This window comes from Artibeus jamaicensis, unplaced genomic scaffold (assembly GCF_021234435.1).
Source record: "Artibeus jamaicensis isolate MK-2021 breed Jamaican fruit bat unplaced genomic scaffold, CSHL_Jam_final contig_519, whole genome shotgun sequence".
Taxonomy (NCBI): Eukaryota; Metazoa; Chordata; class Mammalia; order Chiroptera; family Phyllostomidae; genus Artibeus; species Artibeus jamaicensis.
In genome coordinates this window covers 51,320,666-51,391,891 of record NW_026521871.1, presented here as the reverse complement: position 1 = coordinate 51,391,891, position 71,226 = coordinate 51,320,666, and the positions used below count along the sequence as shown (strand labels likewise).

The 71,226-nt window shown below is 50.7% G+C and overlaps 1 protein-coding gene across 4 annotated transcripts; it reads right to left on the bottom strand.

Annotated features, from left to right (window-relative positions):
- Positions 1 to 42,815: 42,815 nt before the first annotated feature.
- Positions 42,816 to 70,855, bottom strand: ABHD5 (abhydrolase domain containing 5, lysophosphatidic acid acyltransferase). 4 transcript variants are annotated; one of them, XM_053669313.1, is made up of 9 exons: positions 70,153 to 70,460; positions 58,694 to 58,922; positions 58,514 to 58,599; positions 55,025 to 55,397; positions 49,218 to 49,372; positions 46,941 to 47,052; positions 44,910 to 45,096; positions 44,453 to 44,502; positions 42,816 to 44,197 (listed from the first exon to the last, which is right to left on the bottom strand). In XM_053669313.1, exons 3-9 carry the CDS (start codon positions 58,521 to 58,523, stop codon positions 44,134 to 44,136), a joined length of 951 nt encoding a protein of 316 aa, XP_053525288.1. In that variant the 5' UTR covers positions 58,524 to 58,599; positions 58,694 to 58,922; positions 70,153 to 70,460; the 3' UTR covers positions 42,816 to 44,133. The 4 variants fall into 4 exon arrangements, with proteins under 4 accessions (XP_053525288.1, XP_053525289.1, XP_053525287.1 ...); XM_053669314.1 differs by having other exon boundaries at positions 58,694 to 58,796; XM_053669312.1 differs by lacking the exons at positions 58,694 to 58,922; positions 70,153 to 70,460 and adding an exon at positions 70,711 to 70,855.
- Positions 70,856 to 71,226: the final 371 nt, after the last annotated feature.

Below are 71,226 nucleotides of genomic sequence, written 5' to 3'. Positions count from 1 at the left end.
TTCCGAGGAGGGCAGGAGGGGTGGGGGCGCCAGTTGGAGGAGGCGAGGTACTTTGCAGGTGTAACAGGTGGAAAGCAAGAGAGCGGGGTCGGGGGACAAAGGACAGTGTTTATGCTTGGTATCGAGAGGGTGAGTCCCCTCTGATGTCCCCTGCAGTCTCAGCGATGTGAGAGGCAGGCCATCGGCTGACAAACAATGGGGAGCAGGCAGATCGGAGCTGTGAGGCGTCCAGAGGAAGCTGTAGTGACTGAGGCGCGTGAGCGAGCTGACCGGAGGAGACGGCAGGGCTTCCGGGAAGGCCGAGGGTCCATCTGAGGCCGGTGATCAAGAATTTATGATGGAATCAATCCTCCCTTTTATGTAGAGCTCTCCGCAGCACTCAGCGGCTCTCAGGCAGGGAAACAGTGAGTGGGCATTCGGATCACCCGGAGGGAGGCACAGAACGTTGGGGGGCGGGTAATGGGAGAGACCAGATCATGGGAAGTGTGAGCCCATGCTGGATGGGGGGGTGGGGAGGAGAGAGTGGTGGAGTCCAGCTGCAAGGTGGTTGAGGCCCCTTTGCTAAAGGGCCGGGGAGCAAACATGCCAGGCCTTGCAGGCTATACCGTCTCTGTCACAACTACCAACTCTGCTTTTGTAGCTTGGAAGCAGTCACAGACAACGTGTACACAACGGGCAGGGTTGTGTGCCAATAAAACTTTATTTACCAAAACAGTCCATGGGTCGGGTCAGCCCCTGGCACCATTTGTGGAGCCCTGGATTAAGCTGAAGAGGAAGGTTAGACCTGGTGACTTCGGAAGCAGTACAGCAAGGGCGAGGATGAGGGCCGGGGTGCAGCCGGCAGGTGGCCCCAGGGAAGGAGGGAGACCACTGCTGAAGCGGGGGTGGAGAGGCCTGGGAGGTGGACACTGCCATCTCCCAGGACGAGGGCAAGAGAAAGCGTGTGATCCAGACTGGGGGCGCGAGGGGAGGCTGTGAAAGTTCGCAGACGACAGCTGAGAGGGGTGGCTGAGCACCCTGAGTGCCTCAGAGACCGGGGCTGGTGACCAGGGACGGGGGTGGTTATCTGGAAGTGTCTGGGGGAGGAGAGGAGTAGACATAAGGGAGGCTGTGTTTGAAGCAGGTGAGGTGGCCGAGGGACTTGCCCACTGAACATCCCAGCTGCGTGTTCCGTGGGTTGAGTTACATTTCCCCCTCGGGGGCCATCCAAGTCACTGTGTCATCTAAGCATCTACTTCTCATGAAAACACCCATGTTCTCTCCCCATTCCCAACCAGATTCATGTTCAAGAAGCCTCTTTCACCTCTGCCTCCCCCGCTGCCCTGCAGCCAGCTTGTGGCTCACCGGCACCTAGATCCCAGAATCCTTAGCAAGACATTGGAATCCACTACCACGCGTCTTCGATCCACTGGTGGAGCTCACTCACTGTTCGCTGCAGTAAGTACTCAGTGTCTCCATGCCTCTCAGCCGCCCCTCCCCCCCGTCTTCCTCCGTGCCCTCAGCAGAAAGGTCCTTTCTCCTCACCTCCAACTGTCAACACTGGGCCCACTCTGCCCAGCCCAGGGGGGACAGTGCACCCAGGATGAGCCTTCCCCAGTGACTTTGGCAGAAGGCCCCCTTGCCCTCCTCTCTGTGCTGCCAGAATGGGCTTAGGGGGAGTTGAGAACCAGTGCAGGCTAACAACCTGGTGTCCCTTCACACCTCACATTTCCAACTGTCCTCTCAACACTGGGGGCATGGGTACGATGGAGGGGGCAGAGACATGGGCAGGGGGAGTGGTTGGCAAGTCAGCAGGGCTTCCAACTGGACGCACTGCTGGGCAAAGCGGACGCCCTTCGGCCGCGCTGCCCTGTGTACCTGTGCCAGCTCCCGGTGAGCTCCAGCGCCAGGCGCAGCAGCACAGACCCTTCCTCCCAGGTGAGCACAGCCCCCTGAGAAGAGCTTTTGGTGAACGCCGTCCTCCCCTTCCCACAGCTCCCTGTGAGCCATGGCGGCTCCAATGTGCCAGCAGTCTGGGCACCTGCCTGAGCTGCCTGGCTCACCCTGCCCGGCACCTCTCCCCACTCCACTCCGGGGGCTGTGGTTTGGGGCTGCGACCTCCCCCACTACACTGAGACTCCGGTGGCCCAGTACTGTGTGGCCAAAAGGGCTGTATGACGAGCTGGCAGAAGCCACCTGCAGAGCGCTCCCACGGGGGTGGCTTGCTCGCCGGTTTGGAAGGGCCCTCAGACTGAGCCTGCCACGGGAGGCTGAGGAGTACACAGTGGCCCCAGGGGCACGTTCAGGAAAGCACCTGCTTTAGGATACCACCTGGGGGAAAGCACTCTGTCGCAGCTGGACCCCATCCACGGCATGGCACTTGGGTCTCCCCAGACAGGAAGAGCCCCATGCTCACCAGGCTTGGTCCTGGAAGAGCCGACCCCACAGCAAGTACGTGGGAAGGTCCCTGGCCTGCAGCCCCAGCTCCACCCAGAAGCTTCAGAGGGGCTGAGCCTTCAAAAGCGCAGGACCAGAAAGCAGCCACAGCCCCTCTGGAAGGCAGCGCCTCCCACCACCCCTCCCGGGCTCTTGGGGGCAGACTTTGCCCTGGAGACCCAAGACTTCGGTGGGTGTGGATGCAGCTCCCGGCAGGGTGCAGCTCCCCGCCCTGGAACTGGAACAATCTAGAGGCACCCACAGGGGCCAGCTCCCTCATCAATTCTGCATCTTCCTGAAAATGTACTTTTAAACCCCTTAATTGCATTTCGGAGATAACCCTGCAAGCAAAGTGGCAGGAAGAGAAACCATAGAGAGAGGCTGGTGGTCAGGCTCTTTCTTTTAAATCAATCAAACATCTGCGACTAATGCAGCTCTGGGCTGCTCCTCAGGAAGCATTATCCCTATTAGTGGGGCTGGCAGAAACACGCAATGAGATATTTATGGGCTGGGCACGGGTGCGTCGCCGTGGGGACCGCAGGGCGAGGGAGGAGACCACGCAGGTCAGCACGCCTGCTTGCCTCACCTCACCTCACCTCACCTCACCTCACCTCGGGGTCCACGCCAGCTGGGGGACAGAGAGGCCCAGGTTCCTGGCCTTGGCACCTCACACACCCTGACACATGCACACGCAGGGAGAGGACTCCGACCACAGCTGGGAAACAGGGCATCCCATCGGTCTGGGCTCGGGTCTCCACTGCAAAGGGTCAGCAGGCCTGGGGAGATGGTCTCCGAAGCCCCTCGTCTGAGCTCTGAGCACACAGATGTAAGTGTAGTGGGGTCACAGTGGGCGGGAGGGGTGATTGGTAAAGGGAGATTTTGCTACTTAGACTCACAACTGTCTCCTCAGAAGGGAGTTCTCTGATTGGACCAGAGAGCCCTGGGTGGTCTGGGAGATGCCTTTGGGGGTCAGGGGTGGGGTGACAGTGACAGAGGGGTCTTCGGCACTTTCAGGAGGAGGGTAGGGAGCGGAGACAGGAGGCAGACAGAGCAGAGGGGCGGTGACACCGGCCTGGTGCCGAGTGGGGCGAGGCAGCTGGTGAGAAGTGGCTGGTACAGACAGGGGACCTGGGCCTGACCTCAGGTCGTCCGAGAGCAGTGCCGGGTGAGACTCCTCGCAGCCCACCCCTTGTTCACACAGTCGTCACCAGCAACAGCCTTGCACGTGTGGTTGTTCTGGGAGTAGAATCCAGCAGGAACCGTGCTCCGTGATGGGTAAGAGCAGAGGTGAGGTGACAGAAGTGTCACAAAGACGGAGATCAAGACAGCCCAGGAAAGTGACACCAGGCCTCAGGCGGCGGCCCACGGGTGCAGACGGAGCCGGGCACCCAGCTGACCGTGGGGTTCACACCAGCAGTGAGAGAGGAAGGCGGGCCCCAGGATCTGAGCGCCTGTGGCCGCCACGGCCGCCTCATCCTCAGGGCAGTGGGCAGAGCCAGGGTGGGAGCTGTGGAGACAGACTTGGCCGGTGGCCCTGCGTGTCTCCGTTTGTCACTGCCTCTGTATCAGGGTCCGGGGTGTCGTGCCCATCGAGTGAGGTCAGGTCACGGATGTCTGGTAGGCACGGGGACAGTTAACCGCTGTTGTGTGACAAACCACCCGAAAACGCGGTTGCCTATGACGACGGTGTTTTGCCCCAGTGCTGCAGGCTGAGCTGGGCTCAGCTGGGCGGTTCTGCTGGTCACTGCGGTGGTCACTCCTCTGAGGCTCGGCCGGGCCTGGGCTGTCCACGAAGCCCCCACGTGACGTCTGGGCTCCAGAAAGCTGTCGTCTGGGGAGCCCGGCTCTCCCCCTCGTGGCCTGCCCAGGGTGTGGGCCAGAACCCTCCACACGGTCGTGGGCTCCACGAGGGAAGCCTCGGTGCACAAGTGCTTGGCGAGCCTCTGCTTGCACCACGTCCGGTCTGCTGGTGTCCCACTCACCGAAGCAGGTCCTGTGGCCGAGCCAGGGTGTGTGAGGGAGGGGATCACACAGGCGTGGTGACACCAGCAGGGCCCCACAGGCACACCAGCAGGGCCCCACAGGCACAACACCTGGGACACAGAAAACACCCCAGAAATGCCGATGCCACAGTCACTCACTTCCATAGGCTGGCACCGCCTCCGCCCCTGGACAGGGCCCTGAGGGGTCTGAGAGCCCCTGGGGGGTCCGTGCGTGGCCTCCCCAGCCCCACACAGCCTGGCCCCGGGCCCCCAGCCTGGGAGACAGCCCAAGGGTCATTCACAGCCGCTGAAACACAGCAGGGAGACGCCCTGATGAAGGGCCGGGGAGCTGCCTCCCCTCTCACTCTGGGTGTGTGGTGCACAGGGCCTGCAGGGCTCGGCGCACACCGGCAAGCCCGGCCTCACCACCCTCCCCTTCCTCAGGCCTTCTCGGGGCACCTCTGCTGGGCCTCATACCTGGGATCGCCAGACAGTGTGTGCACGACAGTGGCCACCAGACCTCCTCCCTGCTCCCCCCACCCCCAGAAGGAAGGAAAGAGCTCAAGCCATCTCTCTGCTCCTCTGCAGTGGGGCAGGCGCAGAGAGCAGCCCCACGCACACGTTTCCCCACCAGGGGCGCACTGGGCTGTTTGGGTCGGCCTGGCCTGGCCTGAAGAAGACCACGGCCGTTGGGCCGGGCTCAGCCACTCTCATGCCTTCTCGCTCTCCACACGACTCCACCCACACCAGCCTATCAGGGACTTTCTCGCGCCACCCCAAGTTTCTTTCACCTTGGGGCTTTCACCCCAAATGCTCTCTCTTCCCCAACAGCCCCTGCTTTCCCTGGGCCAACTCCTCCTCTTCCTTTGGACGTCAGGGAGGTCTTCCTGCCTCCCATGTCTCTGAGCTGAAACTGACCACCGGTACCTTCTCCTGAAGCAGCCTGTACTTTTCCTGCGTGGTGTCTATCTCAACTTGTCATTACGTCTGTGTGGATGTGCCTATTTGCTGAGTGTGTTTCACATCTCACGCTCAGCTCCCTCGGTGAGAACAGGCGGCCTCTGCTGGCTTCGCCACTCCGTCCAAGCATTTAGAAGGCTCCCGGAATCCAGCTGGCACTTAATAAATGTTTGATGAGTTAATTAATTAACAGATATATACAAGGAGCTTGATTTTTGATTGTGCATTGACTGAACTGACATCAGTACCCTTGCTGACAGCCTGGGAAACTGGGGAGAGGGTGGGACAGGGGTCAGGCGGCTGTGAGGACACTGGGACTCGTCCAGGTGCTCCTGCGACCTGCCCAGCACGGGAGTGAAGCTGCAGCCCAAATGCAGGATGAGAGGGGCAGCACCAGGAGCCCAGGACAGAGCAGCTGGCTACTCGGGGACCCCAGCGGAGACAGCCATGCACAGCTTAGCTCACAGCCCAGAGGTGGAAGGAGGCACCCGATGGCCAGGAAGCTCAGCATGTGGTCCCCTCTGTGCCCCTCCACACTCCCCCTCCCCACTCCTCAGTGCAGCTCTTTTATCTAACTGGTGAGGAACCTGGACAAAGTGGTCGTCTTCCTGTGGCTACAGTGGGTCCAGGAGAAAGGAGAGAGCCATTCCCTCCCCTCTGCCTGCTGCCTCTGGTGGCCTTTCCTGCCCCCTTTCACCTGCCTCGTTTGTGCAGTCCAAGCTTGTCTGACCTCACCAGCCTGTGGGTGACCACAGCTCCTGGTCATTTCTGGGTCCCTACAACCTGTCTCAGGGCCTGGAATACAGTAGGTGCTCAATATATGTGTATAGTATGAATGGAAATTTTTGTACTTGTTTATGAATGGGTGTGGGTGGGTGTTGCCTGGACAGAACGCCTGGCCCCACTCTGCCCACGGGACTTGCGTCTGCATTTGAACAAGGGGCCGTGTGATTTGCACGCGCAGCGTTTGAGAAGAGCCGGTCCAAGCAGCAGGCCTAACCTGGGGCTGCAGCGCCGTGGTGGGAGGTCCTGGCAGACCGCCGCTGAGCCCCCTGGAACATCAAGAAGCCCCTTCCCTCCCCTTCTCTTTCTCCCAAAGAGCCCAGCACAGTGCCTTCCCCACCATGAGAGGACTTCCCACGCTTTTTACTGAAATATCTCCAAGGCAGAGGCCAATGCTGCAGTCCCGAGTCCTCCAGAAAAACAGCCCCGAGGCACCTCCACGTCCTGCCCCCACACACGCATGACACTTCTCCTTCTTTGACACTGGACTTCATGGATGTTTATGTTGCCCACAACCACGTGTGTCTGTGTTCACACAAACACCATGATCCCCAGCCTGGTCTCCCGCCCACTCGAGACTCTGGGAAGCAGGATTTCCTGTTGCCTGCGCACGCGGGGTCTGAGGCCAAAACACCACCTGTCGGGCCCACGACGTGCAGCTGGACAGACGGCTCTGAGAGGAGGCCACCTGCCCGCGCAGCGGCGGAGCCTCGGATGGATGTGACGGAGGGTGAGGGCTGTACGCTCGCTCCTCATCGTCTGGCCCAGCCCTTACGAGTTTGCAACACACTGTCACGACCTAGAGGCCATTCGTGGGGTCACGATGAAGTGGAAGATGGGGGAGGGGAGGGTTTCTATGCTCATTTACAGAGAGATTCTGGGCTGCCCACAGCCCCGTAACTAGAAAATGATGCAGGCAAAGCTAAAAGCCCTTTGTAATTTCCCGATACATGGAGCATCCTGCTCCTAGGACAGCCGGTCAGCCAGCGCTGCCCGGGGCAGGGAGTCTTCCTTTCCCAGAGGACGAGTGGAGGGACCCCGTGGACACAAGTGAACGCTCTGCCCAGCCAAGGGTGGGACTTATCCCCCATCCAATACGCACACACCACACACACGTGCTCAGTCTCTTTCTCTCACACTCACACACTTGTACTTTACAATCAAAGTCTTCAGGAGACCCTCTGACACCATGCCACGGTGGCATCCGTGCCAGCTGGGGGAACCCCGGCACACAGCAGAGCTGGAGGGGCTGCCTCTGGCCACAGGACACTGAGGGCAGCTTGTTGAGCACACTGGACAGGAAACTGGGGAGGAGAAGCAGGCTTTTCTAACCGTCCTTCGCCCTTCTCCACTCACAGATGCTCCTCAACTCACAGTGGGGGTTACACCTTGACAAACCCACCGTAAGTTGAAAATGTGTAAGTGAAAAGCACAGGTGACACACCCAACATACCGAGCACTGCAGCTTAGCCCCGCCCACCTCCCACCTGCTCAGACGCCCACGGTAGCCCCCAGCCAGGCAGAACCTCCAATACGTGAATGGCCACAGACTGTCCATGATTCTCCCCTGTGCTCACCCGCCAGGCTGGGAGCTGCGGCCTGTGGCGCCGTCTGGCCTCGCAGGAGGGCATCCTGCCGCCTGTGACCAGCCCCAAAAAGATCCAAGTTCAAAGTGCGCTTGCTACCGAATGTGTATCGCTTTGGCGCCACCGTAAAGTAGAAGAATCCTGTCAGACCATCATGAGACGGGCTGTCTGTACTCTCTTCCTGGCCCACTTCCCACTCCCCGTCCTGCAGAGGAAAGGGTCCCTGAATCCTGGCCCTGAGCGGGAAGCGAGGGTGGCTCGAAGGGCTCGGCTGTGCAGCATCCTGTGTCGGTGGAGAGCGACTCTGCTCACAGGCGCGGAGCAGCACATGGCCGAGGGGAGTCCTGGCCCGGAGGGTGCAAGCTGCACCATGGGAGCCCTCTCAGGGCTGGGCGGTGTGCCTGTGTGGCTGGGGGGGGCGTCCTGTCCCTGCAGCCTCACACTAGGGTCCCCTGCTGGGGCAGTAGACAGTGTCCCAGAGGGAGGCTGTGTTCGCACGTGTTAGCGTGTTAGCGGCCTCACGCTGGGAACGCCCTAAAACACAGCTGCTTCATCCCAAAGCAGGACACACCACTGAGTCCACTCAGCCTCCCTCGGTGATGCAGATGAGAATCACTTCTCAAAATGCGTTTCCAAAGGTGATTAAATCCCAGCCCCTGGGGGAAGAGGAAGGACATTTCAACCAATGCCCATAAACGGCCGCAGCCCTCATGGGGTCAACAGGTCTCTCGAAACAGGGTGGGAAGGGCCGGGATGCCATCAGGTGGGGGCTGCAGGCAGAGCGGGAATGCCACCCGCCCTGCTGTCCACCTCTGCAGGTGCCAGGCCAGCGCTCGCTGACTCAGTGGCCCTGGAGGGCCAAGCATAGGAAGAGGTGTCAAAAATGGGAAAGGTAGGGACGGTGGCCTCCAGAGACGATACACTCCCTCCATGACGGTGGGACACTCAGGCCCAGTGTCACCAGAGCTTTCAGCTTTCAGGAGAAATTTCCTAATTTTTAGAAGTTGGCAGCAAGTTCCATTAAAACAGCACCATTGCCTGACTCACCAAAATGCACTCTGCCTACGATCCTGCAGCTGCAGGCAAGTGGCTCCTGGGGCCAGGGGGCCAGGGAGGCAGCCCAGCCCCCGCTAGTGGGGTGGGGAACGGACGCCTGAGCAGGGCAGCCAGTGTGGCGGGAGAGTGAGTCAGGTGGGGGGTGTCGGAGGGCCCTGAAACCTCGCCGGAGAGGCTCCCCTCCTCCCAGCAGCCCTCCCACCACCAGAGCCGCGTCTGTCTCTGCAGGCCGGCAGCTGCGCAGGATGACTTGCAGGTTTTGCTGGCAAAGCACCTTCCCTCAGGCTGGGGCAGAGAGCAGCTCCTCCAGCTGCCACTTCCCTTGCCAAGGCTGCGGACCTGTGAACAGGACTGTGGGACAGGGTGGCATCCCTCTGCCCTCCCCCCCACCGCCACCCACTCCGGGACCCTGCCTGCAAAACTCAGGACGGCCTGGCCAGGCGGCTCCCCCACTCCTTCGGATTCATCCTCCCTCCCCTGCAGATGGGTCTCCTCTCAGCTCTGCCTTCCCCACCACTTCTGTCTCTGTGGATGGGTACTGGCTGATTGATTGGGTTGTTGTCGCTTCTGCTCCAAAGATATTCAGGGAAGTCCCCAGACATCTCCTTGAAGGGGGAAGATGACCAAGGTGGAATGGTTTCTACCTGTCCTACACTGTGCTCTCGTGGAACTGGAAAAGGCCTTCTAACACACCCCACCCCTGCTTTCACCCTGTGTCCCATGGAAACATCCAGACAAGTTGGGGTCCACTCAGGTGTCCCCAGCCTCTGGGGACAGGAGGATACTCCCTAGGGGCGGGGTCTCTGCCTTGGCACACCACACCAGTGACACACAACAACAATGGCACACCACACTCTTTTCTCCCTCCATTTAACTGAACAGAAACGTTTTCCCCTTTGAAATGTGAGACGTAAAAAGCCATTTCACAGCTGAAAAACAGACTTGCAAACAGAGGATCAGGCCGCTCTTGAGAAGGCTTTGTTGATTCTCCAAAATATTCCAAAGTGTTGATATAAATAATCACTGCTAAATTAAACGTTGCAAAAATAAGTGACTCAAGAACACTGATCCTTTCTAAAGCCTTCCTGAGTCTGCAGTCTTCAGACTCACCGGGCCGCCGATCCTGCAAGTTTTCAAGAAATTTCCGCTTCCGAGCCTCCAGCAGGACCCCAAACACAGAGTCCGAACGCAGAGAAAGGACCAGAGGACCAGAGAAAAGCACTGTTGTTTCCCATTGAACTGGGCTGCTCACGAAAGAAATCGAAACCTTAAACGTAAAGTCCATTTCGAAGCAGACGTGGAGAGACGCAGGCTGGGGCACAGCCACACCCGGAAACGTCACCGCCTCGCCCAACTCGCTTCCTTCAGGCAAAACGAGGTGGGTGAGGTGACGGGCTGGACGACAGCTCAGATGGCCACACAGTAACGCAATGCACACTTCTCTGTGCACTTTAACACAACACAGACTCTGCAGAGAGCAGCCCTTGTTCACATCTACCACCCAGGAGTCCTGGGAGAATAACAGGGGGTGACAGACATGGCGATGACCTGTGACCTCTGGACTGCCAACTGTTAGAGGAGGACAACCATCATCACGGAGCAGGTGGCCCCGTATGCCCACGCCTGCCAGGTCTTGGCTGGCAGGAGGCAGTGGGGCGGGGCGGAGAAAAGGCTGGAGGGAGCCGGGCCCGGCTGTACCAGCCTAGATGTTACTGAACTCCTCCGTCCCGAGCTTACCCGCCATGAAGTAGGCACCATAATCACCACCTCACATGGTGAGCCCCAGCGGGTCGTGCCGACTGTGCCCGCAGCACCGCCCACGCCGCTCTGCTCCCACGCCCCTCCCACCCAAATCACCAGAGGCCTCTGTTTTCGGGCCTCCCTGGTGCGTCCCCTTTCCAATCACCCTGAGGGCACTTTGGGCCCAACACCTCCAAACAAGATGAGGTAGATAAGGCTGGATGAGGGGTAGCAGAGCCTGCCCTCAGGGTGCACCCCGGAGCCCCTCCACTGTTCCCAGGGCACCTTCTCCCCCTCTTCACTAAGGGACTTAACCTCCCCAAGCCTCAGAGTCCTGTGTGAAAGCAAGAACAAAAGAAACAACACTGAAGATCACAGATTCAGATTCAAACGAGAGATTTGGGCAGCAGGGCAGGGGCGGATGCCCTCGGCCTTCAGCGCACCTTTCCCTGCTCAAGTGGGGACACAACACCCCCTGAGTCACAAAGACAGAGGGGCAGCCAGGATTTGAGTCTGGGTCCTGTCTCACTCTCAGTGTGGACACTGTGAGGGGTCAGGGGGCTGTATGTCCCCTCCATCTCCACCTTCCCCAACGTCCGACTGTAGTGTAAACAGAGATTTTGCGGTGACACCCAGCTAAGGACAAGCCCTGCAACCCCCCCACACTTGGTGGCCACCCAAGCCGGCTTCTTCCTTCCCACTACTTTGATGGGAGCTGTGTCAACTCGGAGTGTCCCCAGAGGTGGGTGTGGAGGGCGGAGCTGATGCCCAGATCTCAGGACCTGCTTTCCCAGTCCTGGTATATAGGTCACCCTTCCCATCCCCGGTGTGATGACTCACCACTCCCCTCTGTCACAGCCTGATAAAGAACTCGAGCCATTAGGAAATGGAACACATCACTAAATGGGAGGTACAAGAGGAACCCAAGATTAAATTAGCTCATTATTCATGAATCAGAAATGACGCTTCCGCTCCCCAACTCTTGTCTCTTGTCTGTCTGTGGACCTGAAACAGCAACAGCCTCCTACGGGCAGGAAGGCAGGGACCCTGGAGGCCCCTTTCCTCCCAAATGGGGCCCCCACGGGTGGCAGCCAGCTTCGAGCTGGGGCACAAGAGCTGGGCTGGACCAGGTCACTGTTAGCTGAGGGCTCTTCTCTGGGCTGGAAGGTCTTGAAACCACGGAGCGGGCCTATCAGCGGGCACTGCAGGGCCCCCCGTGCCGGGGGACAGTTCTGCTGCCTGAAGTGTGGGGTGGAGCTGCTCTGTGGGCCCTGTCACCCTGTGGGTCATGTCCCCTCTGTGGGCCCTGTCACTCCTGTGGGTCATGTCCCCTCTGTGGGCCCTGTCACTCCTGTGGGTCATGTCCCCTCTGTGGGCCCGATCACCCGCGAGGGTGTATCACTTGTATGGGTTTGTCACCTCTGTGGGGTGAAAGGCATGTTGCCACTGTGGAGCATGTCACCTCCGTGGGCCACATCACCTCTGTAGGCCATTCTGCCCCCTAAAGGGGTGTGTCACCTCTGGGGTGAGAGGCGTGTGACCTCTTCAGAGCATATTACATCCTCAGAGCATGGGTCATCCCTGGTATGTGACAAACCTGAGGCATGTCTCATCTTTGATGGGAGTGTCTCGTGACTGAAAGTCCCTCAATGCCTTTGTGTCACTGCTAGAAACAGGACTGGCCTGGGTCTCTCCTAGGGCCTGTCTGCTTGGAAGGGAGTCAGGAAGGAGAGAGACCAGCCGGCCCAGGGCCGAGGCTGCCAGGGTGTCTGCTCCCCAGTCTGGGAGGAGACCCCTGTCCTGCTCTCGGCCATGGCTGTTCCCTGCAGGTCTTTGAGCCTCTACCAACCAACCACCGAAGGAGCCAGGGCTGCATCTCCCAGGGTGGGGGAGGGGCCTGGGAGGAGACCACATCAGACCAGGAGGGAGTGAACCCAGGAGGACTGTGGAAATGGACAGGAGAGAAGTGCCTCCCCCTGGTGGCCACACTGGGGAACAGTTGGCAAGATGGGGGTGGGAAGTGATCAAAGACACTCAAGCTGCTGAGACGTTCGGTTTGACGATGCACGACTCCGGGGCCATGGGTCAGGGATTCCCAAACCCGCAGCGGTCTTCTGGACTCTCCGCGGGAGGGCACGTTCCCGACCAGAGCTCCCTAGGATTGCGCACAACGGTGGAGTGACTCCCCGGGTCCCCCGACAGCTTTTCTGCCCTCTAAAGGGCTGCTGGGCTTCAAGGGGACAGCCGGCTGGAGCTGAGGGGCAGGAGAGGAGAGGTGGCGGGCGAGTCCCTGCCAGCAAGAAGTGGGCACGGGCTCTCAGGTGACGGTGGCGACTGCTGTTTGCTGCGGGCCTGCCAAGTGCCGGCTGGGCCCGTGCTCTTCGAATCCAGCCCGGACCCTGGGCTCAGTTCACAGGTGAGGACACTGAAGCTCAGTAAGTGACTTGTCCAAGCAAGTGGCTGAGCCAGATTTTAACCCAGGTCTGAAGAAGTTCAAGCCCATGCTTGGTCCACGTCCCCACTCGACCTCTGAATGTGGCCCCGGGGGAGAGTCTGGGGGCAGACCGTCATCTCACTGCAGCCCGGGCAGGCGGCCGCAGCGCCATCCTGGTCTTGCCACACCGTCCTGGCTGCGCTGCTTCTAACTGGGAGGAAGGTCAGATTTTTCCACATTCTTAGTATCTCAATTCATCTTGTCCACTCTGATTCTCAGATTTGATCACTTCCCCGCCTCTTGCTTAACTGTTCCCTGGGCGAAATTCCAGTCTTGGCCAAAAGGGCGCTCTTCCCACTGAAGCCAGAAGTCAGAACCTCCTCCCCGCAGCCCTGCCCAGCTCCTCAGCAGCTGCTGCTCCCAGACTCCGCCTGCGGCTGACGTGCAGAGGCAGTGTCCCAGCCGGACACCGAGGCTCACTGGGACCTCACAAGCCTTGACACTGACTTTCACAGCTTCCCAAATAGCTGCCTTAGTTCCTCCCTCTGAATGCATTATGAAGTTAGAGGGAGAGAAAGAAGTCTTTTAAGAATCCCTCAGCTATCTTAATTAACATGCAGAACACTCTTCTGGCAGTGCACAGGCTGTGATAAAACGGGAAGCTTCTGAACACAACATGTATTTAATCTGTGGCATCCATTTCCACAGGAAATTTAATCAGATGTTTTAAGGGCGTTAACAGGGGCTCTCCGATCAAACTGTGAACAAAGTGCAGGTGTGACAAATACACTCAAGTTAGGAAGGGGCTTCATCAGACAATCGAGATGTGCATGGGGTGGGTCCAAGGACAAACCTTCATTCCCATTCAGTACTTTGTCAAAAAGGGTCAGAGAATTCATGAGATGACACCCGGGCAATCTAAGGACCCACTGCCTTTGAAAGATCTGTTAAACTTGCTCACTGGAAGCAGAAGTCAAGCCTGCTCTGTGTGGGGTCGGGGAGCAGAGGCGGCAACTGGTGAGCAGTGCAGGCCAGGGCTCTGACCCCCTGGAGCTCACACGCTGATAGAGAGAGATGGGCAGTAAATAAGTAAACAAACGAAAGCGGTCATTTCCAGTTGGGTGGAGTAGCAGGTACATGAGAGGGTGCTCCGGTAAAGCATCTGTGAGGAGCCATCTGGGGCGTGACCTGAGGCAGGAGGAAGGGCCTGCCTTGCACGGAGGGAGCAGCCTTTGCCTGTTCTACCTCCTCGCCTGCTCTGTGTGCCTGAGGCTGGCGGTCCTGGGTGTGGGGAGGGGCAGAGAGGAGCCAGTGCAGCTGGACGTGGTGCATGCTAAGAACCAGCATCTGGCTGAGAATAAGCCTTCCAGCTTGTCCTTTCTGTTTTCCAGTGAAAGGTTCCGACTGCTACAAATCGGTGGGGAAAGGGCAGTTGGTTTGGCGGGGGCATGAGGGAAGCGGCTCATTCTGGAGAGAAAAACAAAGCTTCGTCCCACCTTGCACACGAATGGGAACACGCGACTGACCCAAGGCCTCGGTCGCCGTGAAAGCCAGCAGAAATAGGGAGTTAGCAAGAAGAGCACAAGCACAGAATCTTTGTGCTACTGAGATGAGGAAGAGGCCTTAACACAGCCCCAGCCCTGGCTGGTGTGGCTCAGCGGGTTGGGCTTAGTCCCACAAAGTGAAAGGCTGTGACTTTGATTTCCATTCACAAAGGCATAAGCCTGAGTCCTGGGCCCAGTCACTAGTTGGGGCACGAGGAAATTGATCAACGTTTCTCTCCCTCTTTCTCTCCCTTCCTCTCTCCCATCTCTCTAAAAAAATTAAGTTTTTTAAAAAGGAAAAGAAAAAACATAATCCCTAAAATACAACCTTCGGATGATAATTGGATGAACTTGACTACATCAAAAGGATTTTGTTCAAAAATGCCCCAAAACTTTAGACAAAGCTAACAGCTGGGTGAAGACCTAGAGAAGATTTTGCAGTGTCTGATATGAAGGGATTAATGTGTAGAGTAAGAGCGGGCAAACCACAGCCCATAGGGCCAAATCCAGCTGGTCACCTGTTCTGTAAACTAAGTTTTACTGGACACAGCCACGCCCACTGGTTTAGGCATCCTCTCGGCTGCCTTTGTGCGGCATCATCCAGGAGGAGCAGTGGTGACACAGCATGCATTTAATATCTCACCCTCTGCAGAAGAGGTTAGTGACCCCCTGATCTTGAATACACAGGAAATGGGCAGGAAATACACCAGGAAAATGCAAAATCGATGAATAGACAATTCACTGGAGGGGAAATGGACTGGCTAACTACATGTGATAAAATGAGAATCTGCACGAGAATTCAAGAGCACAAATTAAAACAACACTGAGGTTAGGAAGCAAGGCGATACCGTGTGCAGGGGAAGGCGGGAGAAAGTGAGAATCCCCAAGCCAGCAGGTTAGAAGGTAAAGCTGCGTAGCCACTCACAGAGCGTCGTGGCTATATCTGATCGGGCAACTTGGAATTGCAGGCATTAAACCTGAGAAGGAGGAGCGCCCGGGAAAGCCACCTGGGCCCTACCTGCACCGCAGCCAAGCAGACAACAATGCCATGTGTCAGCAGGGATGGCTGTCCACCCTGCGTGAAGCGGCCCTCCCTCATTTCTAGGAGAGCCCTGATGCATTGCTCACACAGTCCCCCTTCCATAAACAGCCAGAGTGTCAGGGTGGGAAGCAGGCCCCATCCCAGCTCCAGGGCCGGACCAGACTGGCTGTGAAGTGGCCATGTGGCCAATGAGATTCAAAGCAAGGTTTCTCAACACACCTGGGGGGAGACTGTCCTTACTCCACTGAAGGAGCTTCAGGAATCAGCTTCTACTTCTCTCCTTCCTTGGACGTGAGTTGTGGATGGAATGGCGGCCGCATCCTGGACCTCACCGCTGCCTAGTCAGAAGAGCATGCTGGCACCAGGACAGGGTAAAACAAAAGGAACCCAGGAGTCAGAGCTGGGACTTGGGCTAGGTTCACATGAAAGTCGCCCCATCCTCTGGGTGCCTGGGGGAGTGATCCAGAAATTACTTAAGCTAGTCTGTTCTTTCTTCTCTTACTTGCAGCCCAAGGCCTCCTAACCGGTAGAAACAGTTTGAGAGCTGTAGGGATCGGAGAAGCGGAGTAACCTACAGCTAACTTCCAAGTGGAGCCTGGAAGGCAGCAAGTCTCAGAGACCTGCCCCTCCCCACAAACACACACACAAGTGACAAACGGATGAAGGAGATTCAGAGGAGAAATGGCTGAGGATGCTTCTGTGCCTGCGGCTTCCCTGCGTCCCCTGCCCTCGTGGCACAGAGCAGGGTCTCACGTTAGTTCCTTAGAATCAGAGGTTGACAGGGGATTCTTGTGGAAGTCACTTACCCAGGGTGTACCCTAAGGGACACCCACGAGAAAGTGAAGAAAGCAAGACAGGGCAGAGGACAGAGCCGGGCCAGGATGTGGTCCCAGCCAGAGTCTAGCTTCACCCCGATCCCACAGGGAGCTCTGAACATACCACGGAGTTGGTTCTGCATTCGACCTGTGTTCCCGATTCCTGGCGCAGAGGTCCGAGCGCCCTTGGGACCTCCAGCGTGGTCAGAGTGTCTCTGGTACACTAAGATGGTAACTGGTGACGGGGGCCCGCAGAGCTTCAGGAAGTGTGCTGCTGGCCAGGAGGACCACACCGGGATTAGAGGACTGGAACTTTGAGCTCTACCCCTGACCTCGGGAGGAGAGAGGAGCTGGAGACAGGCTGGAACGCCAATGGCTGATGATTGAAGCCATCGTGTCCATGTACTGAAACCTCCATAAAAACCCCTGAATGAGGAGGTGGGGAGCTTCCCAGCTGGTGAACACACCGAGGTTCTAGCAGGGGGTAGCCCGGAGAGGGTGTGAAAGCCCCTCCCTCCCCACTTCCTCACCCCATGTATTTCTTCTGTGTGGCTATTCCTGAATCGTATCCTTTATAACAAGCCAGTGTAGTAAGTACAGCCCTCTCCTGAGTTCTATGAGTCACTCCAGTGAACTACTGAACCCGAGTGGGGTGGAAGGAACCCTTACATTCGCAGCAGGCCAGGCAGGGTGGGCAGCCTGGACCCTCCATTTGTGGTTGCCATCTGACCTAAGGGCTGTCTCGTGGGACAGAACCCCTAAGCCTCACGGAGTCTGATGTTAACTCTGGGTACTTAGCGTCAGAGCTGAACTGCACCGTGGGTCACCCAGTTGGTGCTGGAGGATTGCAGACCTCGTGCGGGGAAAGACACGGGTGTTTGGTGCCTGGGGAAAGATCAGCGCACCATCTTAGAGCAAGGCCTTCTGCACACACTGAGCAATCAGTCCTGGCTCTGGGCTGCCCTCAGGGGAAGATCTAGCCCAGGTCACAAGCCCCCACTAGCGGAGGGCAATTCTGGAGGAGCACAGCTGTGAAAATGTAGCTTCCAGGGCTCACACACCCAGGAAATGGGCGCCCCACCAGGAGAAAGGGCCCCGGGTGGGTGGGCACCAATGGCACCCTGTGTGGTCAGCACTCAAACCTCAGTTTCCAAATGTCTTGGTTCTCAAACACTCAGTTCTCAACCAAGTTGTTCCCAGAAAATGTCTCGGCTGTCGAAACAAACCTTTGGTTCTGGTTCTCGACGACCCTTTTAGGCCAATACCTGCGTGATCAGTGGTGTGTCTCTCAGGCTACAAAGGAGATTTGGTTTTTCGAACAAATCACTTCTCAGACAGTTTTCTGGAATGAATTCAGTTTGAGAAGTGAGGTTCCACTGTCTAGTCGAACATCCCTGACTCCCTCCAAGAAGGCTCTGAGTGTTTGAGAAGGAAGTAACAAGAAAAACTGGTGGCAAAGCCTCTCGGCCAAAACAAGGAGAACACAGCAGCTCAAAGGAAGCCTGTAAGCCACAGAGGGACAAGGACATCACGGCAGATGCCACTGTGGCAGAAGGATGGTGTGCCCTGTCACATCAGGAGGGTGCTGTCCCAGGGATACCGGTCTGGGCGGATGACAGGAACCACAAAGTCCTGGACACGCCACGCAGGACCAACGCGGAAGAAGAAGAAGAGCTATGAATTGACGGAAATTAAGGTTTTCACCAGCAGGCCGGCTGAAGCTCCATCACAGAGATGGGGACAGCTGCAGGAAGGGTCACATCAGTCTGCCTGCAGTCACACACAGCTCCCACTAAAACACACAGGAGCATCACTGAGAGGAACACACTATGGGCAAGTCCATTCATCACGGTCATTCTCACACTTCCATGATCAACTGCAATCCTGGCGGTTGACGTGGAGGCCTCCCCACTTAATTAGCGTGTTTTACCGATGAGCAGTTCACCGCTCGTCCCCGGCCTGCCCTGGCTGTTCAGTAAAAGACAAAGTGCCTGAATTTCACATGTGCTCTTTGTAAGGGTTCCCCTTACTTGGGCAAAGGGCCATGCGTGGCGTTACAGGGACAATCATTTGTGGCTCAGCGAACAGGTCCACTTTCAATGATGTTGCTAATGGCCTCGCCTTGCCTATGAACCTTAAGGTGACTACGAGGATTGGTGATTTCCAGGTCCCCCACAGGTCAGCTGGGTGACCCTACAAATGACTTCCCTTGACCTCAATTATCTCATCTGTACGGGGGGATAATAACAGAACCAACCCCCAAAACCGAACTGACATGGTGACGCAAAGTGGCCGGGAACATCCAATTAACACCGGTCAATTCTGTGTTAACTGTTCTTAAAACTTGTCCTGATGCACCCAGACAGACAAGTGCATGAACTATAACCGCACAGCTCCATGAATTTCCCCAAACGGACCCACCCAGGTGACCAGCACCCAGACCACAGAGAACATTTCCTGAGCCCCAGAGGGCCCTTCTCCTGTCCCCTCTACCAGAGGTCACCCCACACTGGCACCTGCCGTCCCAACTCCTGGCGGCACAGACGTCTGCCCAGTTCTGTGTTTATATGCATGGCTCACGCTGCGTGTGCTCTTTTGTGCCTGGCTTCACACACGCTGCGCACACTAACAGCTGCACTTGTTCAAACCCACTGTCCCCTACTGCTCCATGGTGTCAATGTAACTTAATGTTCTTACCTGTTCTTAGGTTTCATGAGCTTTGAGGAGGTTTTAAGTTCAAGGCCATTATGAAAGTTGCTATGAAATTCCTGCCCGAGTCTTTTTTAAATGTCACCTTTTTACTTTGAGATAGTTGTAAACCCACACCCGGCTGTAAGAAATCACAGAGAGCCCTGGTGCCCCTTCTACAATGGCTCCCCAAGTCGTAACATCTCGCAAAACTGCAGCACCTGTCACCGCCGAGACAGTGGCACTGACACGGTCCACCGCGGACCTTCTTCAGGTCTCCCGTTTTACCTGTGCGTATGCGTGTGAGTGTGTGTGTTGTGGTCTGTAAGCTTGTATTGCATGTGTGAGCTCGTGCATCGGCCACCACCACAGTGTAGGTGCTGCCAGTTCTACCACCGACGGCCAGTGAGGGCGGATGCCACGTGGAGTGTAAGGGTGAGAAACCTGAGTGAGAACCGGTCAGCTAAGCCGCCCTGGGAAATTGTGCGTGATGTATTTTAAACTGCTAAGTATTGAGGTAATTTGCGGTGCAGAAGTAGATAATATACAGACACCTTGTATCAGTCATTTGTTTAAAAAGTAGGTCTCCGGGCCTCCCTGCAGACCTAGAACCTGCCTTTGACCATCTGCCCCAGGTGAGTCTGACTCGCATTCTGTAGGTATCTGAGTCACTGCTCTGCCGCTGACTTCAGGCAATTTACTCTTTTACCCTTGGTTCCACGCCTTAAAAATGGGCGTGATCATGCCCACTTCTGAGAGTTTTTGTTTTTATTTTGTTTTCCGTGTTGTGATCTGTGGGCTCGAGATGGTGTATATACAGCATGGTGGCAGGCCCTCTGGGTCCCCTGCCCTGGTCCCCTCACCATTTCCATGCATGCCTGGCGGGGGGGGCGACTGAAAGCACCTGCTATGCTCTGTCTGAGACCTTTCTCTTCCTGCTAGAGCTTCTGTTGGTGCCGGCCTCTCCCCACCCCCTGCCCCCCACACTGAACCAGTGACAGCTCCCTTGCCTCCTGGGTAGGGTAACTCAGAGCCGCAAGTTCTATGCGACTCCCAAAAGCCTCCAGCAGAACGAAGCTCCACTGACCTCGGTGGGACCTTGCCGGAGAGCACACCAGTTACTGGCTGCCTCTCCTTCTCCGGGTCCGGCTCTGCTCGCTGGCAGTTGCTGCCTTCACTGCGCAAACACACGGCTTACACCTGTACCTGGTCCCAGGGTCTGCTGGGGGGCTCAGCTTAACACAAGGACCTCACACATGGCACATGGTATTTGCTCAGACCACGTTGTTCGCTATGTTTTTACATTTCATGTCTGCTACTGAAAAACGCAAGAGAAACTTGCTGGGCTAGTGAGAAATGGTGAGAAGGTACCTGCAGTGTCAAAAACTCTGGAACACCCAACTGGACTCTCAAATATACAAAGTCAACTACAAACAAACACAGACGATAACAATGTCAAGAGGAAATAACCAGAAATTGGTGATCAGGCAAACACAGGAGGGGAGGCCAAATGGCCAAGAAGTGTGGGAAGACAAGTTCCAGACCAGCAGTGATCAGAAGAAGTCGACCTCACACAAGGTGCCCTCTTACCCCCACCAGGAGGGCTAAAGTTAGCAACACTGTGGGGGAGGGAGGCCCTCCATTGCTGGTGGGGGGCCATGGCGGGGCACTGAATCCACTTCTCTGAACAAGTCTCGGGTAGCATTAGCAAAATTTAGAACTCAGTGGCTCCATCACCTAGCAATCCCACCCTGGCACAGAGATCTCATGGAAATTGTCACACAGTCCCAGGTGGCACACTGTGGTGTTTTTGTATTGGGGAGCTGGAGGCTGGGTGGTGTCATTCACCGGGGAACTGACAAACTGCAACAGTGCATACCTTAGAATTCTGCACGGTGCTCAGAAGCCAAGCAGACATCCACAGATCGACGTGCAGAGAGAGGAAAGTGGGAACCAGGATGAAATTTATAGCAAAATTCCATTATGTAAATTAAAAACGAACACAACACAGTCCCACATATTTTACAAGGATACATATATATACATATGCAAGGACATATATCAAATACATCTGAAAGGGTGGGATGGAGTTTTAGCATCACCAAGTTTTAAAAAATGACTCAAATGAGAAGAGCAAACTTTACAACATAAGACAGTAACATAGGAAAGTACCTTTACAACCATGAGTCCAGGAAGATTTCTTAACTGAGACACGCAAAGCACAGACCTTGGAGGAAAAGACTGATAACTCTGACAACATTAAAATTTAAAACCTTTTTACAATAGTTACCATGTTAAAAACACACACACACACACACACACACACACAAACCCAAAAGATAAGTCACAGCCTGGGAGAAGACATTGGAAAAGCATGTAACTGAAAATGGATTGGTATTACTGATTTCTTGGTATCATTTCTTGATATTATTTGGAGAACACCAAATAACAGTATCTGTTAAATATTTTCAAAGGACCAGGAGCTGGTCTAGGCACCACATGTGAACTGGATTAATTACGGACCAATGGGAAGATACAAATCGGCAATAGATATGCACAGAAAACTCGAGTTACTCTGCCCACTGCGTCCTCATATCATGATGCAGAGAGATGTTGTTTCCTTGCTCAGCACACCCTAATTCTTCCCTAGACCTTGAGAGATAACGAGACTTCTTGAGAAAAAGCAACATTGACCCTACAGAGCCAATATCTCCACCCAAGTTCCTGATCCACTCTTACCCTCTGTCTCCTCTTTGGTAGAATAAGACTTCCAGGCGTGCTTTAAAGTGCTTAGCATAGTATTTAACACACAACAAATATCTGATTAATGGTAGCTGTTTTGATGATATAAAATAACAGTAGCTCACAGGTAGTAAGGAGAATGAATATATATTATCTCGGTCCTCCCACCTGGTGGGGCGGGCAAGCTCACGGACGGAGAGGCACAGCCCTGGGCAAACAAGCACAGAAACAGTACAGGCCACTTCTGGGAACCGTGGAGGAAGGGGTGCTGTCCAGCTGGCGATCGCTCTCATTTCCTCCTCCTTTACGCCCTCCCCTGGCTGTCTCACCTCCCTGGGACAGGGCTGCACACCAGCCTGGCCACATCCCCGCTGCCAATAACCGTGTCTGAGTCTCCTGGTCCAAATTCTTCAGATGGAAAAGCTGACTGGCCTGCTCTGTTCAGTGGGCAGCGGAGCCCAGGCAGTCCAGGCCCAGACACCTCCCCCCACACCACCTGCCAGGCCCACAGCGCCTCTCCAACAACACTTCCAGAGCAGGGCCTAAACCGCGCATTCGCAAACATGTCCTGTCTGTCCGTCCGTCCATCCGTACCAGGGAGCGACTCCGACGTCCCAGGCCAGTGACCACAGCGAGCTACTTCTTCGTCCTTCAGGCTCCAGAAATATGTTTCTCTCTTGGCTCTAAAACAGCCAAACCTGGTGTTACCTCTTCACCCCCGTGCAACCGAAGGACTACAGACAGAAATCTAACCTTCACTAACCTGGCTGACCTTGAACGACACGGGTCGGAAGAGCGCAGGTCCACTCGCACGCACCCGGACCTCCGCACGTCAGCCGGACCTCCGCACGTCAGCGAGTTTCACACCCGCAGGTTTCGCATCCGCAGATTCCACTCCCCACTCACCTGGGTTGAAAACAGTATTTCCGCATTCCCAACCGCAGATTCCTCGCCGGTGATGAGCCAACCACAGAGTCAAAAGTTAAAGGCGGATTTGGGGTTGTATGGGGGCTGGCGCCCCTAAGGCCCAGCGTGGTTCAAGGGTCAACTACATGCCCTAAATACAATAATGACGTACAAACAGGGCAAGTTCAAAAACACTTCGCATTTGCAAAGGGGTGAGTCAGACAACCTCCAGAACCACACCTTACGTTGGCCCTTAGGTCAGAGCAGATTTCGCCAAGTCTTACAGTGTCGTACAGCAACAGGGCCCTCCGAGCCCAGCTGCCACCGAGATTCTAGTGACCAACCAGGAATGTAACTGGACCAGGAAGTACTGTGAGCATCACTTACTGACTGGTCTCCATGGCATGGGGACGGGGGAGGGGAGCTCCTTGGTCAGCAAACCTGGCTCCCAGGTGGGCAGGGGCCATATCCTCGACATCTTTATGGTCCTTACAGTGTTCACTGAGACACGGATCCTGTCCCCATGGGCTTTGGGACATTGTGAAAAAGGTTGAGGAAGCACCAAATCTCAGTGCTGGGTGTTCAGGATGGAGAAGAGGAAAGGAGAATGGCTGACATGTGACTTAGTTTCCCTTGGGTGGTGGACAGCTGCCTGAACCAATTAACTGCCAGGGAAGGGGGCTGGTGTGGGTGGGAGAGTTGGTGCCCATCCCGAGCTTGTCTGCATTCCCAGGGGCAAAGCCAGGCAAAAGCAATGAGGCTTTGGGCTCATCCTCGCCAGTCCAGGCAACCTTCAACTTGAGAGCCAGAAAGTGGTTTCCTCTCCTGTCCAGCTCAGGCAGGTTGGTAAAGGCCACCAGGACTTCAGTGCTGGCAAGGATGCGGAGGCCATAGGCCGGCTCGAGGGAAGGATTCTGTCCAAGGGAAGGATACCATGACCGAGGAACCACATCTTCATGAGGGCAGGAGAAGAGAAGGAGCTCACATCTGCCATCCGAGTGCTAGGGTCAACCTCACCGGCTACAGATTCAGAACTTGTTTGTGCCATTTTCCTCATAATCATAACTTCATTTAGTGAGTGTTTACCATGTCCATGCAATAGTCTAGGTGATTTACATTTTTGTATCATCACATTTCATCTTGTGCCAATCCTGTGAGGAAGGCAAATTATCCCCATTTTCCCAACGGGTCTCAGAACTGAGTGGATCCTTGGGGTCCCTTGTAGCAGACGTGGTCAGTGCCCATTTTCTGTCATGTTAACACAACTTACGTTAACACCAGCTCCCCTTTGCCTTCACTCCAACGGCCAGCCCCTGTGTCACTTTGTGGGACCAATGCCAAAGTCCACTTTGCCTGCCACAGGAGCGCCTGGGGCACTTAGGAGTTTAGGTCATCTGGGGAAACTTTTAACCTAGAACAAGTAGGTGCAGAGGGAACACGTGCCAGCTCCCTTGCTCTCCAGAGGGACACTTGTGGGTGTGATCTACACTGACCCCGAAGCTCCCTGTGGAACTGAGCCAAGTGGGAGTCCTCCCTCTGTGCGACATCGTTCCGTGCACCTCATGGCACCCCTACCTGGCTCCTTTCCTGCCTGACCCCACTTCCCAGGCCTCTACTGGCTTTTCCTGGGAGCATCTCCCATCGAAACACTTGCACGCAAAGGCTCATCTGGGGCCTTGCTTCTGAAGACCCAGACCAGAAGCTCACTTGGCTGTAAACGCCAGACACTGGATTCAAATTCGAGTTCAGCTATTCACTGTGTAAACTGCTTCAAAAAAAGAACCGCCCACCAGAAAGTGTGACAACTACTTAACAGCAAACCTGACGACAGAAAGAAGGTCGACACCAGAACTCTCCCCAAGGCTTCGCTGTGTAAGCCAAGTCCCCCTGGTCCCCCCACCCCCCTCGGGCCACCTGGAGCTATAATGCCCTCAGCCAGGAGCCCCGAGGACTCTGGTGTACACTTGTCTAACACGTGCCCGCCATCATGATAGTGGAAAGAACCATTAGCGTTTTGGGAGCTAGATAGAGTTTCCTTGGCTTGATAATATTTCTTTCTTTCAAACCTCTCTGCAAAGGCTATAAATGAATTGATCAGTCTACAGCTCCGTGCACTCGGTGGTCCTTTTTCCCGCAGCCAAATGGAAGTGTGCATCTCAGACGTGTGAATTAACGTCTTCCGCTGCTTCTCCAGCTCAGCAGGAGGAGAGAGAGATACGGCCATGGCTCTTGCAGTTCATGCATTCTCACACCAAAGTGGCCCTACCGCAAAAGGCCTCTCATTGGAAGTGGGGCCCAGAGTGGAAGGAGGGCTTTTTCCCGGTCTCGCCATCTTGGGCAAATTATCCTAGAACAGGGAAACAAAATACTGTCCTTGTTAATATACCCTCTCATAGAAAGAAAGGAACAAGACTCGGGACTCCCTTGGAAGTGCTGGAGTCCACGAATCTCAAAACAACCCTCACCTAACCCTCTCCTGGCCCTCCAACTCCCTCCCAGCCCACACCTCCCGCCCACAGCACCAGACTTTTATGGAACGGATGTGAGGGTCACTACAGAGAGAGAGAGCCAGGGGCTCTGTGAAGGAAGAGGACATTGGAGACTGGCTAAAGTGAGAGAGGAGTTCAGAACCTTCCTTATTTTACTTGGCAGAAATTCTACTTTGCAGAGCTAAAGCCAGGTTCTAGGTTCCTCTTTGCTCAGGCTAGCCCAGAAGCAAACAGCTTTCAGAGGGACAATGGCTTCCTTTAAGAGCAGTTACCGCTACAGATTTGCATCACTGGTGGAGGTTTGCACCAAGAGCAACACAAGCAAACTTTAACCAGCCAGGCCCCTGATCTTGCCTTGCTCACACACATTTGGTATTTTGTGTGCTGTTTTCCAGATATATGTGGCTCGCTTCCCTTCATGAACCTGATAGTATTGCATTCCTGGGCCCCTGTAGTTACTTGTCAATTCCAGCCACTACAGTTGTGAGTCAAGGGAACATTTACTTGCCATGCAATGTTCTCCAGAGCTCTCCTTACCTCTGGTGTGACAATGAGCAATATTCAAGATAGCAGTGCTTCCATCAGCCTGTGGCCTCTGAATGATTACCATGACCAGACCCTTCTCATACCTATAATGACCTACCAGGCACTTGTGAATGTGGAAGAAATTAACCTTTATTGTTTTAAGCCACTGAGATCAGGGTTGTTTGTTACTGCAGTATAACCAAGGCTGTCCTGACTGATATGCCTTATTATCTGTAGTTTGGATATCTCCTTTGTGACCTGGATATTACACACGTCACTTCCACTTCTATCCCATTAGCCAAAATGCATGTATTTAGCTGCTATAGAGGCCAGGAAATGTAGTCTTTTGTCCAGGCAGCTATGTGTCCAGCTAAAAACCCCTGTCTAGCACCATGATAACCCTCTGAAGTAACTACTATTATCCTCAGAGAACAAGAGACTGAGGTTCAAAGAGGTTAACTCATTCACCCAAACTAGCTCCACAGCAGACCTGAAACCCTACTGCTGCTGACTCCAAAGCCTGTGTTCTTCCACCACATTATACTCATTCCTTGCAAGAAGCGGAGTTCATCTGATGTTACCTCCAAAGGCACTGCAGAAGGGGGAGGGGCAGCCACACAGGATCATCTGTTCTTGCATCTGAGCCCACAGTACCCAACCCTAGTGGCATTTGGAGGATGGCTGTGAAGTGACTTGCAATTGCCAAATGGCCATACGGTGTCACCAGGCTGGAGTTGGCTCTTCACTGGCCCATGAGGACTGCTTATTAACTGTGAACCAGTTGTTAAGCACAACCATTAAAAAATTAAGTAATATAAATTTACATTTAAATTGTGTTCAAAACAAGAGCAGTACTCAAATCGATCCCTTCCTAATGATTTCACTACATTCTACTGTTCTTTGGAGGTTATTTTTGTCCACTGAATCTGCATGACGGCAATACTACAGGGCGGTGAGCGGCTGCCCATCTCCCGACAACTCTGGGTTCCGTATAGCACAGTGGTAGCTCGCTACCAGTCTGGGGGGAATGTTTACAACACGGAAATCAGCAACGGCTGCAGACCAGAGCTTTGAACCACGTGTGCTCCACTGTGCACATGTGCCAAAGTGGTATCACTGGCTTCACTGGGGAAAGAGCCTGTTGGGTTAGAGGAGGTGCTTTCTCTGTTTTTCCGCCTCTTCTTCTCTCGTGTCTTCTGATTCTGCTCATTAAAAAGACACACGGAAGAAACTTTCCCAACCACATATTTGATATTAACACTTCATTTTCTTTAACAGCAGTTTTAAGTTCATTTGCTGTCCTGTTCGTTTTTGCCTCACATAGTTTGTTGTTTTATTATTAGGCACATACACATGAACGATCGTTATGTCCCCATGGATAATTGACCCCTCCATCATTATCGAATGCTCTTCTTTGTCCCTGATAATTTCCCCTTGCTTTCAAGTCTGAAATGAATAAAACTACACCAGCTCTTTTGATTTGTGTTAGCATGGTAAAATGTTCTCCATCCATTTAATCTATATGTGTTTTTATATTTAAAGTGGGTTTCTTTAAAGTAGACAACATAGAGTTGGGTCTTTTTTTTTCTTTTAAATACACTCTGATCATCTCTGTCTCTTCTTTGGTGCATGTAGGCCCTGACGTTCAAAGTGATTTTTAATGTGGTTGGATTCGTATCCATCGTATTCATTACTGTGTATTGTTTGTTGCCCTGCTCTTTATTCTTATTTTTGTCTTTCACCCTTTTTCTGCCTTTTGTGGTTCTAATTGAACACTTTAAATGACTCCATTTTCTCTCCTTTGTCAACACATCAGCTATACTTCCTCTCTTTTTTTAGTTGTTGCCCTAGAGTTTGCAATATACATTTATAGCCAATCCAAGTCCACGTTCAAAGAAGGCTGCACCACTTCCTGGGTAGTGCGAGTGTCTTATAATAACAATTATCCTACTCCCTCCCTCACACTCCTTGCATGACTGCTGTCATTCATTCCACTTATACATGAGCCTGCATGTACAGATGTGTACATAAAATAAGCGTAAGTTGTCAAACACCTTGTTGATATTATTTTGAGCAAGTTTATCTGTTAGATCAAGTATGAATAAGAAAAAAGTTTTTATTTTACTTTTATTTATTCCTTTGTTGGATCGCTGCTTTATGTAGATGTGAATTTCTGACCTATGTTATTTTCCTTCTCTCTGAAACACACACACACACACACACACACACACACACACACACACTTTCTTTAGCATTTTCTTACAGGGCATGTCTCCTAAAAACAAAATCCCTCACTTTTTGTTTGTTTGAGAAAGTTTTTATTTCTCCTGCATTGTTGAAAGAGAATTTCACGAGGTACAGAAATGTAGGTTGCTGGATTTTTTTTCCGCTCAACACTTGAAATATTTCACTCTGCTCTCTTCTTGTATGTGCGGCTTCTGAGAAGTCAGGTGCGAGCCTTACCTGTGCTCTCCCATCGTTCAAGTGTTTCCTTCCTCTGGCTTCTTTCAGGATGGTTTCTCTAGCTTTGATTTCTGTAGTTCGAAAATGATGGAGCTAGGTTTACTTTGGTTTTTTGTTTGTTTGTTTTCTGTTTTTAATTTAGACTGCTTGTTCTCCAGATTTCCTGGATCTACATTTTGGTGTCTGTAAAGTTCTCAGCCATTATTTCCTCAAACATGTCTTTTCCTTTCCTCTCCCTGCAGCATTTCCACCTATATGACACCTTTCGTAGTTGTCTCACTGCAGATGGAGAAGGGGGCCAGGCTCTCGGCGGTCGCAAACAAAGAACCGGGCTGACCACACAGATATGGCATATCAAAGCAAGCAGGAAATCTATTAAAGGAGGTACACTTCCCGAGACATGAGAGTGGGCCTTCCCTGGCCAGGGAATGGCCCTCTTCTATTGAATGTTTACAGGCTTTATAGGGTTTTTACTTAAGGTTCTACATGTGCGATTTCCCACAATCCTCCTTGACCACCCACTGCAGGAGGAAACCACAGTGCTAATTATTATCAGGTGTCAACAAGACAGTTCTCGGAAATCAGGAGGCTGACAGACGCCTGCCATAGTGTCTCAGAGTGTCCCGCTCCATCTCCTGCTGTAGTCCCACTGTTCTCGGACATTCTGCCCTCGTGTTTAGTCTTTGTTCTCTTTGCCGTTTTCCAGGGTCCCACCGATATACCCTCTAGTTCAGAGATTCCTTCCTCAGCCATGCCCAGTCTGCTAATAAGCCCTTCAAAGGCATTCTTCCTTTCTGTTACAGTGGTTTTGAGCCCTGAAGTTTCTTTATGGTTCTTTCACAGGATTCCTGCCTCTCTGCTTCCAGTGTCCATCTGTTCTCGCCTGCTGTCTGCTTTACCCAGGAGAGCCCTTGGCATAAGAATCCCGATTGTTTTAAATTCCTGGCCTGGTAATTCCAGTATCCCTGCCGTGTCTGCTTCTGATGTCTGTCTCTCCAAATTGTGCGTGTGTGTCTTTCGGAATGCCTTGCACTTTATGTTTCATGGCCTGATATGATATACTGGGTGAAAGGAACTGCTGTGAATAGGCCTTCAGTAACGTGGAGGTGAGGTTTGGGAGAGGGGACATGTCCTTGCTTCTATGTGTAGGTCTCTGTGTTTTAGGGAGCCTGTGCCCCTGAACTGTGAACCTAAAAAGAGTGCCCCTGTCCCCCTCCCTCTCCCCAACTTGGGTGGAACGGGATGACTGACGGGGCTGGAGTTTTTCCCTTCTTCCAGATGAGTTAGGTTTCACTTACCTGGTTGGTTAACTAATCTCTCCTGAGGTCAGGCCATATGAAAAGGAACAGAGTGCTCATGGATACAGTAAGTTCTCACGTAACATCGGCAACAGGTTCTGCAACTTCAAGAAAAACAATGTGCAAAGAAAACAATATTGCCATAAACAAAAGTTCCAACAGCATCTCATTGTTTGAACAAAACAACATTGAACAAAGCGGCATTATTCAAAGATGTGCTGTCCTGCAAAGCAGTTCTTCCTGCCACCCCCTTGCCTCCACCGGACACCTGAGTAGTTGTTTCTCAGATTTATTTATGATGGGGGTATGGTGGAGCTTCTGGAGCTAAATCTCACCCGTGGGCCTCCCCACTTTATTGGGTCCCCTGAAGTTTTTAATGGAGTTGTCCACATTGAGCTCTAGCAATTCATTAATTACAGTTGAGATTTTCCCACCCCCCACCCCCACACTGGTTCCCTGAGCGAGTCCCTCCCGTGAGTTTCTGCTCAGGTAAGCCAGGAGTCCCTGGATTCACCGGCCTGTCTCTCCAATATTGGGGCACTGGTTTGCCTCTGTCCTCCCCTCTTTTATGGATCCAAGTAGGCAGAATGTTGCTCCCCACCCCCTGCAAAGGTTCACATCCCAGCTCCCAGAACCCGTGAACATGTTTGCTACCTTAATGACGAAGGGGCTTTGCAGTGTGTTCAAGTTAATGCCCTGGAGGTGAGGAGATCAGCGTGGATTCTGCAGGAGGGTCCCCATCATCATGAGGAGCCTTACAAGAGGGAGGCAGGGGAGTGGGAGGGCAGAACCAGAAGGTGTTGGCCTGATGTGCTTAGAAGGTGGAGGAAGGGGCCCCAGGCCGGGGAAGACAGGCAGCCTCCAGAAGCTGGAGCCGGCCACACTGGACACCCCACTGACATCTTCAGAGGAGCCAGCCCTACCACCCCTGAGTTTAGGCTTCTGATCTCCAGAACTTGCAGACAGTGAGCTCCTGTTGTTTTAAGTCACCAATCTGCGGTAGTTTAGCACAGCAGGAACAGGCAACTGACCCAGGCCAGAGCCGAGTCCGTGTCTGCTCAGCGTGGTGTCACCCACACCTGGGACAGGGCTTCCTACATAGTAGAGGCTCGATAAACCTTTGATGAATGAATGAGTGAACCTGGCAGGCACTCACGGAAAAATCACCCAGCGTCCGGGCCCCCAGCCCCTTCCTGTGCGTTCTTCCATGACACTTCTAGTGCCCAAAGGAAGGAAAGTGGAAAACCACTTCTCAGAGTTCACATGTAAGAGACAAAAACAGGAGGGCCAGGAAAACAGGTGTAGGGTTGGCAGGGACGTGGAGATGCTACCTATCCTACTACTCTTGAGGCTGAAGGGGCCACAACTCACAGGCCAGGTGTTCGGGTTCCAAGGAATTGGCTGTCCTGCAGGTGAGGACTTTCCCAGGTCACACAGTTATGGGGATAGAGCAGGAAGAGCTTCCTGGGTCAGGGTGCCTGCTGAAGTGTGTGGTCACCAGGAGGCACCTGGCCAGGTGGAGGCTGCATGGACAGGGTGGAGGTGGGGGGCACGCCTGCAACCCGCTGCTGCTCTGGAAGCAGAGGTGAATGAGGCTCACAGCGGAATTTGGCGAGCTCCTTCTCTCACGGCAGGACGGCAGGGACCCACCAAAGAGGGCGGCACAGAGAGATGGTGGGCAGAATCGGCCCCCCAGTGCCTGTTCCCTTAAAAATCAAAGACTCTGAATGGGGCCAAATGCCAACGTGCATTGAATCTAGGAGTGCGTTACATTATTTTTTCACTTTTTCTGTGCTTAAAACATTATTTAAAGAATAGAAAAATGGAGAAGGTGCTGCTCTCTAATATGTATTCACACAGGAAAACCTGTGATTCTCCGTCTGACACACACGGGTTCCTACGGAGCCTGAAGGCCCACCCCTCTCTCCTTCCCCCCTATCGCTAAATCATTTTCTCTCTATGTAGAATTTATATACTCACAGTAAGTAGTCTTAGTACTTTTAAAAGCGTCAATGAGTTTTCTTATCAATTTAATTATTTCAAGACATTGTTTGAGTTAATTAACTTTCCTTAAGTTGATTTACTTTTCCAGTGGAAAAAAGGTTTTTAAGCTCAACAAAGAAGATTTTTAGAAGTCAACAACAACAAAAAATGCATGTTTATTATTGAAATTCCAGTTTAAAAAATATTTATCTGTTTTCCAATCACCCTACCAGCCAGTACTCAGATATGCATTTTTAAATATTTTGTGCATGTCCTTGGGATTGCTTTTAAGCAGGTAAAAATATGTGATGTATAGAGATTTGTCTTCCTTTTTTCTCTCTTCATATTGGACCATAAGCGTTTTACCCTATCATTAAGAATTCTTTCTAAACGTAATTGTAATGGCTCCTTAATATTCACTTTAATGAAGGTATTGTAAGTTGTTCACACACCCACCCCTCGCCAGCATTTTGCAGATCTGGTATTTCGCCCTTGCCCTCGTGTGGAGGCGAAGTCTTTGTGTGAGAATCTTTGTCCCCGGCTGTGTTTATTTTCTCAGGGCAGTTTCCCAGAACTGGAGTTACCAGGTGAAAGGGCGTCCGAGGGCTGAGGGTGCTTCCGAACAGCCGCCAGATTGCCTTCTGGAACAGAAGAGTGTGATGTGGCCACCGGAGAGTATCCACGCTCCAGTCAGCGAGCCAGGAATTTCAGAAACTTACCTCATTGGTTGAACGTGCTTCTGTTCGGTTCAAAAAACGTGAACATTTTTTCCCCCAACTGTCTTGAGCATTTTTATTCCTACTTTTCCTGGTTTGTAGTCTTCGCCCGCGTGATCTCTAGAGTCTGAACTTAGGCCCGAGCCACAGGTATAATAAGCCTTTGATCTGCTCGGGATAGTGTCCCTCTATTTTATCTCTGAGAGTCATTTGCCCCACTTCACCTTCTGCTTCTGCACCGGGTAAATAGACCTTGGCTTTGTGATTCTTGGGCTTTGCCTGCCTCCCCAGATTTTGGTGTGGCAGTTTGCCCGGGGACCTCCATTCTGTGATGGGTTCAAGAGAAGTTATTGATTTTCAGGATTTTTCCCCCCACGCTTTTTGGTTAAGGATGGAAGTAATAACTCGCAAGTTCTTTACATGTCAAAGCTGAAACCAGAAGAGATTTATTCTTTTAGGAGCTTTTAAATTCTGAATTCAATTTCTCTAATAGTTATAGGACTATTCAACCATTAAAGAGGTTGAATTTGTAATTAAACAGCTCCCCCAAAGAAATCTCCAGGCCCAGATGGTTACCCTGGAGAAGCCCACTGAATATTGAATAGTTTTGTGACTTTTTTTAATGCTCTGCCTGAATGATTTCTCTATCTAATCCTCTTTTTCCATTACCACAAATTTTTAGTGTTACCTCGAATGAATTTCTCATTTTTATGTCTAGTTAGGTATTTCTTTATGGCCTTGGCATTGGCCACCAGCATGGGGGTGGTTGTTATTTTAGCCTCATACACTTCTCAGACGACCACCTCATTTACTCTAGAACTTAGCATATTTTCTTATTCTTCCATTTGAAACCTAATTCCCTTTCTCTTGCTCTATATACTCTATGACTTTGCCTTACAAATTTTAAACACATGCAGACAGAAACGAATGGGTGGCGTGACAAGGCCCCTTTGGGTTTTCACCGGCATTGATTTAAAGAAAGGAGGTCGGCAGGGCAACTCTCCATCCCTGTCCTGCTTCGAGACACTCACTCCATTCAAGGCATGGTCTTCCCGACTCGCCGTCTGTGGCTGTGGAGGGGTGTGTAAGGGGTGCCAGGATTTAGAAAGGAGGAAGGTCTCAGTGTTGCACAGGGGGCTCTTGCAGTCAGGATGTCCTAATCCCGAGGACCTCACCTCCCTCTTCTGGACTGCAGCAGAGTCAGGCAAAAAGGCCAGGAATAGCGGGCAGTGTGGGCACAGTTTAGGGTGGTCACCTCAGCTCTGTTACAGGGATACCCCGAGGCCTTGGGTCAACACAAGAAATGAGATATTTGCTTGAGTCATCTCATTTCTGGGTGAGCAGAGAAAAGGTTCTGGTTGCATAATGGGTCCCCAGCTCCACAGCCAAGATCAGGATTTTAGAAGCAGCAGGTGGAGATGTTGCGGCGTGTGCCAGAGGCGGGCCTGGGTGTCTGCCCTGGCAGGTGACACTCAGGACCCCGCCCAGCAGGCCAGACCTGCACAAAGCAGCGGCTTTTCTGTCTCCCACCAGGACCTGCCTTGCCCTTGCTGACATCTCCCTTTATGGCTCCTAGGCCATTTCTCCAGCCTTGTCTGGTTTGGCCCTTGACTCCTGAGCACAACGCCGTGCCCTGGCTTCCAGTCCCGGCATGTGCTGGGCAAACTCCCCTGTCTAGAGCAAAACTCCTCGTGCTGGTCTTTGCCAGCAGCCTGGAGCTTCTCAGGCACGTGGGTTTGCCATCTTCCTTACTCAGTCCTGGTCTAATCAGCTCAAAGCAACACCTGCTCCGACCTCTGTCCTGTACTTTGTCCCACTCGTAATCTGCCGGGCAGTCAGGGCCGAGCGCAGCCAAAGGTGAACTCAGTTCACCGGGTGCAGAGCTGTGAGCCAGCTGCCCTGGCTCCCAGGAATGGAGTTCCAAGAAAGTGAGACTTATGACCTTCCTAGTCTATTCTTAGATGTGTGGCTCTGCCTCACAGGGATTTTCCTTCTGTAAATTGACCCAGCCACACCCTGCTTCCACGGTGGAGCAGGGCTGGACAGTCCCATGGCAGGGCAAGGCCAGATTCCACGAGACCAGGTCACCCAGTGGGTCTGCCTGCCTTCTTTCTGCTCTGAGAAACAGGACATCGCATGACCTGCACCCGGTGTCCTTGGGGTTGCATCACCTTTGGACAGGTAAGTGGCCCTTCTGCTTTCCCCTCCAAGGCCCTTTCACAATATGTCACCTACTCCACTGAGGAGCAGGTGCAGGGCAGGGCCCCAGCACTTAGCTGTTCCCAGGGGAGGACAGTCGAGACCATAAGGCTCGTTTTCTATTTTACCCTCAGGACGATTGTGGATGGTTGGGTGGCCTGTGCACCACACAGCTCCCCAGGATGCGAGTCACACAGACTGAGGCGACCGAGGCAAAGCCCTGCTAACTCTAATCCTTCCCACCCCTCATCCCGCCCTGACCCCTCCTGATCCCCCTGTGTCCTGTGGCCCTAAATCAGGGCTTGACAAACCAGGGCCCACAGACCCACCGGGTGTTTTGTGAGGTTGTATCGGCACGCCACCCACCCATTCACCTGCCGTCCGTGGCTACTTCTGCACCAAAAGGACAGAGAGAAGCTGTTCCGGCAGAGACCATGGGGCCCACAGAGTCTGAAGAGAAGTTATTATCTGGCCCTTTCCAGAAAATGCGTGCCAGCCCCTGCTGTCAGGGGCAGGTGCTCAGCAACTTCGTTCTTCTGGCCAGTTGTCCGAGGCCCCTGCTGAGGCACCAGGTGGGGAGGGCCTGGCTGCCGGGCCTCCCAAAGCTCCGAAGTCACCAGGGAGGTCAGACACCGAGCTTTGCCCTTAGGCTCTGATCTCATCTCATCTTGCAAGTCATTTAACCTCTTAGGGCTCGATCTCTTAGTGGGTGGCGATGGTGACAGAGCCACCCTCGTGGGTACTGGGAGGACCAAAGAAGTGACTTATGAGGCCATCACCTGGTTATTAAGCACATTTTACACCTGAAGAAACTGAGGCTGGAGAAGCGATCGCGCACCGAGGTTGAGAAGGGCAGACAAGACGGGTCATGAAGACGCACGTGCGTGGCTTGCAGCTGCCACTCACGCCTCATTCGCTTAGTTTCCTGCCTTCGTTTTCTTTCTCTCTCCTTTCCCACCCCACAGCTCAGCATCACATCCTGCCTGAGGATGCAGCCAGGGACCCTGCACCTCTCTGCAAAATTGTGCAGAAGGAAGACGACCGAAAATAAGGGGAATGAGACTATTTTGGTTCCAATGTCCTAGCTGACCCTTCATTAGCTGTGTGATCTTGGGAACGTCACTTAAACCTCTCTCATCTTCATTTTCCTCCTTTGTAAAACAGAGGTGGTTTTTGGAGATACCTTTCAAAAGGGTGGTTTTTGGAGATAACTTTCAAATGGGCCTGCTCCCATCCCCCACCCTCCCTGTATACACTTCCACATTGGCGTGTTGCCTTTAGAATAAACTCTGAAATCTCATGAGGTGCACAGAGCAGGGCACAAGGATAAGATGCAGTATTTGTGGCACCTTAGGTCAATGCTGTGCTTTCTCTGGCCTTATCCACAGGGTACCACCTTCCTCCAATCATCTGAGGTGACGATTGGTTCCCTCAAACACACTGGGGTCCCAGGTACGTTCTCTTCTAGCCTCAGCGAGAGGTCACGGCAGTTGTGCGTCTTTTCACGTCATTGTCAGGGAGGGGACCTACTGTTTTTCCCAAGTGCCTCTCTTGGGAGCTCCATCCAAGGCCGTTATGGCTAGCTGCCATGAAAACTTTAAAACGCTCCTGTTTTTAAATGAAGCAGCTTACTCTGTGCTGCTCCTTGCTGCTTGGTCTCTCTCCCAGGCAGCTGGTTAGGAACCGGGAAGCCCTGGCTGTGACATGCCATTCGAAGTCACCCTGCAGGTTAAGGAGGGCAGTTTGGGGGTGCGGTGAGAACACCAGCTGCCTGGGTGCCGAGGGAGGGTTGCATGATTCCCTGTGTTCAGGGCTTGGTGGGCACGGCTCAGTGGGGCCCATGCTGAGTGCTCAGGCCTTACTGCCCCTCCCACTTCTCGGCTGCGTGTTTGAGAGTGGAGATTGCTCAGCAGGTGTGAGTGTGTTGACACCTGGCACACTTAATGGCTGGCTGCTGTTCCCACAGGCCAAAGATGAATGGACGATGAGGCAGATGTCAGAGAGCCAATTTACAGGTCACGGGGCTGTGATTCTCAGAATTCCACATCCTACTCGCCCAGTCTCAGTGTGGTAAACAAACCCCTTGTCATTCTCAGCTGATTATTTTCAAATTCCTTTATTATCGGCACTGGAGGGAGGAGATACGGAGGAAATGTGTCTCAAGTATCACCTCTCAAGGGTTAGGATTAGTTTTAGGGAGTCATGAATAGTTCCCATCAGTTGCACACTCATTTGAAAGCATTCAGCCCTCAAGATCTTTGCTGATTTCCAGACTAATCAAATGTCACTAATCACATCCTATAGTTGGTGTCAGGGGATTCTGAGTGATGCAAAGTATTGGGGTACTTTACTCTCTGAAGTTGTTGGAACCTTCCCGATTTATGAGAACTAGGTGTTTCTCAAGAATTGAACCATTTTGCTTTTGTTGGCTTAGTATACACTTACAGCAATGGGGCTATTCGATTACAATGAACCAGCACCACTACAATTGTATGAGAAATACAATGCCAGTGAGGGCAGAGGCCCCAGGAACCACCAGGGGACAAAATGTTGCAAGCTTCTGGAGCCACTGGTGGGCAGGGTGAGCAAGGCCTGTGAGGCCGGCAAAAGCTAAAGCTAGGAGGGTTTCAGAGGAAGCAGCTTTGTCCTGCCCAGGTAGCTCAGTTGGTTAGAGCAACATCCTGATACACCAAGGTTGCAGGTTTAATCCCCAGTGAGGGTATGTAAAAGAACCATCCAAGGAATGCGTTAAAAAAGTGGAACAACAAATTGATGTTTCTCTCTCTCCGTTCCTCTCTCTCTAGAGTCAATAAATTACATTTTTTAAATATAATTATAAAAGGTAAAAATCTGAGTTTTTTTTTTTTTTTTTTTTTTTTTTTTTTTTAAGGAAGCAGCTTCACAGAGATGAGACAGAAAGGGTTTCCAGACAGGGTACTGACTGCAAACTATATTTGGTTTTCATCTCATCTAAGCTGGGCGCCTCATTCCCTAAAAGCAATGCAAATAGCACACAGCTTTCCCTGCACTGGCAAATTCCTGTTTACATTTCTGCAGGAAAGCGAAATATCCAGAGATTGTGACACGTGGCCCCAGCGGGCAGATGGTGTGTAAATTACAGAAATAAGATGCAAGCGTGTATTTGAGCAAAACAAGCCTCTTCCCAGCCAAGCCTCATGCCAGTGCAAAAAGAACAGCAGAAAACACTGGTCTTGATGTCTGACCCAGGAGTTTCTTTCCCAGGACAGTGGGGGAAGATCACACCAGAGACCAAACCCACGGGGAGTGAGTATAACGTGGGTCGTATGGAGAAACAACCACCCAAAGGCGCTGAACAAAAGCAAGCAGACCCAGGCAAGGACTTGACACTTGGCTTTGAAGGAGAGCAGCAGCTCCTGGCCTGAGAGAAGGCCACACGGTGGCAAGGGGACCAGGACTTGGCAGAAGACCAGCAGTCTTTCTGGCTTCGAGAACCCCAAAACAGAGTTCGGGGCAAGCACAGCCTCCACAAAAGGTGGGAGGGCTCCTGGAAAGGAGAGAGCCAGGGAGGGGAGCCTCCATGTCTGGTACAATTTCTGCCCAAATTTCTGACTGTCTCTCTGTACGGGGCAGACTCCAGCTAAGGAGACAATATTGAATCGCGATTTCAGCTGCCACCAGGAAAGAGCTGCTTGAGTCCATCCCAACTGACTGCCTGATAACCCGAACAAGTCATCGACACGCCTGCATCAGATGTGTGGGGCGGGGCGGGGGTGGGGTGCAGGATTCCCGGGCCCCCGCCAGCCCACAGCTCTGCCGAATCCAGCTGTTGGTGTAGCGCCTGGATGCAGCGTATGTGACAGATGGTCTCGATGACTCGGGCACACTACAGTTTTCGGCCTGCTGCTGCTCTGAGAATGGATGTTGTCCACAGCCCGTGCTCACATTTTGCTGCAACAGGCTGCGGTGTCCGTCTCTGGCTGCTGAGGAGGGTGCGCCAGCCGCCTGCACCTTTGGTGCTGGCCACGCGAAGCTGAGAGGTTGTTCAGAGGCAGAGAGGAGGTGCTTCCCTCCTGCAGACCATCGCTGGAAGCTCTTTGCTCTTGCACGGGCCGCCCGGAGACTACACAGCTGTCCGCCAGCCGTCTCCTGCGGGTCCGCGCTAGGCCTTCCTCTGCCATCTGGCTCTCCACTTGCCGTAGCCACGGTGTCCCCCCACCCCACGGAAGGCAGCATTTTCAAGTCTCGAATATGATAAAGATCTGCTGGGGTTTTCACAGATCAGCAGGAATCAGCAAGCTGGTTGGCACAGGAACGCAAAATCCAAGTCATTTCGTGTCTGGCACCGTGGCCTCAACATGTAATTGTTTCTATTGCCGGAACTTGCAATTATACGAACAGTCATAGGTTACAAACTGGGAAACAGCTCCTAATGAACACGGCAAATATAGCAGTGATGTGTGTAATGCACTTCTGCCCCCGCCCTGGTCCCTGTGACTGATAAGACTCTTCCCTTCCCCTTACCGAGGAGGAAAAGGGCCCAGTCATTTAGCTTTTCTTACCTGTCTCCACGATGCGTTCAGTCACACAGTGTGGCTCACCTGAGTGGGAGCTCTCGGTCTCCACATCTGTCAGCCAAGTGGCCCCTCTCTCAAAATGAACACGATGTTTCATAAGGAAAAAGTAGGCTTGGGTTATTCCGAATGTTCAAACAATTAACGCTTCACAGAAACCTTCTAAGCCTTAAGCGAGGATATAGAAAATTTTAAAAGGGTTACAGTATAGGGTAGAATAAAATTTCTTAGCCATTCATTTAGAAAACTACTTGCTAAAAATATTTTTTTGATTTTAAATCTGGGTCTAATCTCATTAAGTGATCTTAAAGCTAGGCTACAGCCAGAAAACAGACAAATGCATTTTAACAAGACCTAATTTAATGTCGCGTTAAAATTCTGTTCCTAAGGAGAGTTACTGGGGGAAATAGCAGGAGATACACGGTGATGCGTATTTCTCCAAGATGGGGAGAGACAGCAAGAGGTAGAGCTTAATAGGTAGAGAGAAATATGGTGAATTGTACCTCACAGGACTGTTTCAACAATGTGAGCAAAAGGAGACACGCAGAGAGGGCAGTTTTGTGTCAGGACTGCGTCTCCGTTTCCTAGAGAGCAGAGACAGGCCAGTCACAGCCGCAGAGCACAGCGGTGCTGAGACGACCGGGGCTGACAGCCTCCTGTGTCGGAATGAACCGCTGGCCTCTTCTAGTCTGGCCCAGATGTCCCACAGGGGGCGGCACTGCAGTCACTAAGCCCCTTCAGTTAGTAGTGTCTTACTGAGTTTGTATTAACCCCAAATTGCCCCTCTATTTTATACGGTTTCCATTAAAACGTAATGAATGCACAGGGAACCAAAGTTTACAAAAGCATGTGCAACAGAATTGTCCCGTTTTGCAACTAAACACTGTTAATAAACTCATCAACATGTTTATCCTCCCCCCAATGTCTATTTCTATGCACATGTGTGTATCTTTACATAACCTCAGAGACGCATACTATTGTGTTTATGTATATCTATACATGTATGTGTGCAGGGGAGGGCAGCCCCATGTAGGACGGGCTTCCCCGGCTGGGTGAGTATTCTAGGAACCCGTCTGGATCAGTGCAGGTAAGAAGTTTCTCACCAACTTCTCCCCTAACGCTTTCAGCAGCCCAGGTCCATGATTTCACCAGAAGTCACAAAACGGTGATTTCCTAACCCTGTCCTTTCTCTGGCATTTGCCTATGACCTCCGAGTGAGAACTCTCCTCACCAGGTTAACCTGACACACAAAGACATCAAAACACGTTTTGATTTTCCAGTCAGAAGTTTTCTAAATAACTCAGTGAATAATGGTACCCCAGTAACCTCCAGAGGTGGTGTGTGTGTGTGTGTGTGTGTGTGTGTGCACGTGTGTGTGTAACGATCGTTGCGGCCTCAGGGGTTGCTACGTATTTCACGTTTCAGCCCACTATTCTCTCTGGGGCTCTGGCTGTAACATGTTCGGTGGACGCGAGTCCCGTCAGGTCGGCTCCTGGGTGCTTTTCACGTGGCCTTGCTCTGACTGCTTCCTTGCTTTCAGACATGAGATGGTCCGGCCCACGTTGTCCCTTCCCTGCCCCTTCCAGCAGGACACCTGGGTGCTGGGTGGGGCCGCACCGCTGGGTTGTGACTGCGTCTGGGCCTTCTCAATGGACAAAGCTACGCAACAGGTGTTTCCAGAAAGAGAAACGCAGACCACAGGATTGCACTGGGGTTTCCAACTGAAACACACAGTGACCGGGTTTTTCCTCAATTTTCCTCATAGGTCTTTCCTCTTGTGCTGAACATCTTAACTCTGAATTCCACTGACATAACGTGTGCTTTATCATGTACAGTTTCAAACGATGACACCAATGTCACTGCTAGAAAGGAAAGTACTGAGGGCAGCTAAGCTTTCTTTGCAACTTTTTGGCCTGTGGGTTGTATTCCACCAGGAAGGTTCAGACAAAACGCTGGGCTCTGAAGTCCCTTGAAGTACCTCTTGTGAGTGTGGTTACACCTCCAACGTGATAGACAGTCAGGTGTGTTTGAGCTTTAAGAGTTTGTTTTCTTTCTAATGGAAAACATGGCCAGGGTCCCAAAGCAAAGCATGAAAGAAGAGACAGAGTTGCCGTCCCTGCCCAGCTCCCCAACTCCACACCCAAGGGAAGTGATTTATTCGCTATTGGTGCTACTAATCCTTCCACTGCATTAAAGAAAACAGAAGCAATTGCATTTTTCCCTTCAAGTCTCCTCCTGTCATAGGGAAGTTTTCCCCCCTCTCAGATTACAAAGGAATTCACCTGCTTTCCTCTAGTTACTCGGAAAAAGTTGCATTTTTATAACTGGGTCTCTGATCCATTCAGCTGCTACTTATCCTTGCGTACAGGTGAGAAATGGACTGATTTTATTTTCTCCCGCATGGTTAGCCACGTATGTCCTAACACCATCTCTTAAGTCTTTCTCTGTCGGTACGGTGCTCCCTTCATGTACACTGAACTTCTGAACTTTGTGTTGTTTATGGCGTATTACAGCATCGAGGGGTTACTCCCTCCACCCCCCACACTGGTCTTTTCCAGGATTCTTCAGGCGATAGTGGTTTGTTTTTCCCAAACCCTTTATGCAGAAAAAAAGAATTCTCATTTTATTGAATGTAGCCTGCTTTTCAAATGTAAAAGTAAACACATATAAAATATATATAAATGAAGACATTTCATAAGTGTTCTCTAGGTAATATTCTGACATCAATTCTCGATGAGCTTTTCTTAAAAATTAGTTTTAGAAGAAAACAGAGATCATACTGTGGGACGTGTGGTGCTCAGGGCGCCCTGAGCAGGCCTCCTGCATCAGCCAGCAAGTTCTGCTGACATCTTGCCGGGTCCGTGGCCGTCTGACTGGGATACAGACTGGGCCACACTAAACACTCAAGCAACCATTCAGCAGTTGTCTTGTTGTGTCCGAAAATAAAGTACATTGTGCATTAATTTTGCACAAACACTGTACTAGATTTGATCTTGAGCACCCACTGAATTTTCAGGATTGTGACTTTTAAAAAGAATTATGACAATGTTTTTTTTTTTTTAAGGCACTTTAAAAAAACACTGTATACATTAATTTTTAGGAAAGGGAAAGGGAAGGAGAAAGCGGAAGAGAAAGAGCAGGGAAACATCAATGTGTGGTTGCCTCTCTCATGCCCCCTATTGGGACCTGGCCTGCAACCAGGCATGTGTTGTGACTGGGAATCAAACCAGTGATCCTTTGGTTCACAGGCTGGCACTCAATCCACTGAGCTACATCAGCCAGGACATGATGTTTTTCAAATAAAGCAAAACCAGTAGGAAAATAAGTTCCACTGGACATCTGGGTACATCTTTTTCCTGAATCACTTGGCATATTTGTGGCCAGAAACTCCATGTACTAAGTGAACCTAGAAAGCGCCCCTCCCCCCCGAGGGCTAGGACCGAGTTCCCTGCAGAGGTGCCCTGCTGGACAACAGAAAGCTGTTCTTCGCCCAGCAAAGAGCGACTAAGAGACTGGCGAGGCTCTGTGATAACAAGAATATTACCCGATTATCTGTACTACACACAGGTTTGAATTTCGCCATCTAAAATATTAACTAAAAAGTAAAGGCTGTTTCTGTTCCAAAGGCAGAGAAACTTGGCATGTCTTGGCTCTCACGTTACCTTTTGCACTAAACTACTTAATCTGACAAGTGAGACGCCTTCACCGGGAAACTACCTGGGGCGCTTTGGTGTGACCTGCGGGTGCTGCTTCCTCTCTTGCAGTGGCCGTAATGCTGAAAACAGAACCTTCGGCCCGTTCGGCAGTTAGTCAACAGCGGCGCCACCCTACTCCTCCTGACCACCAGAGATGCCCTGATCGACCACTGAAAAATCAACAGGAAAACCACTAAACCATTATTTGCTCTAAGTTACAGTTTTTATTGACATAACCGCCTTTCCCCTGGACGAGCAACATCAGCAAAGCAGAAGTTGGAAACGCCTTCCTGAGACAGTCCCCTGCAGCCTTCTCGGTCGGAGGGCCTTCTCAGCCGCCAGTGGCCGCATGGACTTCTTCACAGTTCCAAAGAGGCTTTTCTCGTTTTAAACCAGCAAGAAAGGACTACATTTGATGGTAGTTATTGTTAAATAGTTCAATCAACTTTATAGAATTTTAATATAATTTGAAGCATATAAATTATTTAATCAACACAAAACTCTTAAAAAAAAAACCCTAGGTGCTAGTTCATCTCTGGTGCCGTGAGATCCAGCCGCACCCCCTACTTTTACATGTCAGTGGTAAAAACATACTGCCCTTAGCACCCATCTACGAAAGTTTGAGGCTCATGAAGACGTGTGCCTGGGTTTCCTAGAAGGTGACAGTCTCCTCTCCCCTCAGGGAGGGGGGCTGCTCCTGCGGCCGTGCCCTGGCTCACAGATGCGAGGGGAAAGGACAGACGTGGGTGAGGCCTTCCAGTGCCTGGACCACGAAGCAGCCACGCTGTGTCCGGCAGGAGGTGCAGGCCTGTGTCACACGTGAAAGAGTCCCAGGGGCGAGGCCGCTGCTGCTGGGTCAGAACGGATCACATTTAACACACGGACCACAGCTTTGCATTTAAATAGAGAACAGAGGAAAATCAGGAAAGTTAATGCTAGTGATTAATTCCTATTTTTTTAAACCAAAGTGCTCATCACTCCATTTCAAAAGTAAAGTATTCTAGAAAGGTGACAAGTTTTTTTGCACAAAAACACATTGAATTTTGATGCACTACATCACTTATTAGATGTGATAAATGTAAGCAGAAAATAAAGTGCACCTTTACAATATATAAAATATAGATTCAGAAATCAGTTTTTAAAATAAGGCAATACAGAGTGAAATACAAAAAGTACCTGACATAGCAAAGTTAGATAGAAATGAAAACATTTCAGTTGAAAAATTAGCATTTTTCAGTACAGCAGAGTGACAAACAACTTTTATTAAAGCTCTGAGATTCGGAGACTCTTGTGCACCTGACCTTGTGCAGGAGAAAGGAAAGGCTTTCCTGTAGAAGGCACTGACTGTCTGAGTGTTCCAGCAGCTCCGAGAGGAAACATGTACAGCCCGGAAGACCGCCTGGCTCTGTGGTGCCCCTCACTCCCCACGGGGACCGAGCTGCTGCCGAGGAACCGACCGTCAGCAGGCTCCCCCCACGCTGCCGCCGGGGCGCTCAGTCCACGCTGTCACAGATCTCCTTCACTTTGTGGTTGAACTCTTCGGGCTGGTCTGCGTACACGTAATGCCCTGCCCCGAGGATGGCCTGGGGAGGAAAGCGGTCAGATGGGCAGTGAGTAGAAGTGTTCACTAGAACGACACTTGTAAGCAAAGACGCTTAGCAATGAAAGTGAGAACAGCTATATATGAGAAAGACATAAAAAAAAGAAGCAAAACTTTCTGTGGCAACTAGCTTAATACAGGGTGAGGCAAAAGTAGGTTTACAGTTGTTCGTATGGAAAACAATACAACAATGAATAAATAATAGCACAAGAATCAACTGTGTGTTTCACGTACTTACAACTGTAAACCTACTTGGCCCGCCATGGACATTCCCATCACATAGAGATTCTGAAAATAAAGAGAAAAACCTACCGAACTTCACTAAAATTTTATCATGCAACAAAATAAACCATGCAGCATGGGCCACTAAGGAAAGATCCAGCAGGAAGGCCGAGCTGAGAGCAGGTGCCACCCTGGGGGGCAGGAGGTGGCCGGGGTGCTGCTGGGCCCTTTCCTCGTCCAGCCTCTCCCACCTCGGAAGCGCCGTGGCTCTAGGGACAGGCCAGGTCCCTGAGGATGGCAATTCCCTGTCTGGACAGGAAGACCGTGTGGGTCCCACCCGACCCCCACGACCAGGAGCACCAGGTCTCCGACCGAGGCCGCAGTGTAGAGCTCAGACATGAAACCCCACCGAAGGCGAACATCACGGAACAGACCCCACCTACAGCCGAAACCCAAGTGAGCCGCGCACTTACTATGGTCTTCACGTACGAGTGCGGCCGCAAGGACTGGATGCTGCTGCCGGAGTTGCCGTCTATGCAGGAGCGGGCCCCGAAGATCACCGAGACCGGAATGTCGGGGTCCATCTTGCCGATCCGCTGCAGCATGGGCCTCTTGGCCCACCCGTAAGGAATAGTCATGTTTTTGAACGCCGTCTCGCCACTTTGGGGAAAAGGAGAAAAGCACACGGATGACTCCTGGGGAAGAACGCGCATCACGCGCCCACCTCCGTCAAAACAGACTTACAAAGCTGCTGCCCCACTGAAGAAAAACCTGAGCTTAAGCAGAAAAGGGTTCACCACAGACTGGAACGAACGCCAGAGGAGACACGCACTGTGTACATCTCATGGGAGAGACATGCTTTGTTAGCCGAACAAGGATGCTCAAACTCTAGTTAATTTTTTAAAAAGTCATCATCTTCTTAATCAAAACACGCAGCCCTCACTCCCTATCATTAAATGACCACATTTCCCACAGGGCAGTGAAACTGTGTCCGCTCTGACTTATTTCGAACGTGGAACAGAGCTTTTCCACAGGTTCAAGGCGCCAGCTTCTCACGTGCAGTGGCAAAGCCTGTACCAAGGTGAGAAGGATTCAAATTAAGTGCTCTCTGTGTACTGTTTTTATCTTTAATTGTCTTCACATTTTGACATTTCACAGCTTAAACCCTTTCTGGCTGGAGGAAGAGGGCAAGGGGCTGGAGGGAATGTGCCTTTCATATGCAAATGAGCCAGCACGGTGCCTGGTGCCTTCCACTGGCCCACCACTCCAGGGGGCAACATTCCTCTGCCTCAGTCCTCCGGGACTGGTGCCAGGCAACTGGGGACCACCTGGGTGTGTCTCTGAGCCCACGGAGATTTTTCCACTAGCCAAGCCTGCGCTGCGGGCCCTGCCCTGCACGGCCTTTCCCAGAGAGACCTGCAGTCCAGGCTCCTGCCTCGTGCCCCTGACCAAAACCTGGTGCTTCTTCTGCGGCCCCCTGGCTTTCAGGGACCACCCTCTAGGACCTGTGACTATGACACTTTGTTTTCTTGAGCCTTTCCTGTGTCTTCACTCACAGTCACGCCTGACTGAGTGACTGTCGCAACACTTGGCCAACCCCCGGGATACATCCATTTTGCTGTCACTTCTGCTTCACCTACAGTACAAGGCATCCTTCTGAACCACCGTTACGAAGAATTCCCGTTCTGCCACAGGAAGGGCTGCAGAGGCACCAGTAACCACGAACTGGGAGTGAGTGACGCTGTCCCTCTAAGACCACGCAGGAGAACACGTGCTGGCGGGGACAGGTCACTGAAGAGTGCAGACCTGACCAGCCGGACCATACACCCCCGTGCGGACCCCAGCCCGCCACTACCCTCCTTTATTAAAAGGACTGAGGCTACAGCCACAGCTGAACGGCTGCCGTGGCCGCGCGCTTCACCAGCACAGGTGCCCATATTCTCTGCTGGGGGGAGGGGGCTGTCTCTGCACGGGGCCTCTGGGCCTCTCACCTGAGTCTCGGTCTTAGAGAAGACAAGGTACCGCGTGGTCCCGTGTGGCCACGGCCCACGCACGCTAAATCACCTGAGGCATTTGTCACAGATGCAGCCAGACCTGCGAAGTCAGACTCTTCGAACGGGGCTCAAGAACCACATCCGTGACGGCTCGCAGAGGATGCTGGTGCACAGGAGGCCCACGCTGGAGCGTTCGCCCTCGTGCTCCCTGGCCACTCCAGGCTCCTGGCCTTCTGTCCCCGCCTGGCTCCCCACCAGCTTCAGGCTTTCTCTCCACCGGTTCCTTGTACCCAGTGTCCATATTTTTTAAGTCATATTTAAAAAAAATACAATATTGTTTGGCCCTCTTGCTCCTTCTGGCTACTATGCTCTCTCTCTCTCCTAAACACTGACAAAATACGGGCAGAATCCCCCCCCACGCCTCATGCACGGTCGACATTAGAGCTGCCTAGTGGGAGCGGTGTAGTCACCAAACGCCTGGAACGGCAGGCGGAGCACGGCGGCCCTCACCTGGGGGACTGCACGTTGCAGTGGTAGATGTACTCGGTCACAGTGTCATCCTCAAACATCGAAGCGTACTTCCGCTTGAAGTCGGGCCTCAAACGCTGTACCAGACTCAAACCTGTTCAACGGGAAAGAGTGTTTTGAATGGTCTGTACGTTCACACTGTAGCTGGCTGCCAGACTGACTACACGGGAGGCTCCAGTGTCTGTGTGTACAGTGGGAGCCACGGTGCACACGCGTGCGTTCAAACACATTTTAGGTGGGAAAAGGCAGGTGTCCTAGAGCCCCTCTCCTTGAGCTCCTGAGGGGAGCTTGGAGAGGCTCACGCTGACTTGGGGATGTGCTTTAGTTCAACACCACGCGGTAGTTCTCGAAGACTTGTTTTCATAGAAAAATACATTCTATTAAACATGGCAAGTGAATAGAGCAGCATACATATACAATTAACTTTCTAACTCATATTTCTCCCACACTACCTATATTTGTGAAAATATTAATTCAGTTTCTGCTTGGGGCACTGGCAACGCCCCTGCCGAGGCCGTCCCAGTGGCCCCAGCGGCTCCGGCGGCCAGCGGGGAGAGCAGGAGCGAGGCCCCTAGAGGAAAGAGAGGGAATGGCAGGGCCATCACCCGGGCGCTGCTCTCCTGTCCCGGGCCCCAGGGACCAGCCAGTCCCTCGTTCTGCTGTCACTGCCTATTGCTCTAACAGGCTCTCACTCCTTTGGTGCCCTCCTTTCTATTTCTGAAGGAATTAGACACCCCCATGAGAATTTTATGATCGGCTGACAGCCACATTACTCGTCCCCGCCACCACGTGCGAGAGTGAGGGGAGGCACCCTTCCCCCACCATCGTCTCCTAACCCATAATGGCTACTCAAGTCACTGTGATGGAGTCGAGTCCACTGGCTGCACAGACTCCTAATGCTTCAGAGGAGGACCAGGGTCTGCTGGAGGGGCGAGAAGGTTCGGGCGGGAGGAAAAGGCTCTCTGAGAGCACCATGGGGCGCAGGGTGGTCCTAGGTCAACTCTGTGCCCTCTCTGGACTGCACCCGCAGTCCTGCTGCTCTCCCCACTCCCCAGGCAGGGCAAGCAGGGGCCTGGCCTGGGCAGGGGCGAGCAGAGCCCACAGCCACCCACGCTGCCCTTATCCACACCCTCGCCCACCCCGAGCCTCTCCTCTTTCCTTGTTCACAGAGCCCAACTCCTGTGTCAATTAGGCAGCAATGTGCCCAGGAAAGCAGGCCCCTCCCTCCGGGCTGGGAGTAAATCATGATGGATTGGTCATAGAAATTTGGGGATTTTTTTGCTGGGTGAAAGAACTAGAGGCAGGCAGAGACACAGGGGAGGTCCACTGGGACCTTCCAAGAGAGACTTTCTGCCCTGACAGGAGCACTGTGGAGGAAAGCGCTTCCTGCGCTTCCCTTTCTTCGTGCTCAGAGCGCGGCTCTGTGAGGTGCCACTGCAGCCGGCACAGCTGTCACATGCCCTTGAGGAAAGTGTAGGGACATCACAGCTGCAGGCCATGCCCCAACATCAATGAGCTAGCAGCTGGAACGAGTGCCCAAACCACCTGCCTGCAGACTGCCTGGTAAGGAAATAAAGAAGTCTTCTGGTTTAAACTGCTGTGGCTAAAAGCACTCTCAACTGATACCAGCTACGAGAGGGCAAGATGGAGGCCCAGACCTCACCCGCTGAGACAACGGGGAAGGACGCTCCCTTGGCTTGGAGACCGAAACGGAGGAGCGGAGACGCAAATGAACCTAAGTCATAGAGACTAAACACTGGTACCTCGAATAGGACCAGAAACACAAACCGGAGTCCCCCAAAATCTCTGCGGAAAGGAATGGCTTTATCTTCTTAACACCCTGACATTATGGGACGAGAAAGGAATCCATGAGCGTGATGGTGCCTGTGACCACCACGGCCCATCGAGTGAGGCTCTGCGACCTGCAGCCGGGCACCGCCGCCCCGCAGATGCTCTCACGGCTCCCCAACAGGTCCCCGTGGCGCTTCTCCCAGGCCCTGGGTGGACTCCCTCAGCCTCAGCACTTCCCACCTGCGAGGCTTTGTGAATGACTGTAAGGTCAACTCCGTGAAGACCCCTCCTCGTTGAGAAGAAGGGTCTGGCGTCATTCATCTCTGTGCACAGACTGGTACTTTTTCGAGGAGAAGAAAACACAAGGTTCAGTTTTTTGTTTGTAACCAACAGTGGCGATCAGCAAACACTCCTCCCCTGCTAATCCGCAGACACTCTGCTCTCCTCGGTGGACATCTCGGCACTCACCGAAGGGCCCTGCGATCCTGAGGCCGGCCAGGGGGTTGAAGGGGGTCAGCGCTGCTCCCAAGGCTCGGATCCACACTGGAATCGGTCTGTCTTGATCCGCAAGGTCTGGCCGCTCAGGGAAACCCCAAGGCTCCACTAAAATGAGATGACTGACCCTGTTGGAGAGAGGGCCGGTTCAAGTTCATCTGGCAAATCCACCCCAGGACTGTGGAGAACTGACACGACTCACGAAGACAGAGTGAACCACTTCCTAAAACCCTCACATGGAAGAAAGACTAGTGGCGGAACAGGTCACATCATGTTCTAATTACAGGGAAACGTCTGAGATCTGGTAGGATCTGAGTGGTGAATATCTAAGTGTCTATGGTGATTATGGACTATCTTTGAGAAACAGCATCTGCTGCTGTTAAGCTGCCTTCTGGGCAGGTGACCACTCAAAAAAACCCACTGACTCCACCTATTTCAAGACTAAAGATTAGTACCCCACTGATGACTACCTTCAGACACCAACCAGAGTTATCCCCTATGAACCAGTCCCTCTAACAATTGAAAAGGCGTCAGGACTTTAAGTGGGTTCGAAAGAACTTTAAATGATCTTTTCACAAACAGAAGGATAAAGCAACAATACAGGCTGAAAAGACACCCCCAGTCCCGGACCGCGGCGTGGCCAACAGGAACGTGACCGGCACCGCCTGCAGCACCTCCCTGCCCGTGGCCGCCTCAGGGCATTTATATCAAGCAGCTCCGAGCACGTGAGCACCAGGGTCCCCCAGACACAAGACGACCGTCAACTGTAAACTGTTAACGCAGCCAATAAATGTCAGAGAAACTCCCCAATGGACTGTCCGTGATTCCGAAGTCCCTTTCCTAAGTCACAACCGAAGCAGAAAAATGGAGAAACCAGAACATGGGTACAGACAGCAATTATTCCACATAAAATGTTTAACTGTCGTGCCAGCACAGATGACTTAGTAATGAGTCTTCATTTCCACTGCACTTTCTCCAACAGGGAGCCCCAGAGCACAGACCCAGGGCACGGAGGCCCCGGCGCCCTCAGAGAAGCCAGCCAGCCTCTCGTCTCACTGACGAGGAGGAAGCCGAGACACGCACCTCGACTGGCTCCTGGACGCAAAGCTAGTTCCTGCAGAACTGAGACAGAAACCCACATCTCCTGACTCCAGCTCACTAACAGGTGCCAACAAGCCACAGGGCAGAAGGCTCTCTCTCCTCATGGAAGGCTAAGCAACATAAAAGGAAGATGTCAGTGAAGGCAAAGCACAACTCTTAACGACTAACTCTAGGCCAGCCCTGACACTATCCTCTAGATCTCAGAGCATCCAGAGTCGTGGGCTGTCACTACGAAACTGGGTGGAAACGCGTGACGTGTGAGATTCCCACAGACTTGGAGCGCCTTCGCTCAAAGTCTTATGAGACTATTATTTTCTAACAGTCCACAGAAGGAGAATGGAAGTAAGTTTGTTTTGTTTGAATGCATGGCAGAGACTGTCTCCGACATTTGGACTTTCTCCTGAGTCCCTCTTACACAGCCCACGCGAAGACCTGCGGAAGGGGGTGGCGGGGGCATGGCAGAGGCGTGAGTAGAATCTATGGAACAGCCACCTGGTTGAAAACCGCGAAGACTCATGTTAGGAAGTAGTATTATTTACTGCTAACTTACCTCTTAAAGAGAAAAATTAACTCTACTAAAACATACTCTTCCCTAAAAGATGACTGCATTTTCACTATAAATTTCTTACGGGACCTTGACCAGTCTGCTCTAGGCTCTCACTGACCTGCAAACCCAAGAAGGGGGAGAAAAAGGAAATCCTGAGGGAGGGAAAGTCTAGTTAAGTGATATTTTGTTTTTGCCCTGGGTTTGGCTTGCCTTATTTGATACGCATCTGCGAACTATCATCCCTAGGTAAAAATGCCAGCTTAAGAAATTATGCAAAGTACATACACTGGATGTATGTACTTTGCACCATGTACTAGAGTACATGACCTTTTTTTAAAAGAGACTGAAGTAGTCCCTTAATTGTTCACTCTTGTGCCATCAGCCTACAATGGCGATTAGCACGTGACGGATGATCAGTAAACATCAGGAGCACTCATTCCACACTTCCTTCCGGTCCTTGTCCGTAAGAATAAATACGGGAACTTCATAAAGTGTAACAACACAGACAGCACAGGAGTTAGTCCAGTCTGGATTTTCCTGGCCCCCAGACACGAGAACACTGTCATTTCTTATACTAATCCTGCAGGTCATTATGAACGGGTAGGAAAACCCACTCAGACAGTCCAGACAGTCGGGCTGCTTTTTAACACAATTATATAACGTGGAACATAAAGATACCTAACAAGTGGTGTAACATTCCACAGAGCTTTGTTTCAGGCACACGCACACACAATCCTTACTGAGGGTCAGAGTCAAAAGGTCTGAGAGCTATTTTTTAACAGTTCTGCAACAATGTCTAAACTGTTCCTTATTTTTGCTTGTGAAGTTTTTAAATGAGACAGACTGTACAAAGCTCTCAAATAATAAATAGCAAGTCCATGTTATATAGTTACAGTAGCAAAAGCAGGAAGACCACCAGAGAAGAGTTGATTCTTGGGGGGGGTGTGGGTATGAAGACAACAGCTGGAAGCGTGGGAGTGGTGAGCGACTGACTCTCCTTCCTTGGACGGGACGGCAGCCTGGGCACACGCTTGGCCTCACAGGTTATTGTGACCTTGCAGCAGACCGAGTTCCCGGGCCACCTTCTCACCGCCTTCTCTAATGAAAAGCTGATCTCAAGTGATAGGAGTTAATCAGGTTTTACCGTAAATCTGAATTATAGTATAGTAATCCCGGCCTCCCCTCTAACATCCCACAGCTGAGAGCATGGTGGGATTGCTAGTCTACACCGAGGGGCAGGGAGTGGGTCTGCCCAGGCACTGCATGTGAGTCAGCTGACCAGACAGACATCTTTGTCAAGAATCAGACTGGGTCAAACAGGAAAAACAAGGAACTGGCAGAGCAGGAACAAGGGCACAGCCCATTGGTTTCAAAACACGAGGCATTCTTTTCCAGGACAGTGGTCGGAGAAGGCCCCGAGCTGGAGGAGGGTGAGCAGACTGTGACGCTAAGGGCCCCGCGGTGGACACATGTGAGCTCTGATGCGCTGGCACCGCTGAGTCTAAGTGCTAATGAGGGTGTATGGCCTGCTTCTGCAAGTTTTAAGTTCAGCCACCAACCAGATATGACATAACAAGAACATTCAGATGCAGAACCAAAATGTACAAGGGAGTCTGCAGAACCTACTTATGGAAGAAGGAAAGGAACAAAAAAGAACCAGAATGATCTCTAGCCAGTACACAAACGAGGAGTCAGACCCGGGTATTTCCCATGGGCTCCCAGCCACTGGCGAGGGGTGGGGAGGTCAGGGAGAGGCGCAGGTCCAGAGAACAGCAGACCCAATACTGTACCACCAATACTGTACCACCAACTTCAGATCAAGGAGAACAGCCCTTCTCCTCAATGAAGGCACAGAAGAGGGGCGCAGCCCAGCACCGCAGAGTGAGAGGACAGAGCCAGGCAGGGGCGAAGTGCCGGTGATCTGAGAACCTTTCAGTGGAGAAGTGCAGCCCCGCTGTAACCTAGTCTGCTGTACCCTGGGTGCATCTCTTTGCTAAACACCTTCTAAGTTAATACATGTTTCTTAGTGTCCTTTTCTTTAGTTTGTAACAAATACCCGAATGTTGGCTAAGAGACACTTAGAGTAGATAGTTCCATACTTGCTTACTTGACATGTAAAAGAGTTTATCTAAGCAAAACCGATTTGCACCAGGTGGCTGTGTGTGATCGGCGGTCCTCAGGTTCCGACTTCACGGCCCTGAGGCAGTCACAGGCCTCAACTCCAGTGCTCTCAGGCAGGCCGAGGCGTCAGAGCCGCGTCACCTGGTGGCCTCCTCGTTTCACTCATTTAACACGGGGCCCCCCAAATGTGCCAAGCACAGCGTTCCCCCGAACCTCATGCATGACTTGGGATATCTGAAAATCCACAGAACCTCACTGTTTTGGAATTAACTTGTAGTTAGGAACACAGGCTTGACTATCCAACCAACATCTTACTTGTAGAGTCCCACTCAGTATTGGTAACAACTGACCAATTTAAACATGCTAATTATTTCCAGCATTCTCATGTGCATTTGTTGCTAAGCTAGTATTTGGTGGTTCTTGGTCCTGACACTTGAGTTTTAGCACTTAGTTTCATTTCTGGTAACAGGCACAAACATTCAAAGATCATTTCCTATAAACGGAGTCAATCCAAGGCAGGGACCACTGGCTTTGGTTTAGACACTTGTTCTGCCAACCATGTTGTTCAAAATATATTGCTATTGTCTTTTATAGGTGATTTTAAAGTGCTCATTCCCTTCGGAATCAATGAAACCTCTTACTTCTTTAAACATTTCACAACTACAAGTGAAAATCTCCCCACTAACCTAACTAGCAGGCAGCCATGAGGGCCAGGATCCTGAGACTTGGGGAGACCCACGTCCCACCTCTAAGGGACGGACACCCCAAGACGGAGTGAACATCTGTTATGGAGCAAAGGCAGCCCAACCCCTGAGACAGCCCTGTTGTCTCGTATCAGAAAAGGATCCGCCTCCTTCTCTTACTTTTGCCACAAACACTCTTGGTGACAAAAGTCTGTCACCGAGAATGGGACACAGTTAAAGCAGTAATCCCAAACAGCCCCCAGAAGAAAATCTGGATTTCTTCTGAAAGAACAGGGCTGTCTGTTGACAAAACCATTACTGTCCGGCACACACGAACTACGGACTCTTCACAACAGGCAGGTGTGAGTGCTGAAGCTGTGACAAAGCCTCTGGGGGAGAAAGCGCTCTGCTGCGGAGGAAGACAACGTCAGGCACACAGGGCTCCAGGTGGCAAGTTCTGGGTCAGCGCACACCTGGGGTTACGCGACAGGCCGCCTCGCAGGTGCACAGATGCACTCTGAAAAATGACCATCAGCCATCAGAATGTCACAGCTGGTTGCAATTCTGGATTTAAAAATTAGTCCGATGGAAGAACACACTGGCGACATGAAAATGCTGATCCTTTTTTTGTTTCTTTCCAAGAGATGAACAAATAAAAATGAGTTTTTCTTCTATTTTTTGTAGCACTCTAATGCAACCTCCTATCAAAGAAGTAATATTAAATAATAGAAAATAGCATAAGAAAATCAGGTAAGAAAGGAGAAGATACTATAAGGATTCTGAAGCAGAAATTCATTAATCCAATGACTGTAAAAATAATTCTGTATCAATAAAGGCTAGGGCATGGAATGATCAAAACCCCTGTAACACACGCTAAGCAGGTATGTTTCTAGTGGTTTGGAGGAAACTAAGGCTTGGAAGCTAAGTGAGTTTGCTCTCAGCCAAAAGACAGCACCAGGTCTTCTCATTTCTAATGTTCCGCTTCCCATCACAGACTAACCTGGAAAAAACCAAGAAAAACCTGCTGAGTCTGTAGGTCTGATGACAATAAGGAACACCCCGACAATTTTTGTCTGTGGCTTCAGCTGCGCACATTCTAAGTTTAACAAGCAGAAAGTCCCTTCTCAAGCCTTCTATAAATGCACAATACATGTAACAGGAAAATCCGATGTCACTACTTCAGCTACTAAGCCGGCCAGCAGCTGTGACTATTTCGGTCTAGAGGTCTGCTCACAGGACCTGCCTGGTAAGGCTCAGCTGCCAGCAACCACCAGAGACGGAAAGTGAAGACTAGCACTTGGTGCCTCTCTGTGGCCACCGTCACTTACCTTGACGGGTACTTCAGGGAGTAAGCAGCAGCCAGGAAGCCACCGAGGTTGTGTCCAAGCAGGATCATTTTGTCCAGTTCCAGGGCACAGCGCCACTCTTCAATGGAGTCCACAAACTGGTTCTCCGCCTCTTCCGCGTCGCTGTCAAACACGGGCCTGCTGCTTCTTCCGAAGCCCAACAGGTCAAAAGCATAGACGGGTCTATTGGTGCAAAGGTCTCCAAAATTCAGTGCCCAGAGTCCGAGACCTCCTCCAAAACCATGGAGGAGGACCAGTGGAGTCTTATTTGAAACATCGTGAGAAAGCTTCAGTGTCCATATTTTATTTCCGTTAGATATACGAACAGGTTCCTTTTTGTACGCGCAGGGGACACCTAATAAAAACACAAAAGAGAAATGCTGCTTAACCTCTGAGGAGTATTTTCTGAGCAATCAGAAATCAATAATCTAGAAATCACCTGGGGCCCATTCCTATGATCTTAGCCTTTACTGTGTCATCCCGAAGTAAAGGACACGTTTCACTGGAGCGAGCGACCCCTGACATGTTTCACATCTGAGTGGGACGATCCGTCTCGGACGAAGCTCACATCCGCGTGGGCAGGACCCACCAGTGAGTCGTGCCAGCTCCCCAGACTTCTCTCCACACCTGTCCAATGAGAGCGCTACACCTCTGAGCTGGAGAGAGTCCGTTATCTGGAGGTCTCTATCTTTGCAGACAATAACAAAAGAAAGCCACCTTGAATTTGTCTAACACTTGAAGATTAAGCATTTGAAGATTAGGCAGTGAAGACTAAAATTCAGACTCAAAAGAAACATTTTGCCCCTAAAAAGTACATCATAAATTTAGGGAAGGATTAACACTAGCTGTATTAAACACATGACTGAAATCTTAAGTCATTTCAGAGGTTACTAGAAAAAAGGTGACAAGTTATGGTAGAAATCCTTCAGCCTCAGGTGCGACAGTATGCGTTCAAGTACAACAGTCTCTCTAGAAAGTACAAATCATCATTTTGTAGATACAGACTCTTACTTGCCTTCAGTGCTGTAGGAGTAAACGCTTTAGATCTCCCCCAGAGATCTAAACAGACTAAATAGACTAAAGAGACTAAAGATGGAACGAAGTTGAAATTCATTTATATCATCAACTGAACAGCTACAGCTTTAGAGGCACCCCTTGTTTGTTACACTCATCTGCAGCAGAAAAACCCTGGAGCAGGACCGGGAGTTTCTGCCCTAATTAAAGAAACCATCTCAGGATGTGTATCCAACACAGTGGCAATACAGAGGAGACGCACTATTCATTCAGAGTATTGGCAGAGCCATTGCCCCCAAGAGGAAGGAAATGCCACCAGCTCAAAAAAGGAGATGACGCAGCATGACAGTGCCAAAGCAAACCACGTGAGCATTGGGAATGCAGGTGTCTGCACGTTCCCACAAACACCACCTGTGACCCCCACTGGAGAGGTCGCCCCACTGCATCAGTCACTTGCTTTAACGTCTGACAGGGACCAGGGGCTGATTCTCACTCCCGTTTGCATCTCACTCCTGCTTGTTAAATGCATGAACTGAGCATCTAGTACCCTTTCTTATCTCCTGACAACAATTTTTGTTTTGTTTTTGAACCTTCAATGAGGAAAAAAAATTACCAGGGAGCTCAAGAACACTGTGTTTAGTGTGTCACTGGGTCAAATTGGGGACACACGTGACAGCACTAGTCAACAGGACACAGCACATGTAAACAGAGACACACGCAGCCGCAGAAGCAGGAAACTGATGCCTGGGACGACCACGTCTCCCCGCCCCGTCTGTCAGCAGCACGTCTCATCGTGCTGCCGACTTCACATCGTGCTCATACCCTTTCGGCACCTCGACCAATGCAAGTTGTCAGCCACCATGAATGCCAGCTGCTCCGCCTGGGTGGAACGTAGGCCATGAACACAGAGTTGGATTTAGGCCGAAGGCATGGGGCATGGGGGGTGGGGCATGGCCCTGCCACGTGAGCTCAGCAGCTTGTAAGAAGTTTTCATTTCAGTAAACCATGAGGACAACTTTCCTGGATTTGTAGAGAACAAGATCACCCAAGCACACAAAGTAGAAATTTACTTTTATGCTAAAAACCCATGTAAGGTGACTGCCTGTTGCTTCTTACTCCCGAATCATTCAAAGGCACAAACGAGAAAATGCATTTGGGGAGAGAGGGTGAAAAACATACACAAACACTGGCATATAACGCACAATATCACGTATGTGAACTGCACTGCTTTATCCACGACTCTGAATCGAATCAGAGAACAGAACTGCAGCACCACAAACACTATTGCTTCAAAGTGTACCCACGGACCCCTGGGCACACCCAGACACTGCAAGTGTGGGCGAATTTCAGTGTCCTTAAGACACAAATGAACAGGTTTCCACAGCATTGCACACGTAGAACTGGAGGATCCCAGAACACCAGAACCGGAAGCAATGGCAAGGACCATCCTGTCCCTGTTGCACAGGTGAAAATCAGGAGGCCGAGCAGTGAGTTACCCCACATCCCGTGATACCCAACCGCAGATCTGGGCCTGCACCAGGCCGCCGGGCCCGGTCCAGTATTCGTACTACCACACAGGCCGCCTGCTCTGGAGGGCTTACGGCCTGTTCTCAAGTGTAGTCTGGGGGCCTCTGGGGACCCTCTGAGACCCTTTGGGAGACGTATGAGGTCAAAACTATTTTCATAACAATACTAAGACTTTATTTGCCTTTTCACTCTTATTCTTTGATGGGCATATAGCAGAGTTTTCCAGAGACCACAAAAGATGTGAAAGCGGTCTATGTGCAGAAGCACATGGGAGAATCCAGACGCCTTGTATTATCATTAAGCCAACAATAAAGATGTCTGTAAACATGTAAACTCCTTACTACATTTCTGGCTGGAAAGTAGTTGATTTTAGAAAATGTTACTTTAACCTATAATGGGTTTATTGTATTATTTTAAAATAAATTAATAAGTTTACATGCAGATTTTCTAATCCTCACCTGAGGACAAGTTTACTGATTTGAGAGAGAGAGAGGTGAGGGGTGGGGCGGAGGGACCACGGGTGTGAGAGGAAAAGAGGGCGGCTGCCTCCCGTGCGTGCCCTGACCGGGCATCGAACCCATGACTATTTGGTGTATGGGCTGACGCTCTGACCAACTGAGCCACCTGGCCAGGGCTAAATTAGCATTTTTAAATTATTCGGTTTTAATTTCTAATATGGTAAATGACAGCTCTTACCTATCTAAAAAGGAAGCTCCTTAGGGTCCTTACTCATTTCAGAGCCCAACAGACACCCAAGATGGAAACACGTGAGAGCCCCCGCCCCCCCACTTGCCGATGGCGTGGAGGGGAAAAAAGTTCTTCTGCCAACAACTAACACACCACAAAATCTTATCTTCGGCTTCAGGACAATGTGAATACTGGACCTATTTTAGCAAACAGCTCAGTTAACTTAAAAGAAGAAAACCTTACATTTTAACATTTTCTCTTCAGCTTCTTTAAGGTGTGATGTGGACGTAGGGCACCATGTGGGAAGCCAACCAGTCAGCCATCCTGACCTGGAGCATCAAAAACAAAATGCGAACAGGTGAGGTGATGTTCTTCTCAACTCCCGACCGGCAGACACAGCGGAAAGGCGAACGGGAAACTTACTGTCAGCCGATGGTGGAGCTGTTTCCTCGTGACAGGATCTGCCCACAGGCACAAAGCACGTGGCAAAGTGCTGGGACACAGGCGCTCTCGGCAGCCTGCGGACCTGCAAGCGGAGGTCCAAGTCCGCCTCATCTGTATGGGTGGTCAGACCCACGTAATCCAGCAGAGGTTAAATTCGGGCAGAAGAAGGACAAAGAGGGCGCTCCCTGACCCCCCTGCAAGACAGCCTCTGGGAGGGCAGAGGTGCGGGAAGGTCAGAGACCACGAGCAGGCTAATTTCCTAATTTCCGGGACAGGTTCACAACAGGCACAGAATGCACCTGCCGTGAGGGTGAGAGGAATCTTATTGTTTATATAAAAAGGCTTCAAATCTCCCAGTTAAGAGTGGAATGTTAAAGCCATTTCCTATTTGTATGCCCCCCACTTGTTCTGTCGGGGTTGGGGGGCAGGGAGGTGCAGTAAACCTATAGTAGGCCTATCGTGGCAAATTCCAGAAAACCCCTCTCAATCCAGCTAAAACGATGATGAGAGTTATTGGTTCGCAGCTTTACGAGGAAGAGGGACTCGGGACTGACTAAAGCTGGCGGCTCTGGCTCCAGTGCCCCGTCACCCTCCCTTCGCTGCCCCTCCCAGGGACTGGCCCCTGTCAGTCAGCCAAGGGCGCACTGGTCAGCTGTCCATGGAGCAGCTTTGGGCTCCAGCAAACAGCAGATGGAAAGAATGAGGCAGGCACCTGGCAGAAGGCAACTGAATAAAGACAAGAAGGAGACAGGCCTGAGGCAACAGGTGAGGAAAGGTGTGGGGAGGCTGGACCCGACAGGCTTTGCTAGTGGCTGGCCAAGAGGAGGGTGAGCCTGCCATCCCTGCCCTGGCACCAGCAGACCACAGGCTCATCCGAACAATCTGCGACAGTGCAGAGCTTTAGCAGCCAAGGGCACATGACCAGTCTTAGCTAAAGTGAACACTTCCTTAGTGTTCACTTTAGAGAAAGAGAAAACGCATTAGAGGAGAAAGACAGACTGACTACTATGATGTCAGATGGAACCGGCTCTCAGCCTGAACCAAGGCTGCGGCGACAGAAATGGAGACAGGAAGACGGAGTCATGGACTAGTTACAATAATACAGGCTGAAAGGCACGACCTGACAACCAGGAGGTCAAGTTCCAGAGATCGAATGCACAGCACAGCGAGCACAGTCACTGATGCCACATTATAGACTTCAAATCGCTAAGAGCAGCTCTTAAACATTCTCGCCATAACAAAACAACTGTAATTATGTGACATGATGCAGGTGTCAGTTAAGGCCAAGAATGGCAATCGTGCTGCACACCTCAGTGTACTCAATTAACATGCTGCATACCTTAAACTTACACAAAATTATGTCAATTATCTCTCATGTTACTCAACTACTATGATACGTGATAGAATTCACCCCACAAGTATTTACTGAGCACTTACTATCTGTGAAAAACTATTCTAATCACTTGGGACACATTGGCTTGTATAAGAATGATTACTTCTTAGTTGCTTTGGAGCTTGACCTTCATAGTGAACAGGATTATTTCAGAGGAGTGGTAGACCAAGCACCTGCATCCATGAACATGGGGAGTGCATAACTGTGTTCTAACGAGTGCACCTGGCTGCTTCCAAAGGCTGCTGGAACAAATCACCACAAACTTGGTGGCTTAAAACAACAGAAATGTATCCCATCATGGCTGTGGAGAGTGGAAGTTTGAAATCAGCATCACTAGGCTAAAAGTCAGGGGTCAGAAGAGTCAGGCTCCCAACAGAGGTCCTCGGGGGAAATCCATTCCTTGCCTCCTCTGAGTCCCACTGGCTGCTGGTACCCATTACCCTGCGGCAGGTTACTCCAGTCGTCTGTCCATCACCATGCTGCCTCCTGTTTTCTATGTGTCTTCTCCCCTTCTGCCTACCTGGGATCTCCTTATGCCCATCACGTGAAAGGACACTAGTGAAGGCATTTACGGCCCATGTTGGGAACTGCCCTGACTGGTTTCAGAAGCTGTAACCCACTCCCCCCCCCCACCATGGCTAAGGTTGAGAAAAAAGACCTCGGGACCATAAGCCACTTAGGAGACAAAGCTTATCTTCCTTGTAGGGATACTGCCTCTGCTCTTTTTCACTTCACCCTGCTTGGTCCTGGGCGGATGACTGGTTAGCCAATGACAGGTAAGATTCCTCAAAGGAGGGACAACCAAAGACAGGCACGGTTGCAAAGGGGCCCTCAGGGTAGGACTTGAGGGGCTACAGAAAAAGGAGGTGATGGATCCTTGCCCTTCGGCTTTGACATAGCCCGAGTCCTCATTCTGTCTGCCAGAAGTCTCCTAATCTCTTGGCTGCCTTACTTCCCCTGCCTGACTTAAGCCTGAAACAATGGCGGAGGTGGGTGCGGTTCTGGAAAGGGCGGGTTCCCTAGGGCCACCAGGCATAAGAAAGAATGCATAAAGTCCGTTAATAGGATTCACAGGGCCTACTTTGCTCATACCCTCAATTTAAATGATGAGGGTCCAAGCATGAAATGAGTTTGTTCCCCAAAGTTTTACAGGCCCTTTAGTGACCCTGACTCAGAATAAGCCCTCAGAGTTCTGTGAATGTTATCTATTGTTTGATCATTATTACCTGACAATGATTTATGAGCTTTACGTATACACCCTGTATTCCTATGCAAATTAAACCCAGTAACAGCCCACTGAGGAACAGGTTCCTGGTCCTTCTCCTTTGAGAGATTGGCCACCTTTTCTCCCCAAGCAGATCATGTCTTAGTATACTTATTCTCATCCAGGGGGGTGGTAGGGGGGGATGCTGAGGGCAGAGCCCCCCCACAGGACAGGCCCAGCCAGGTAATCTGGGGTCCTGCTACAATTTCTAACTCAATCAGTTAAGTTAAAAGCTTGCCAAGTCTTCTCCATGTAAAGTAACATTCACAGGTTCCAAGTACTAGGATTTGGCTCCGTGTCTGGAGACCATTACTTTTGGGGACCATTCCCACAAACAGAAAGCATGGAGTGTGTCCCAGGATAAAATATATAGAAATATTCAATAAATGGTACATAACTGACACTATACTGATGACAAAAAGAGTAATTCACTAAAATTATGTGGTATTAATTAGGAACTAGTTCTTAAAATAAAGAGTTTCAGCTAAGATTCAGAGGGAGTTCAAAGATAGGAAATGACGAAGAACTGTCATTTTGCATCACTCCTTGCCTCAAAAAGCTAAGGCTACTTCCCGTTGACCTACAATGGGAAACAGCCTCTCTCTGGCCTTTTACTTGACACTGGGATCATTTGTGTCCGTTCTTATTCTCTCTCCAGTCTCTAGACACACAACACCCCCCATTCTCTTGCTTCTTGATTCTGAGTACCCTGGGATAGGCGTGCCCCTTCCTTTCATGATTCATCACCCCCCTCGCCAACCTCGGATCAGATTTCATTCGCCGACAAGGGTGGACCAAGGTGGCAGGACAACACCCTGCACTCAAAATTTATTTTCTTCTCAAGTTGTTTGAAAAGTTCCCATTCATTCATCAGTATCCTTACCCAGCTGCAATATCCCTGAAGGTAAGGACTCTAGAGGTGCTCACGACTAAATCAGTTTCTATCCCAATACCTGTGATATTAATAAACACACACTGATAAAATGAATGAGAACAGTTATTGCTTCATCTGAAACAAAGTGGTTGCCGTGAACTACAAGGGGATCACTTGGGCAGTAAGAGCATTTCTGGGACTGGATGACAGATGCATGCACATGCCAACCCTCAATACACGGACACTTAAAATGTAAGCAATTCATAATAACAAAATTTTATACCCAAAAAAGGTAAAGCAAGCTGGATTTGATAACTGGTTGGGTATAAAGGTATAACTGAGGCTTCCTAGGTTTCTTAGGTACCACTAATAACATCACGGAACACATGAGTAAGAGGAGGTGTGAGTGGAGGAAGGTGCTGGGGTTTGGGTGGGTTGACCCAGGATCCAGCTTTTTCTAAGCTTTGTAGGCTCACCCCCTGCATTTCCCTTCCCTGTGAAACTCCTCTGGGCATGACGTGTTAGGGACACTCATTAATATTTGCTGAACGATTATGTACTTCCCAGTCCAGGTAAGTTAAGTGATACAAGTAGAGATATGAGTTCGAAGCCCCCATTTTCGCCGGTGACGACCTTCCTTAACCTGTGTGAGGGCTTCTCATTACCTACATGATAAAGTCGCATTCCTCAGACCCGCACAGGACAGAAGATACGCTATGGCCTGTATTATGATGAGACGCGACTCTAACGTTCTCTGCTGCAAGTGCCAGACCTGCACTCATGGGATTAGATGGCAAGACGGCGAGGCATCCCCCACAAATGTTTCATGTAACTTATCACCACAGCATAAATTAACATAAAACATTATCAATACCAGCCTACTTGCAAATATATAAACCTATTTACAAATTATCAAGGAAAAACAATTTAAGACTTCAGCAAAGAATTGGTCAATTTATTTAACAATTTTTCAACTGTTGGAAAAAACCAGTTGAAAGAATCTCATGACCTTCAGAACTTAAAAATTTTAAAGTAAACCATTATTAAGCTGAAGCTCTTTTGTCTTTGTCCAGGAATGGCCTTCCAGTTCCATGCGTGGGCACAAAAATATGAGCTAGTACCAATAAGTTAGTTACAACTCCGTCTCACCGATTCTCTGAAATGTCCCTCAAAATCATATACAGTTCTTTGCCAGAGAGAATCAGAAGGGAGGGAGGAAGGGAGGAAGGAAGGAAGGGAATAAGGGAGGAAGGAAATTAAAAGTGAAATGAACTATAATCTACTATTACTCCAACCGACAACATAGGCATGTTGGGGGACAGAAAGCACAAATGCAACCTTTGTTTCAGTGTTAAAGAAAAACAAACCAAACCAAACCCCCAAAACATTCTCTGAATACCTACAATGTACAAGGCACTAGAGTTTAAAATGTAATGTACCAGCCTGTAACACAGGGATCACACCTACTACTTACCATAAAACCCACTTGCAGAGGACAGCTGTCTGTCCATGTGTTCTGTCCGCTAGGGCAGAGAGAGGAGGCAAACGGACATTTCTGCGTGTGCGAGCCTCGTGCCCGGCACTACAAACCAGGGCTTCCAACCATGAGCCACCATCACTCCTCAGGTTTTATGACGACCTTTTCATCAAGGCAGGTAACTGTTTAAGTGGAGTTTTTAAAAGGATATTTAAACTAAAAAAATCTCTATAAACAAAACATAGTAAAATATTTTATTTTCACTGACAATGGAACTGTAAAAATACCTAAGTTTCTGTCCAGTTTTGCCTTAACCAACTTGTACAGAAGCTGCCTCCTTTCTCAGAGAGCACCTGCCGCACCGAGCACTACGCACACAGTAAACTCAGAGGAACACTTCTCCATGGTAAAAGCAGGGTCTACCTTCTCCATCCTGCAGCTCATCACCTGCGTTCACGAGTGCCCACACCTTCATGTGCCACCTCCGCTGCTCTAAAACACCACCGGACCTCACCTCTGCCCCCTCCACAGGATCTGCTGCGTCACTGAGCGCTGTTCTGCATTTCTAGTCCAGGAAGACCAGAACCAAGGGCACGATACTGTAACTAAGGACACAAGACTGAAGCTTGTCGGATATCCAGCCATTCTTCTGAGGTCACCACATCTAAAGTAAAAATTAAATTCACGTGGTTTACCTATAAAATGAACAAAATGCTGAGGTACCTTCTCATAGCTCTGGAAAATAAATAGAAAAGCAAAATTTAACTTTCCTATTTAAGCAGATGATCAATAAACACCATCATCTACTACTGAGGGTCTAATTTCAGAAGTGACCCAAATGTCAATCACACTATTAAAAAAAGCCATTCACTGGGAGAAGACATTTGCAGATCATATATCTGAAAAGGGTTTAATATCTAAATTATATAAAGAACTGATACAATTCAATAACCAAAATAAATCGGATCACAAAACGGGCAGAGGATCTAAATAGACATTTTTTGAAAGATGGCCAACAGGCACATGAAAAAATGTTCACTGCCACATTATTCACAATAGCCAAGGTATGGAAGCAAACTAAGTGCCCACTGATGGATAAATAGATAAAAAAAGATATGGTAAATACAGCCAATGGGACACTTCACGATATATACAAATGTCAAATCAGTATGTTGCACACCTGAAACTAACATTATGCTGAATGTCAATTACACTTCAACAACAAAGAAAGAAAAACAAAAAGCCATTCACCAGGGGGCTCATACCTATCTACAACAGACAACAGGAAGGTCCACCCATGTGCACCAGAAGGTCTTCTACTCAAACCCATGAGTTGAGGGCTGACCTCCTTGGCACAGTTGAGCATCCAAGCCCTAAAGCATCCAACCAGAAAAACAAAAAAGAAAACCCCAACAAGTAAAGGGAATCTTGTTTTCTAATCTTTGTAATAAGTACAGTGAAAGAATGTTTCTAGTGAGCAGACTTCTGAGTAAGAAAGGCTTTAAGACTCCACCAGGAGTGGGGATTCTAAGGAAAGCCAGAGAAGGTGTGCTTAATATGTTAACAGGCTTTATTAACCTAAGAATACGATTTTAAGTATCCTGAGTTTGAGAGACAAAACACTGAAATTTTTCCCTTAACGCTCTAATATTTATTTTTTTAAATACTGTTAATGTGCTTATTACGTCCTATTATCAACATTTAAGTTTCCTGGTAACCCCTGTTTTGTCCTCCAAGACACCGGACTATCTATAGTATTACTAAACCTGAATTGCACAATCAGTAAACATTGTGCAACAGTGGGAGAGGTTTCCAAGTATTCTGAAGAAAATATATAAAAATCTGGCTGATTTCCACACACTTTTGGCCACTTCAGTAACATTTCTAATTAGGTTAGAGGTAAAGGGGATTTCACTACATTACGATTTTATAAATGGCCCCCACCCCTATGCTGGTGCTGTCCACAGAGAAAACTCAGGTTCGCCGCAATCTCTGCAAGCTACTCTCACTTAGAGAAACTACGAGGTTTTGATTTTTGTCTAAACCTTCCACTGAGAGGTGCACGTGCAACTCTTCCTCTGAAATAACCCCTCAACCAATGAGCGACTGGAAACTTCCAAGTCAGACAATGTAACACTTGGGCAAAGAAAAGCCTTCTTTTCTGAGAAATGACTTTCTAAATCCCATTCTTGGAAAAGAGGAAGAAAAGATGTCTCATAGAACCATAATTTAAGGGATTAACATGCTATTTTATTGTAAATAAATGACATTTGAACGGTTTAAGTTATCACTAACCATTACATTGACAACAATGTGGGGGCCTCTAATAGATGTTAACACATTAATTAATAACATTAAAAAATTTTTTTTTTACATTTCTAACCTCTGGGTAATTTTTTAAGACCCAGAGCTGGAGAATCGGTGTTTTACATAACCCTGTGCTGGTGGTACTTTTCCGCAATTGTTTCCTACCTTCTCTCACACAGTAGGCAAAGGATTCTGCAGCTGGGCACAAGATCGAACATAAAGAAAGCTACGTGGGCCATTGTAGGTTTGTATTAATCTAAGTTGCTTAACAAATTCAAGTGACATTTTGTGTTAGTTCTAAAATAAGTTCATCCACTAGATACAGAAAATTTAAAATCCCAGGGTTCAAACTGACTGTTTTTTAAACAAAATCGTTCAACACAGTTTTTTTATGATTCACAACTACACCCTAACACTATAATGTTTCTGAACTGCCATTACAAACGAGTCAAACCTTTAAGGACTCACTCAGGTATGTGTATTATTCTGAAATATGCTTCTGGTATTGTTTTTATTAAATAAAACTGCCCCTGGGGCTTCATGACGTTTTGTTACATTCTTTGTCAGATGACTGGAATCTGTATTTGATGGTCTGTGATTGGCGTTCTGGAAACAGGCAGAATAGTGAAGCATGGGGTTGGCTCATCCAAAGTCAGGAAATAAAATCGTATTCCCAACCTCTCTGATACAGTAAGCTCATGATCCCAATTGTTGCCCCAGTCAAATCCAAACTTGGAGTACTTATGAATATATCTTTTGATGTTTCCCAAATACCTCGGGATGACAAAAACTCAAGTCACACAGCTGCAAAACATGTAATCAACTATCAGGTTTTTCATCTTAATGTTTGTGCCAGCACACATTTATTTAATTCAATAAAAATGTACTGAACTTTACTATTCATAAAACCCCTTTAGGCTCCTACCAGGCATCCGAGTAAAACAAAAGTTTTGTCTTCAATGAGCTGACAAAATATATATACACACAAATAACTACTAAAAACATGGTATAAGCACCATAAAGAAAGTTTAAGAAAGCTCCAAAGACCTTTAAAGAAGGGAGATCACAATCTGTTTTGGGTCAGAGACGACAATGTGAACTAAGTAACCCACTGGGAGAGGGCGATGAGCAGGGAGCCTGTTTAGGAAACAATGAGTGACACAGCTGGGCTAGAGCCCAGAGACCGCGACAAAATGTGACTCCAAAGAGACAGGAGCCACACTGCCTGCAAAGGGCTCTGAAGTTGGGCTGAGGACACAGAACGAAGCCACTGTGTGTAGCTATGCTACGAACAAGCCTGTGCCTCTTGGGGATATAAAAGTAAGGAATGCAATACGCTATGTTGAGAGCACAGGAACAGAACGTGGCACTAAAGCCTGCAATAACCCAGAAAACGGAATAAGGAAGGTCTGAACCAGGTGGCTTAGAATCCAGTGGACCTGGTAACAGACTTGGTATTCAGGGCAACGAGGAGGGGAAAGGGGAGTTGAAAGATCATTGTTCTGAATATGGATGACCAGAAGAACCCTAATAGAAGTATCCCAATAAAAACAGAGAAGTTGAAGGAAGAACTGAGTACTTTGCATTGTTTAGTTCTAGGAAAAGAAAGTGCAGACAAATCTCGGCCTGGACAGTGCACCTGAGGAACCAGGTACACACACTTGGCATACGATGCGAACCGTTGCTGGGCTAATGCACAGAGCTGCATAATGAGGATGAGATTCCAGCGCTCTCCACGGACAGGTATGTCAAGGAGTGTGAGTAAACAAAACAAAAAGATAAAAAGGAAGATGAAGATACAATCTTGGAGAAAGACTACATTTAGAGAATTGGAAGGAGAACCTAATAAAAGTGACTATAGGTCTGAAGTAAGACAAGAAGGAAAATCATTAAGAGCTAGAAATGTCTCATAAGAGTTTCAAAAAGCGGTAACTATCTTTTGAGTGGCAGAGACTGAAAAAGACCCAAGAAACATAAATACAGAGAAAAGTAAAAGCCCACGGGATGTGCCATTGAGGAGTTCTGTGATTAAGAAATCAGCTGGCAAAGGTTTGGGAGATGGCAACAGAGAGGAGTCACTGACTTTCACAGTTTTTTTTAAAAGAAATCCACTTTCCTATCTCTAAGAACTAGTCAAATTCTAATCCTACATCCTGGAGGGGGCTGGTAAATCCACTGAAGGGGAAGGAGAGGGGGAAAAAATCCCCTATTTGTAGCACCTGATGATTCCCAACGTGTAAATACTGCCACTATGCCTGACTTCAAGCTGCCAACAGGCGTCAAAATTCCTGAAAATTTAGCAACAGCTGTCAGTACAAGCCAACTACAGCACACCACTGCAAACCACCTATTTTATGGTCTACTCTGCAACTGAGCAATTCTGTGACAACCTTCCTCTCAGCTCAACTGATAATCATTCTCGGGGACAATCTTGCAGCAATTCACAGAAGTCTACCCCTACTCTTACTACATTTAGCTTTCTCAACTGTAGTGCAGCTGAAAAGGATCTGATGTTGAAAGCTAATGGCTTCCAGACGTGCCCGTCTTCACTGAGTCAGGAAGGAAAGCACAAGAATCATATTCTCCAGGAAAACCTCCCCAAGACTTTTTATAATTGTTTCCTTTGTTAGCGTGCTCTTTCCATCTAACCCTGAAATGTCTTAAGAATAAGAAACTTGAATCAAGACTTTTGTTTTCCCACAACCTACATGGCTATTGGGATATTTCTATTGTTGATTAACCAAAAGAGAGAGAGAGAGCGAGTGTGAGTGAATGCACTCTGTGTCAATGCAAAAACTAAATAAGACAGTGTCATTTGAGCAAGCTAAAGAAACAAGAACCAAACACTGAAATGAGTTCCCATCCCAGTGGCAGGCAGTAGAAATGTGGGGAGAGCACCTTAGACAAAATCCAGACACTCAGGGGCTCCAATTCAGACCTCCTACTCACTAGTGTGGTGCTAGGAGCCTCCCAGTTGCAGGTCCAATGGAAAAATGGGAATGGCAAGTCCTAGCACACAGGGTCAGCCTTGGGTTTAATATAAACCCAACGGAGCACCCAGCAGAAGCAGGTACCTGCTGCCTGGCCTGGTACATTTCAGAAGGCCTTACCAGCTTGGACACTGGACATTACTCAAGTGTATTGCCAAGGTACCAGGCAGGCCCACCTCTGCTGTGGCACCAGTCAGCTGCTAAAGATTTTTTATAGTCTGTCCCCCAGTGACCTCCAGCCATCACCCAAAGCCATAAATTTCTTTCACCCCGGTCCCCTGGACGCCCAAGCCTGAGAACAACAGGGAGACATCAGAATCTACCTAAAAGCTGTCTCAAAAGAGCCAAAACATTGGGACAAACTATACAGGAACAAGCAACAACTTAGGTTCCTATTTGAGTCCACGTGTCAATCAGAATCTCACCTGAACAAGGAAATTCAAAAACCACCCCAAACAATGGATTCATTTATTACTGAAACTCAAAGAACCTAATTTCTAACATTTCACAACTCCCCCTCCCCCCATGTTTCCAAATATCCACTTCGTGGTATTCCACGTTATCATCTATCATGTAGATTATGTTCCACATGCAAACTTTTCCAAACATCTTTAGTAGAATTGTTATTAAAATATTAAACATACACAAGGGACCACAGAAATTTCTTGACTCTCCGACGTAAATGACTAGCCTTAAGAAATACAGAACTAAAGTTCACAGCAATTTAATTGTTCCACTTATTAACTACTACTTGTCTCTACCAACAAGAGCATAAAGTTAGTTACAAGTAAAAAAGAAATAATTCAAGCTTAGTTTATTTCCTTATCAAAAAGCTTCACATTAGACATCTGCCTTCCAATTTCAATGTAGTTTTTTTATATATACATGCGTGCACGCACAGTTCTCCCCTAAGCCAGAAGAGTTGCAAGTAAGAGATCTCCGTTTGAAAGCTTAATTCTGAACTTGCTATCCGTATCGTATTAACTTTCTAAAATGTGTATGTACATCAAACGCTTTCTGAAACCCAAAGTATATGCCCACTTCCCTCACCCCCTAGCCCTCACGACGGGCTCCTCCTTCCCCGGACACCCCCCTTGCATCCCGCGGCTCTAGGTTGAATTCGGGCTCTCCACCTGCGAGCGCCCCGAGGAAGCGCCGCCCCTTCCTCCAGCGGTGGGAGTATCGGCCCAGGCGGCACTTTCCTTCTGGTCCCAGGCTGGACGCAGCAAAGCGCCTACTTGCAGACGGAAGCCGCGCTCGGAAGCGGCCAAAGGGACTCGGCCGCTCCCAGTGACTGGAGTCGGGTAGAGGCACTGCCGGTCACCGCCTGCCGGCCGCGCTGGGGTAGGGCCGAGGTCCGAGGACTCCTCTGCCCCGAACGAGAGCCCCCACGGCCAGCGAGGCCGCATCCAGGCGCTCGGCCACCCTCAGCGCCGCCCCGCGGAGACGCTCACACAACTCGGCGGCCCCTCCGCGCTGGGGTCAAGCGGCGTGCCGCCGACGCTGGGGTCTGACTCAAGTCACCTGCGCCCGGACGCCGACTGGCGTCCGCCGGGGCACAACGGACCGGGCTCCTCCCCCGGACGACGCCGGTGGGCGGCCAGGCGAGTCCTCAGCGCAGCCCGCCGGCCTCGGCCCTGACCCGCGTGGAAGGGGCGCGTCCTAGTCCCACCAGTCCCGGCCCCACTCACCTTTCGCCTGTGTCCTCGTCCTCCGCCGCCATTGCTGCAGCCGCCGCGCAAGCGCCAGGGAGTGCCTGCTAGCCGGCTGACTCGCCGACTGGGCCGCTCGGGCCGCCGCCTCCCTTAAGGCCGCCACGACCCACGCATGCGCCGCCCACTAGTACTACCCAGCGGCGCGGCCGCGCGCAGGCGCGTGCCCGGCCCTTGCCCTCCCTCCCCTCCCTCCCCTCCCTGCGGCTGAACACCTGCCACGCATGCGTCATCCCTCCCTACGCTCTCTAACGTGGGCGCTCGACCCAGCAGTCCTCCTCCACGGCCTGGTGGGACCCAGGCGGCAGATTTATGTAGTAACTAACTTAAGTGACTGTATTGATGCATCATCCGCTGGCACTGTCAGGTACTGGGTACCAGGCGGCCACCTGGTATCCTGGGGCTGGGTTGCTCAATCTTGCCCTGTACGAGCAAAGATAGTTTCCGACTGATACTTAATGGCGAATGGAAATGCTGGAAGTGATATGTGGCTTT

Bases quoted from the DNA above. Each gene is read 5' to 3' on its own strand.
- ABHD5 (XM_053669312.1), bottom strand. From the start codon at position 70,742: ATGGCGGCGGAGGACGAGGACACAGGCGAAAG. The intron at 58,600-70,710 runs GTGAGTGGGGCC...TTGATGCTCCAG, and splicing joins GACGAGGACACAGGCGAAAG to GTCAGGATGGCTGACTGGTT. The intron at 44,503-44,909 runs GTAAGTGCGCGG...CTTTATTTTCAG, and splicing joins ACTCGTACGTGAAGACCATA to AATCTCTATGTGATGGGAAT.